Source organism: Oryzias latipes, chromosome 4 (assembly GCF_002234675.1).
Source record: "Oryzias latipes chromosome 4, ASM223467v1".
In the NCBI taxonomy this organism is placed as follows: Eukaryota; Metazoa; Chordata; class Actinopteri; order Beloniformes; family Adrianichthyidae; genus Oryzias; species Oryzias latipes.
This window is the reverse complement of record NC_019862.2, coordinates 27,499,914-27,560,422: the sequence shown is the minus strand read 5'-3', so window position 1 is coordinate 27,560,422 and position 60,509 is coordinate 27,499,914. Positions and strand designations below refer to the sequence as shown.

At 42.9% G+C, this 60,509-nt stretch overlaps 4 protein-coding genes and 1 long non-coding RNA gene across 5 annotated transcripts; 2 read left to right on the top strand and 3 right to left on the bottom strand.

The window, feature by feature from the left end:
* Positions 1–2,541: 2,541 nt before the first annotated feature.
* On the top strand, positions 2,542–7,940 carry bivm (basic, immunoglobulin-like variable motif containing). Its single transcript, XM_023954484.1, has 9 exons — positions 2,542–3,336; positions 3,418–3,547; positions 4,520–4,615; positions 5,930–6,034; positions 6,112–6,206; positions 6,276–6,408; positions 6,519–6,602; positions 6,674–6,770; positions 6,854–7,940. The coding sequence occupies exons 1-9, from the start codon at positions 2,847–2,849 to the stop codon at positions 7,142–7,144; spliced, it is 1,521 nt and encodes a 506-aa protein (XP_023810252.1). The 5' UTR covers positions 2,542–2,846; the 3' UTR covers positions 7,145–7,940.
* A 4,720-nt stretch (positions 7,941–12,660) lies between these two features.
* LOC101164391 (homocysteine S-methyltransferase) lies at positions 12,661–15,552 on the bottom strand. Its single transcript, XM_011474426.3, has 8 exons — positions 15,311–15,552; positions 14,840–14,907; positions 14,570–14,727; positions 14,382–14,485; positions 14,118–14,279; positions 13,812–14,017; positions 13,071–13,150; positions 12,661–12,991 (listed from the first exon to the last, which is right to left on the bottom strand). The coding sequence occupies exons 1-8, from the start codon at positions 15,413–15,415 to the stop codon at positions 12,912–12,914; spliced, it is 963 nt and encodes a 320-aa protein (XP_011472728.1). The 5' UTR covers positions 15,416–15,552; the 3' UTR covers positions 12,661–12,911.
* Positions 15,553–15,782: 230 nt separating this feature from the next.
* On the top strand, positions 15,783–36,977 carry nme7 (NME/NM23 family member 7). Its single transcript, XM_023954485.1, has 12 exons — positions 15,783–15,885; positions 16,530–16,631; positions 16,819–16,985; positions 20,103–20,213; positions 22,873–22,923; positions 23,012–23,219; positions 23,297–23,402; positions 29,916–29,980; positions 30,107–30,175; positions 30,297–30,398; positions 36,375–36,482; positions 36,923–36,977. The coding sequence occupies exons 1-12, from the start codon at positions 15,883–15,885 to the stop codon at positions 36,953–36,955; spliced, it is 1,125 nt and encodes a 374-aa protein (XP_023810253.1). The 5' UTR covers positions 15,783–15,882; the 3' UTR covers positions 36,956–36,977.
* On the bottom strand, positions 33,381–34,647 carry LOC110014979. The gene is made up of 2 exons (XR_002290028.2): positions 33,776–34,647; positions 33,381–33,695 (listed from the first exon to the last, which is right to left on the bottom strand). It is a non-coding gene; the product is annotated as an uncharacterized LOC110014979 (long non-coding RNA).
* Positions 36,978–37,000: 23 nt separating the features above from the next.
* On the bottom strand, positions 37,001–47,891 carry LOC101164636 (sodium/potassium-transporting ATPase subunit beta-233). The gene is made up of 6 exons (XM_004068295.4): positions 47,611–47,891; positions 44,184–44,312; positions 42,875–43,030; positions 41,325–41,509; positions 38,330–38,413; positions 37,001–38,255 (listed from the first exon to the last, which is right to left on the bottom strand). Exons 1-6 carry the CDS (start codon positions 47,705–47,707, stop codon positions 37,998–38,000), a joined length of 909 nt encoding a protein of 302 aa, XP_004068343.1. The 5' UTR covers positions 47,708–47,891; the 3' UTR covers positions 37,001–37,997.
* Between the last annotated feature and the right edge of the window lie 12,618 nt (positions 47,892–60,509).

Below are 60,509 nucleotides of genomic sequence, written 5' to 3'. Positions count from 1 at the left end.
GGCCTGTTTCAGAAAGGAGGTTCAACCAACTCTGAGGTTGAACTTGAACTCCGAGTTGGTCAATCGGGAGATTAACAACTCTGAGTTTTCTGTTTCAGAGAAGCTGATCAGAGTTAGGTCAATCAACTCTGAGTGGACTTATTCGGAGTTAAGCGTGAGCACCGCGACTATAAGAAGCCATTATCAATGGAGCGCAGATATCACGAGTCACCATGGCAACCGTGAAACAAAAAGATTTTCATATTTTTTACCAGCTGAACTTGACGTGCTGCTGCAGAGTTACAGTGAATATGAGCACATATTCCGGAAGAAAAGCAACACCGCTGCATCTGCAAAACAGAGACACTTAGCGTGGAAAAACATAGCTGCTCAAGTTAATGCCTAAGTTTGCATTTAAATCATTGTTATAAAATATTGACTGTAATAACTTTTTAAATAGCGTAAGGAGTGAAATAAAAAATGGCGATATTTAGGTGTACTTTTGAAGTGTTATTCCTAGTGTAAATGCATGAAATGCTGCATAGTGTTCAGAACCAATCTGGGGGGGGGGAAATGCATTTAACGTTGATAATGTTTAGAGGACTTTTTTGTTAACCTTCCCCTCTTGCAAACGTTGGTCATTTTAATATTAATACATGCAATTGTGTTTTTCAAAGTGAACTTTTGTCTACTGTTGAACCTTTCGCTGCGCGAAGACTTCTCCTTTCTTTTCTCTCGTCTTTCCGACCAACCGTGGTCAGAAGCGCAGGGGAGATTTCCTTCAGGGCCGAAGGGAATTCTCCTTCGGGGTTCACTTCCCGTTGGAAACCCTCAACCTTCAGAGCGGATTAAGAATGACTCCAAAACAGTTATTCTGGGAATGACACCTTCTCTTTATTTAACTAAGTGCTCCGTCCTCCGAACACACAATATATTCCACGCACACACCTCTGCTCCGTGCTCACCCCCCCCCCCCCCCATCTGCACCTGCACTCGCCCCTCCCCTTGTCTCTCGTGGATTGCACCCCGCTCAGCACACACACACTGCAACACTACCCTTGTATTGATCAAGTGGTATAGGTTTATGTGGGATTAAGAAAGTAAGCAGTGCTAGAAAATTGTGTTTCCTAAAAGTAATTGTTACATTAATCTAATTCAATGTCCCTGATTTCATTTTCATGTAGATGCAATCCTGCAGGAATTAAAAGAACATGGCAGCAGCTAAAAGTGAAAAAAAAAAAAATCGAGTCTTCTCAAAATCCTCGTAAATGTAATTCTCTACGAATTAATGCAGCCTCCTCGTCTATTGGGTCCTCCAAAAAAGAACAAGCCATTCTTGTCACTTAGACCGTCTCTGTGTGACGGACATTTGGGCAATGAAGGTTAAAGCGAAAAATACCGCTTCGTCTTTAAAAAGGGGAGGGGACCGGCAGAAACTTTGAGTTTGGAGAATAAAACCTGCTCCCGACCAGGTTAGGTTCACAGCATAAGTAACCATGGATACTGACTCCGAGTAGAAGTTACCTCTATTTCAGAAATGGGTTTGACTTACTCTGCTTTCTCTGGTTTAACAAACCTCCCATTCTGAAACGGAAAACCCAGGGTTTCCCTGATTTCAGGGTTAATGCACTCAGAGTTTACACTTAACCTCCTTTCTGAAACAGGCCCCTGGACTGATAACTAAAATAAAAATACAAAACAGACATCTTTGTTTGACTTGAGTTTGTAGGAGCTCCAAACAGTGTCTCTGCTCAAAGTAGATATATTGATTATAAAAAACAAAAAGATCTGTCAGCCACTTATAGGTTTTCCCTTATTCTTCTTACCTGCATTACCGTTTTCAACATTTAACTTTACCTCAGTCACATGGTAATGTCAGAAAAAAGAATTAAAACAAGACAAATAGTTAAGGGGTCAGATTTTACCTGCAATGAAATAAACCCATTTATGATTTTTTTTTCTTTCATATTTAAGTCTGGACTTTTGACTTGCTCTTATCTGTAATTTTATGGAAATTAATAAAGTTGTTTATAAAAAAAAATCCCCGGGTGCTCCCTTTAAATATCTTCAGGAGACCCCGCCCCCTGCTCTGTGATTGGTTAGAAAGCCTTAGCATAAACCCGGTTGGGTAAAAATAATTGACAGACCCTTTTTGATAAATGTTTTCCAAAAATTACATTAAGTACTTAAGATATTGCATTAAGTAAATGCATTATCTTTAGGAATACTATTTTTTTATGCAATTTGTTCTCACGAGTGTTTATTTTCTTAACTTTACTTACATTCTACGTTTGTGCTTCTCCCTGTTCACAAACATTTGGTACAGTCTGACGCTCGTGCGCACACAAGAAGAGGACGATGTAACGGTATAAATATATACATTTTTAATTATTTCTATTACTCGAATGACTTTTTCTTCTCTTAGCGGAATCCTCTCGATGTTTTTGGCGGCCGAACAGAGCGCGGCCTCGTAAAGAGTCCTGGAAGGATTATGGGGAGTGGGAGCAGCGGGTCGTGTTGACACTTGCTAGTATTCCCAAAGCAGCGCGGATGTAGCGGCGTTCACGTCAACATCTGCTTCACGGGTGAGGCGGTTCAAGTCCAGGGGACGGTCACAGAAGAACGCAGTTAGCCAAATATGAGACTTTTCATCTACTTCATATCATGAGTAAATGTGCAGTGTAATGTAAGTTTCAATAATAATTCACGGGTTAAATATTTTACAATGAAATTAGTTAATAAATAGCGGTTTAGCCTCCATCTTGGTGCTCGATCCTTCATCCTCCTTAGCGAGGAAATCCGCCCTTCAGTTCAGTCAATCCCCGGAGTTATTAGCCTCGGTTTGCCATCACCGAAGACCCTCCCCGATGCCGAATACATCCGAGGGTCCAGCTCCTCCGAGTCTCTCCGGGCCGCCGGAGTCCCCGGGGCCGCAGAGGCCCACCGACCGAGAGCAGGAGTCCGCCCTCACCCTCATCAGCTCCCTGGCCCGCGACGCCGCCAAGATGAGGCGAGCTTCGAGCGCCGAGCTCCACCTCCAGTGGACCTGCCCGGTCACACACTCCAGGGAGAAGTTCTACACCGTCTGCTCCGACTACGCCCTCCTCAACCAGGCGGCCTCCGTGTACTCCCCTTCCTCCAGAAAAGCAGGGGCGAAGGGGGAGGACGGCGGTCCCCCGCTGGCGAAGCCCACTCCCTGCGCGGACCTGAGCTCCGTGGGGAGCGCGGGAGCCAGAGTGGGCCTGGTCGGGGACTGTGACATGGAGGAGGTGTCCTCTGCAAACACCAAGCCCATCTTTGCCTGGGAGATCGATACCGCAGACTTCAACTCTGCATACACCTGGAAAGTCAGAGCCAGTAAGCCCTCCCCCATGCCCCCCCCCCCCCCCCCCCATGCATGCTCCAAAGACCCCCCCACTGACCTCCACTCTGTTCCAGGCAATGGCAAGAAATGCAGCACCAAGAAGATGAGGTCCTCTGAGAAACCCAGCAGGAACCTTCAAGATGTGCCTCCTCAGGCCTCTCTGGAGGAGATCAAACAGAGGAAGGTGCTGGACCTCAGGAGATGGTAAAATCAGAATTATAGTACCAAAAAAAAAAACCCTCATGAATGATTGTAAACAGATGACAGAAAGGTGGTTGCTTTCTTTTTGTGGGTCAAACTGCTGTAGCTACAGATTTGTTTAAAAAATCCCCCACAGCTTCCTGCAAAAAAAAAAAAAAACCCTCTATAAATGACATGAACAGATTTCAAGCTGTCAAAATCAGCTCTTCCTGGACCAAAATACAGAAGGTTTTCTAGAAAGACCCACTCCAATGAAAATTGTGGTTTTGTTGTTTTGACCATTTTTTATATATCTATATATACAATATTAAGCTTGAAATGTCATCTCTGAGTACCGGTATTTATTTATTCATATCGGGAATCAGGAGCAGACGGAAAAAAAGCAGTTTGAAAAAGCTTGTAGTTGTTGCGTAGAAACCACAATCAGCGAGCCACAAGCTCCCTGCTCTGCTCCATTCTGATGCATCCACTCAATAGATCCACTAACATCCTTGTTTTCTGCGTCTGAGCTGGAATCTATGGCTCTAGATTCCCCATTTTTATTGCACCTGTAATGTTGGCTTGGGGTTGTGAAGGGCTGTGAGCTAGCGGGAGGAGGAGGAGTTAACAGATGAATGATGGGAAGTGTGGGAAGGCTTACTCTGAGCCAACAGTACCATCCACAACGCAGTTGTCTTAAAGAAACTGCCCTAGAAAACAACACAGCTTTTTTGATTTAGGCTACAAATGGCAGAATCGTCATTAAAAGATCAACAACACTTTTACAATAGATTGAAAGATCTAAAGGACTTTGAGCTTTAACATGGAATGGACTTTTTTCCCTCCTTGACTGACATGTATTTGTGGATACTTATTTTGACTTGACCTTTCTAAAATGTAAATGGTTGAACTAGCTTCTTTTTTAGTCCAGAGACAAGCTTTACACTTGTTTTGGTTTCATTTTGCGTGATTGAATTGACTCCTCCTTTCTTGTAGGTACTGCATCAGTCGGCCCCAGTACAAGACGTCCTGTGGGATCTCCTCGCTGGTTTCCTGCTGGAACTTCTTATACAGCACCCTGGGTGCAGGGAGGTGAGGCGCGCTGATCATTCTGTCAACACCTGATGAATCACTGGATTTATCTGACCTCATGAGTGACGAACGTTCAGGGACCCCAATATATGGATATGTACCTTTTATATCAACGGTTTCATAACCCTTATGTAGGCTCAATCTCAAAACAATCTTATGGTAGCTTGAAGTATTTAGCGAATCAAAAAAATCTCTTTTTTGACAAATCAGATGGAGGCCTTTTATGTTAGATGTTCGCCTCCTATGTAGACTAGGGTCATTTGGAGTCTAATTTAAGTTATGTTGAGTCGTCTTTAAATGAAACTGCAGTGAAATGGAAATTATGGTTTTAGTTGTTTGTTCATATTTCGTAAGTTATATCGTCATCGCAATATTGATCACTAATGCCGCACATCACAAGTTTTCCTCATATCGTGCAGCCCTACCCTTATGCTATCTTGTCTTGTAGGGTCCAGATGACCCCACTCCCAACGTTAACGTACCTTGGAGGCACGTTAACATTGGGAGTGGGGTCATTTGGACCCCACTAGACAGTGTGTTGAACACTTTTTTCTTCAATGATTTGTGATCTTCACTGGTGTCCATGGATTACATGAAATCCTCTTCACCTTTATCCACCTGTGTCATGGTAGGGAGAACACGTCAATGTAAGGGTGGGGTCATCTGGACCCCACAAGACAGTATAAGGGATAAAGGAGAGACTTGTGCTGAGAGTGAAAATACACAGAGTTTAACTCCTGGCTGTGTATTATTTATAAAAGCGTGGATTAGCATCTCAGAACGCGACACAATTGGACTCAGTTTTGCGATGTTTTTTTAGATGATAAAAAGAAGAACGAACAAGTGACCCGACATGAGAGTGGAGGGATAAAACCAGGTCTAGAGGGAACGTCCATTCTGTGCATTTCACCATTTTCCTCTGGTCACGCTGTATTCACAAAACTGTCACGTTCACGCGTCGCTATGCACATTTTTTTTGATCGTTTTCTACTTACAAAACCTGCGGCCATTGAATGTGTGTTGAAAGTTAAAACCATTAAATTGGACTTTGACCAATCAGAGACTCAGAATTGGTAGTGACCTATGGATGGCATCCTTTTTAACTCACGAAAGTGCCAACCTTTTCAACGCAGATCACGATGGAGAAATGTTAGTTTGTGCAAACTAGAATTCTATGACCCCAAGTCTGTCATATATTGGAATAGAGCTGTGGAAGAAAAAGCCTTCAGGAATAGAGCTCTGGGTGCTGCTTCCTGTCTGAAGTTCTCGTGTGAAGACGGTCTGTCACTAATCTCTCTCTGTGCGTTTGCTTAGCCTTCCACCCATCTCTCAGGAGGAAGCTCTGCACATTTTGGGGTTTCAACCGCCCTTTGAAGAAATCAAGTTCGGTCCCTTCACTGGAAACGCCACGCTGATGCGGTACGTAAACTCTTCCTGCTGTTCAGATCACCTATACGAAGAGAGATCCTGGAGTCAGTGCAGGTTTTGTCTCGCAGGTGGTTCAGGCAAATCAACGACCACTTCAGGGTGCGAGGATGCTCCTACATTCTGTACAAACCGCACGGAAAACACAAGACGGCAGGAGAGACCGGTACGTTCAGCCAGTCGCATGTCGGTTTAGAAGCAGCCAAAGTGAACAAACGCCTTTCCTGCCTTTCAGCTGAGGGCGCTCTGTTGAAACTGACTCAGGGGCTGAAGGACGAGTCCATGGCCTACATCTACCACTGTCAGAACCACTACTTCTGCCCGGTGGGGTTTGACGCCACGCCGCTCAAAGCAGCCAAGGCCTACAGGTGGGCGGTGGATCTACTGCTGGAGTTTAGCTATTACCTTTGTGACCGTAATGTCCTGGTCATAGATTGATCTGCAGACGGCACATTTCTTTGTCCTGTGTTCAATGAAGGGGCCCCTCACCCACAAATGAAATGGAATACTGGATTTTAATCGGAGAGCCGAGCAGAAAACACCCGGCCATTCACTGTAAAAAGTAGGTCGTCCCTGTCTTTAGGCTCCATCCTGTTTTGGTTGAGCGGCTTCTAACTGGATTTCTTCTATCAGATGGATGGATATAGTGACCGACCTCAACACGCAGAACCCAGAATACCTGGACATTCGGCACACAGAGAGGGGGATCCAGCGGCGCAAAACTAAAAAGGTTCTCGCGCTTGTAATTCGAAACGCCGCCATCCGTGTCTGCAAAGGTGCAGCTTCAGCTAAAGATGTCCCTGTTGGCTGCAGGTGGGCGGTAACCTGCACTGCATCATGGCCTTCCAGAGGGTGAACTGGCAGAAGCTGGGCCCGTGGGCACTGAATCTGGAAAACCTGCGACACGACTTCCAGCAAGGGACAGAGCGGGCGCACAGAGGCGCCTCGGAGGACTCGGACGCCTCCTCCAAGCGGCTGGCCCAGCTGGGCCGCTCCCACAGCATGGGCAGCCAGAGAGACGGCGGCTGGAGGCACCAGTCCCACACCGCAGAGTTCAGGCAGAGGAGCCCGGACAGCGACCTGGAGGAAGACGCCGCAGACTGAAAAGAGGAAGCAACCACACCGCAGGAGCAGGATGGAGCTTCCCGTTCAGACGTGCAGAGAAGAATCCTCCAGCCTCCTCATCCTCACATGTTGCCAGGTTGTGTTCCTCATGTGTGCGAGGAGGAATCTTCTGCTCTGCCAAGATTTACTTTGATATCTACGGATGACTAGGGTTTCAATGATAAGAGAGATATCAGAACTGAAATCAAAAATACTTTATTGATTTTCACATTGGAAAGGAAATGTGTAAAACAAAAAAAGAAAGTTAAATTAGAAAACAAGGCTTTTTAAGAAAATAAAAACTGCTGCAGAACTGGAGTTCTGCTGTGGTTAATAGGACTGAAGCATCACTTTGTCAATGTATACAGAGAAACAAATCTAACAGCATGTTCAAACCATTGACTGTATGTGAGAACTGGACTGAGCAAGTGCACAGTGATTGATCCCAGTTATCATCTCTATGGAGACCACTCGCACCAATCAGGAGTGAGCTTGTGGGAAGGCCACACCCCTTCCCACTGAGAGCGGGCTCGGGAGAATCTGCCAATCAAACATTGAGGTGGGGGCCAGCGGGCACCACATGCTTTCATCGAGGCATCTGATTGGTCAGTTTATAACTTGAATAACTACAAAAAAAAGAGGATTATCAAGAACTTGTTTAAAAAGAAGAATGACTGAGTTATAGCTGTTTAATTTTAAAATACGTGTTTCTTTTTATACACAACAGGACAAGTACACAAAAAAGACAAGACTGTAATAAAACAAATAACAATAAGTTAAAATGACAGATAAACGAGAGGAGAAAAAAGAGAAAAAGCAATAAAATACTACTTAAGGTTATGTATTAAGTCATTTTGGCATCAAAACTGACAGTGATATCTCATAGAAAAACTTCAATAAAGAATAGGGGACACATCAACACTTACATAGTCTGGAAAAGGCATCCATGTGTTTAAAGAGTCATCCGTTGTGGAGGGTAACACACATGTTAGGTGCTCTCAGGGGAAAAGGTCCATTATTATTATGAGCCATCCAGAAGAATTCTTGGAGATTCAGTATTTTCTGGCACAAAGGTTTAGGAGATTGGATAATTTTCTGTAAGTTATATACTTAATTTGTGTCTTAGGAGACCAAGGAGGAATTTAACCGACTCAAGTTTGATCAAAATCCAATACTTTTGTATTTCAGGGCGGGGCATAAAGACGTAGCAGGGACTTAAATTTAGAGACGGTTTGGTGATAAATGTGTCCTGTAAGATCCTAACATGCAGGGGGAGGAGTCACTCAACCCAGTTCTCATTTACAGTCAATGGTTGAAACGCTGGTTTATTATGGGGGACAATAACCGGCAATAAGACACGTATTCATGCAGACAAATTGTTTTGTTTGATTTGATCATGACTCCTGTCTTGAATATGAAATTTGTCCTTTTACCTCAATAACAAAACAAAAACAGCTAAGCTAACTCTGAGCTAAAGTAGGATAACTGGAAGCCGACTGTTGTGGCATTAAAAAATAAAAATACAAACGTCAGTAGTTGCAGAATACCCAAGTTTCTTTCTTTTCTGATTTTTTTCTTCCTTTTTACCTATCGCTACGGTCAGCTGCCAGTGAGCCTACTTTAGCCCAGAGTTAGCTACTATAGATATATATATATATATATATATATATATATATATATATATATATTCTCTTATATCTTTTGATGACGATCGTGGACTTTTTTTTTTTTTTACACCTAATAAGAAGGATGTCTGCTGCTCTTCATTTTTCTGGTGTATTGTTTGTATGATCAGCTGTTGTGGCAAGAAAAAATGCGGCAGGACGTGCTGTTAATAACTTTTTTTTTATTTTTATTTAGCAGAGCTACGATGTCAGGATAATTTTGCTGCTAGGGCTCGTGTGTCAAACTCAAGGCCCGGGGGCCAAATGTGGTCCGCCATGTCACTTTATGCGGCCCGCGAGAGCATACAAGTATTTAATTTCTTTAAATACAATTTTTTTTTAGTTGGTTACATATTATTTATGTGTAGCTGCAGTTTTAATTATTCAATGTTTGCAGGTCTTGCAGACTGTGTGCAGCCATTTTTTAGTAAAATGTTACACGTGTAATACAAGTTATTTCTAACTTAGTTTTATGTTATTTTTCTTTATTCACTTGGACAGTTTGATCCTTTATTAATGGGTTTTAATAAGTGGACAACATTTTAAAGGATTTATGCTGGAGTAACAAGCAAACATATGTTTTCTACGTAACTGTAATTGTCACTTTAAAAAGTTATAATAATTAAGTCATCAAGTTATTTAACATTAAGGAGTAGTTACATTTATTTTTCATTACATTTAGTTACATGTATAAGTTATATCTGGCCCTTTGAGGACAGCCACCATGCTGATGTGGCCCTTGGGGCAAATGACCCCCCTGTGCTAGGGCATCAATAACATTCTAAAGAGTGTCATTCTACGGTAGTTACATACATGAGGCTGAGAGCGCATGCTCACTCAGTTGAATGGATGCTTCGGGACACCATGTATATATGCCTGTGACCCCGTGACGTGTTTCTGACAGTTTAACGGAAAATTTAGCATTCAAGATTAGCAGGAGTCGTATTCAAAACTTTGCAAAGTTGTCCACAAATTATGAATTTGTCCACGTCTTTGTTTTTATGGATACGTTTCTTATTGACAGATTGCTTACCCCATAGGTTATCAGTGACAAATAGAACTAGAATCTCTTCCTTTTTAGGTGTCGGGACAAAACAAAGACCCTCTTCCTGCCAGCTTCTATAAAGTCTATAAATAGAGCCTGAATTTAGCTGTATGGCCGACCCACCTCAGCTTGTGCAGAACTCTACAGGCAGCAGCAGAATAGAGGGATTATTGTTCTGATGTTGTTGTGTCTGTGGTTTTAGTTTGAAATCAGATGAAATCTTTACTGTCACTCACACACGGATCATCATTTTCACTCGTCACCCGAGAATGCAGCAGAGGATTCATGACAAAACATCCTCTGATTCCTTACAGTAAACGGAATTTTAGGACACTACTTCTGATTCGGTTCATTTTAAAGCCATTTTAGTACATTTCTTTTAATATTTCAAATCTCTCTCTGTGTTTGTTTTGTGACATTTTCTCCTCCGTGAATCATCAGCAGCAGTGATGTCTCATCAGCACCGAAACTCTCCCTTCAGTTGACTGGATGGAGCTTATCACAGACAGTTTCTGTGGTCACACCCAAAATGAACGTTGAAATGTGTGAAGCACAAGATCCAAAACTCTTCATAGAATCTGCATCTTCTGAGTTTGACCATTTTCCCCCTAAAATCAGCTGGATTGAAAAAAACAACCCACAGTTGTGTGTGATGCAGGTTTCTTGTCTTCTTTTGCTCATCCTCCGAGGCCGCTCAGCGGTTTCCTTTTGTCTGTCTACTGATAACAAATCTTTGAGCTGCAGTTCCGCCCTTTCGCCTGCAGGGGGAGGCGCAGAGCCTCCTCCGTGCCTTTCAGCTGGAGGGGGTTGTACAGGTCAGTAAGTGGACATGTGCTTCGTGCTGCCGCTCTGTGGAAATGCTGTCCAGTCAAAGTGTTGTGAAAGCAGATGAGTGTAGTTTGTGAAGCCCTCAGTGACTGTTGTGTTGGTGATGCAGCTGTGCAGACGTGTCAGAAAATGTGAAGCAGAGAAATGGATAAGTGTATTTCCTCTTTTTTGGACTTCACTATGGTCCGCACCTCGTTCTGGCTTTGACCAAACACAGCTGTGACGGTGCAGGTCCACTCCAGAGTTTGTTGTATTTGTTTATTTTGCAATAAAACAGGAGTTTTTAAATGACTTGTGAGGTTCAGGTCTGCTTGTTGTCATTCCTCCATAGATCTCGGAGGCTCTAATCTCAGCGTTTTCAACTGTTTGTTTGTTTTCTTTGTGCAGCAAAGATTTATCTGCTCTAAAACAAGCTTTGTGACTCCATGTTGGGCATCCGCCACAGATTTATCTCCTAAACTGTTGTGCTGTGAGGCCTCAGGTCATCCCGGGACTTATGAGAGAGGCCTGTGATTTTCATTATAGGTAGACCTCAACTATGAAAGACAAAATGAGAAAGAAAATCACAATGGCTGATTTTTAAAGAATTAGTTTAAAAAATTATGCTGGAAAATAATTACTTCGCCTCCTACGAACAAACAGGATTTCAGTCTCTCGCAGACCTGTAACCTCTTCTGTATTAAGATCCTCTGTCCCCCACTGGTTACCTGTATTAATGGCACCTGTTTGAAGTGGTGATCTATAGAAAAGACACCATCTTCAGACAGTCACACTCCAAACTCCACTATGGCCAAGACCAAAGAGCTGTCTTAAGACACCAGAAACCAAATTGTTGACTTGCACCAAACTGGGAGACTGGATCTGCAACAGGTAAGCAGCTTTGTGTGAAGAAATCAACTGTGGGAGTAATTATTAGGAAATGGAAGACAGAGAAGACCACTGAGAATATCCCTCCATTTGGGGCTCCCTGCAAGATCTCACCCTGTGGAGTCAAAATGATCACAACAACGGTGAGCAAAGACCTAAAGAACGATCTGCAGAGAGCTGGGACCAAAATAAACAAAAGCTACCATCAGTAACACACTAAGACACCAGGGACTCAAACCCTGCAGTGCCAGACGTGTCTTCCTGCTACAGCCAGAACATGTTCAGGCCCGTCTAAAGTTTGCTGGAGAGCATTTGGATGATTCAGAAGAGGATTGGGAGAATGTCCTGTGGTCAGATGAAAGCAAAACTCAACTTTTTGGTAGGAAATCTACTCGTCGGGTTTTGTGGAGAAAGAATACTTAAAGCATGGGGGTGGAACCATCATGCTTCGGGGCTGTTTTTCAGCAAAGGGACCAGAACAACTGATCTGTATAAAAGAAAGAATGAATGGGGCCATGTATCGTCAGATTTTGAGTAAAACCTCCTTCCATCAGCAAGGACATTGAAGATGAAACATGGCTGGGTCTTTCAGCACAACAGCAATCCCAAACACACTGACCAGGTAACAAAGGAGTGTCTTCTTGAGAAGCATTTCAAGGTCCTGGAGAGGTCTGGCCAGTCTCCAGATCTCAACCCCATAGAACATTTTTGGAGGGAGTTGAAAGTCTGTGTTGCCCAGCGACAGCCCCAAAACATCACTGCTCTAGAGGAGATCTGCATGGAGGAATGGGCCAAAATACCAGCAGCAGTTTGTGAAAACCTTGTAAAGACTTACAGAAAACATTTGACTGCTTTGATTGCCAACAAAGGGTATTTAACAAAGTATTGAGTTGAACTTTTGATATTGACCAAATACCTTTACTTCTTTTCCACCATAATTTACAAATAAATTCTTTTTTAAAAAATCAGACAATGGGATTTTCTGGATTTTTTTTTCTCATTTTGTCTCTCATAGTTGAGGTTTACCTATAATAAAAATTACAGGCCTCTGTCATCTTTTTAAGTGGGAGAAGTTGTACAATTGGTGGCTAAATAAATACTTTTTTGCCCCATTGTAAAGAATTTTGGCTTTATTTACATTTAATTTAGCTTCAGGCATACAAACCCCTGAAAAGAATTTCTGAGTTGGCTTTGTGATTTGACCTTTTCCTATTTTTCCCACTGGACTCTATTGTTAATAAATTTGTTGTCATTGTCCTTCCTGAAACCTCCTCCTCCTCACTTTTCTGCATGTTTACATCCATCCTGATGCCGTCACTTCAGCTGGCTCCCAGGCCCAGGGAGGGGCTGTAAAGTTCTGCTTTCAAGGCTGTCCGTCGCAACTTCCTTTTAAGACTTTTCTCAACTCTGCGATCTCAGCAGGACTGATGCAGCAGCAGCCACCTGGCAGACAGAACACGGCTCAGAGAAAACACAGCAAAAGAGGCGATGGCTGACGGGAAGGGAGAGCAGCTCATCGTACCTATCAGAGCAGCACCCTGCTTCACCCATCTGCGGCTCAACTCAGGGATCCATATCGACGATTCCCCTCGAGCTTGCCACCTTTAAACAAAAACAAAAAAAATAGCATTTATTAAAACTTTGACGGAGATGCAAATAATAATGCCAGGATGCCTGCAAATGATGCTACATGTGGGTGTTTGGTCACTGATACAGCCGACTGTTTTAGTTTTTAAAGATTTAAAGACCTGTTTAGTGCAAATTTTTTGTTTGAATTGAAGGATGCAAACATTCATTCATCTGTTAAACCTGCTTAGAGGTTGCTGGAGCCTATCCGGCTACTGTTGGGCAAAGGCAGGGTTACAGCCTGTACAGTTCTTCAATTCACAGCCTGTTTTTGGGCTGTGGAGGTAACGGGCTGCCCGTCAACAAACGCATGCTGGAGGGGGACATGCAGCCTCCACACAGGAAGGTCCCAGCTGGGATTTAACCCACAGCCTTCTCGCTAACCACAACCCCCACCGGGCAGCTGGACCAGCGGGTAAAAACAGACGTGTTTCTTTGAAACGGCTCAACAAAATGAAACCCAGTAAATTAACTCTCAATTTACAGAAATTATTCACAATCTGAAATGGTAAAAAAAAAATCTGTTTAGACAACATTACGCCTTGTTTGTAGTCCACAGTAGATAAATGTCTCCCTGTCTGCTCTCCCTCGCCGCAGAACAGAACCAGCGTGGTAGAAACCCTGCTCACAGACTCACCCCTGCTGGGAGTCGTACTCCCAGCCACTGTTGGGGTACACCACCCAGCTCATGTCTGGGCTCAGCTGAGAGCTGGCAGAGTCCAGGAGGGGCTCCACCACCGTTGGGGAGCAGCAGTTGACTCCTACGGCGAGCAGCTGGGCGGACCTGCTGGCGACCCGCACAGCCTCTGCGAAAGGGCTGCCATCGGAAATTCGTGTCTCGTCCTAAAGGTGGTTTCGGACCACAACAGAAGCCAAGCTGTGACCAGAGTCTCTAAAAACTGGTGCTACACTAGACAGAAGCTTTTCCTCTCCGGCGGTCTACCTTAACGGAGAAGGACAGCCAGGCGCTGGAGTCGGGGAACTCTCTGAGCAGCTCCACCACAGCGTCGGCCTCTTTGATACTTGGGATTGTCTCAAAGGCGAGGAGGTCAGCTCCGGCTGCCAATAAGCCCTCAACCTGCGGCCGATGCCAGTCTTTCAGCTCCTGCACTCCATAAAAAAATGAACCAGGGGACAGCAGCAGTCACCCACCACATAGTTCTCTGTCCACCAACAGTGCAGCCCAAAGGAGGTGTAAAACCCTCACATCAACAGTCATCTTCTCTGCAAAAGTCCCCGTGTACTCCGAGGTATCATGTAAATAGGCTCCATATGATCCAATTGAGCCCGCCACCAAAGGGCCCGTATTCCCTTAAAGAAGAATAAATAAGACAAAGATGAGGATCAAAATCCACAGGGACGAATACATCGATCAAAAAGTGTTTTGTTTCTTACCAGAGCCAAAATTTTTCACCACTTCTCTGGCAAGATGGACTCCAGACATCAGCAGCTCCTTGGCCCGTTCAGCGCTCATGCCCAGGTGGGTTACAAAACCCTGGACGCTCGCCTGGTACGTGGCCGTGGTGATGACATCAGCCCCACTCAGGAGGAACCTGTTGCCAAAGAGAAACTCTCGTTTTAGTCATCAGCACCAGTACATAGAGAAAAATGACACAAAATTTGACTAAACTGACGTGACTATTGAAAACCTGCGCATCAACTGACCTGTGATGAGCATCTTTTATGGCCTTGGGATTCGTGTGCAAAAGTCTGGCACTCCACAGAGGATCTCCCTTTGTACACACACACACATAAATAACATAAAATTACCTTTAAATCTGCACGTAAGGAACTAACAGGTAAATACTGGTATTGACTACCATATTTGTCATGGTTAGAAAATCCCTTTCACTGTGAAACCGTTTTTTTTCCCCTCCATTCACACCATCTTCCAGTTCATCTTTCCGGGCGTTACTTAAGTACTACTTGAGTAGTAACGCATAACAAATGATGCTCCTGAGTGAAGCAGAAACCAACTTCACAGGACACAATGGCTCTATCTAGTGGTTTACTGAGTTTGTTACAAGTTGTATGCGCACGAGACCGGACCACAGTCTTTATGTGCGCTTTAATGCATTTATTGCCCAAAAACGTTCAAAGCAACCATTGGATAATATCATAACATATTTACTTTACCTGTAGTTGTGCCCCGTGTGCTTCCAGTTCAGTTGCTAAACCTCCATCCAGGATCAAAGGCCTGTTTCGGTTAATGAAGAGTCTCAACCGAGCAGATGAACCCATGGAGCAACTCTGGATTTGCGATTAATTGCAACTTAATCCAAAAGTGGGACCCTAATCTAACGACGTTGGACTAATTTGGCTAACATGTACCACATCCGTCAATGTTGTTGTTCCGGGTGCAAAAGTCAACAGTTGCGTTTAAAGACATCCGTACATTTGACCTTCTAAGGTTGTCAAAACACAAGTCAATGTTGTCAAACTGATACTTCTTTTTTCAATAAAAAATGTGTGAACAATAAAAGGTCTTCAAAAAAATATATTAAAACTACTTAACAATATTTCTTTTGAGATGTGAGCGCGCAACAGTGTTTTTTGTTTTGTTTTTTTGTTCAGAATTGTCAGAGGTGCTCAACGACGGTTTTTCATGAACGCACCTTGGCTGGTTGCTATAGATACGAATCGGAGCCCGGGATAACTGCCGTCCATTAAACAGAGCTACGACATTTAGCTTTTGTTTACTTGTTAAAATGGTAAGCGTTTATCGCCCCTCTTTATTTAAAAACGTTCCAAAACGCTTTAATGATATAAAACGTATAATTAATTTTGAACAAATTGAAGATGTTGTTGTTTGCTAAACTCCGCTTAGCAACTTTTAGCAGATCTAGGAAAGCAAGGTGCTAACTCTTCTGTGGAACTAAGTGTGTCTTGTAATTATTTCTCCTGAAATATAAATAAGTTTAATAGCACGGAACATGTTTTAATTGAATATAGATTTTAGCAAAGCGTGTCAGGTCAATCCAGGGTTTAGCAGTCGACGAATAAACACTAGTATGTGCTTTTGATTTCAAATTAAAAAGCTGTTTTTATGGAAATGTTTTCTGATTGGTCAGTTTGCATCGACATATGTTGGCTGATACAAATAATAGTAGAAATACCCCCCCTTTTTATGGTCACTTTCTGTCTTGGTGATGCTAATAATGCAGAATCCCACCAATACTGGTATGTTTAACATTCAAATCTGGCACTGGGGTCCCTGCTGTGCAATGCTAAAGGCTTAATTGTATCTCACATGGTTGAACATACATCAGAAGTTTAGTCAAACGTTTTACTGGATTCACGCCACTGCATTTTATTTCTTGCTGTTTAGAATTTGACTGACTTCTTGTCTCTTCAGGAGGATCGCTATGCTTTTCTAGCTGAATGGTTTGACCCCATCGCAGCTCTGATGAGACGCTTCCAGCTGTTCTATTACCCCAACGATGGCTCCATGGAAATGGTAAAAAAAACAATAATTATTATAATTCCACTTATTTCTGATTACTGATTTCTTTTCTGTAGCTTTTGAACACATTGAATAGTTTAAAGGTTGTGATTGCAGTCTTTGCCTCCTTCTCAAATGTATAAATCATTGAACAATCTACAAGTCTGAGTGTGTGTGTGTGTTTTTTTTTATCACTCTACAGTTCGATGTGAAAAACCAGCGGGTATTTTTAAAAAGGATCAAGTATGATGACATCCATCCACGGGATTTGTTTGTTGGGAACCGAGTGAATGTTTTCTCCCGGCAGCTAAATCTGATAGATTATGGAGATCAGTACACAAGAAACAAGCTGGGCAGCAAAAAAGAAAGGTACGATTGGTTAAGCTGCACGTAAGTCTCTTTTATCCCCTCTAGTTACTGCACATACCATTCAGATTTATGTGCAAGCTCTTGAAAAGAATGACTGGAAGAGAAGCTTTTTTCCAGACGCCTCAAAAATGTAAAGCGGTCAGTGGAAATCAGAAAACATTACTGTTTACGTAAATAGTTTTACAAACTTCATGTTTTAATAAAACACATCAAAGTTGAAGGCACCATAAAGCATCATAAATGAAAAAAAAGATAAAGATTGATTAATGTACTTTGAGTTTTTTTTTTTTTAACAAAAAATAAAATAGTGACATAAACATGATAAACAGAAAGTAATAAAGTGCTTGAAAAACGAGTTGGTAGAAGTAAAATCTTTTGAATTCCCACCCCCAATCTTACTTTATTTTATGCAGACATTTTTGCTGATAAAAGATGTAATCATTATTCACATAAGATTTTAAAAAAAATAGAAAAAGTGACCAAAATTGACTGCATCATATCAAGTCATTAGGTTTTTAAGATTTCATGCGGCTCACCCTCTTTTATGTGGAAGGTGTGTTCGAGTCACGTTCAATGAAAATTGTGTTTTTGGTGTTTGCAACTTTTTCTTTTGATATTTTTCTGATCATGGAGTCCATATAGAAAGAAAATTAGGCTGAAAATTGCTCTTCTGAGTATTTCTTTAATCAAATCGTTGTGAATCAGGAACAGAAGAAAAAATGCGGCTGGAAAAAGATCAGATTTGTGGCGTAGAAAATACTCCGGGCGGCCTTTGTGAATAGGATTGTTAAGAAAAAAGTTATATTAATATGAATGAAAATTTATTAAAATATTATTTTCATTAAAAGGCCTATATCATGCAAAATCAACTTTTTAGAGCTTTTACGTGTATTATAATGTGAATTCCTCACAAAAACAAACCCAAAGTGGTATTCTGATTAATTCACGGTTCTCTGGGTATTCCTCTAAAAACCTGCACTATGAGCACCAGCCCCTCCCAATCCACTTTGTGACGTCACAAAGTGAGGAAGAGTCTGCGCTGCCAGCACTGACCCCAGGCAAACACACACTCGCTTTCTCCGTGGAGCTAGCGGTGATCGGCTTAACGCTTTCCTTTTAATTTGCCCAAAATGCACATCCATCTTTGCAAAAGTTCGGATGTCGTTTTTTTCTTTGTGTGCGTGAAACACAGACACGCCGCCGAGGCCGACTCTAGAATGACATCATGAAATGGACGGCACCTTCAAGGAGGGAAAGGCGGAGCCTCAGAGATCAAGTCGTCTTACTTCCGGGCAGAAAAAAATTGCTGTGATAATAACAAATATTTCCTAAAAAGGATTCAAGGATTCAAGAAGTTTTTATTGCCATATTCTGTGTAGCTACACAGAGTAGGAATTTGTTTCGGTGCAAATGTGCAACATAAAACAGAAGAACAGTAAGCAACAACATTTTTACAAATGGACAGAACAAAAATATAAATAGAGTCAGTAGTGCAAGGGGTGTCAAAACAGTGCAAACTGAGAATGTTCAAGGTGCAGGTAGTGGGCTGGTGACTGATTGGACATTGAAGTGAAATTTAGGGGGGGGGGGGGGGGGTTACAGGGCGTTTAAGAGTCTGACTGCAGAGGGAAAGAAACTGTTCTTGTGTCTGGAGGTTCTGGTCCTGATGGACCTTAGCCTCCTGCCTGAAGGGAGTAGTTTCAGTAGGGAATGTCCAGGGTGGGAAGGGTCGGCAGCTATCCGGCCTGCACGTCCCCGGGTTCTGGAGACATATAGTTCCTGGACAGATGGGAGGCTGCAGCCGATCACCTTCTCTGCTGAGCGCACAATACGCTGTAGCCTGTTAATGTCCCTGGTTGTGGCACTAGTGTACCACACGGTGATGGAGGAGGTGAGGATGGACTCAATGATGGCCGTGTAGAACTGCACCATCATCTGGGCCGGCAGCCGGGCTTTCTTCAACTGCCGCAGGAAGTACATCCTCTGCTGGGCCTTTTTGAGGAGAGAGCAGATGGATGGCTCCCACTTGAGGTCCTGCGTGATGGTGGTGCAGAGGAAACGCACAGAGTCCACTAGGTTGATAGGAGAGTCTGACAGGGTGAGAGGGGGTGAGGGGGGTGTGACTCTCCTGAAGTCCACGATCATCTCCACTGTCTTCTGGGTGTTCAGCTCCAGGTTGTTGATGCTGCACCACGACCCCAGCCAGTCCACCTCCCTCCTATAGGCAGACTCATCATCATTAGAGATGAGTCCGATGAGGGTGGTGTCATCTGCAAACTTGATCAGTTTGACAGAGTCATGGCTGGAGGTGCAGCAGTTAGTGTACAGGGAGAAGAGCAGAGGGGAAAGTACACAGCCCTGTGGAGTTCCTGTGCTGATGCATTGGGTGGTGGAGACATTCTTCCCCAGCCGCACACACTGCCTCCGGTCCATTAGGAAGTCAGTGATCCACCTGCAGGTGGAGTCAGGCACGTTGAGCTGGAGGAGCTTTTCCTGGAGCAGAGAGGGGAGGATGGTATTGAACGCAGAGCTGAAGTCCACGAACAGAATCCTAGCATAGGTTCCCGGGGAGTCCAGGTGCTGCAGGATGAAGTGTAGGGCCTGGTTGATGGCATCGTCTACAGACCTATTGGCTCTGTAGGCGAACTGCAGAGGGTCCAGGAGGGGGGAGGTGAAGGATTTGAGGTGGGGGAGGACCAGACGCTCGAATGACTTCATGACTACAGACGTGAGTGCCACAGGCCTGTAGTCATTGAGGCCAGTTATGCGGGGGTTCTTGGGGACAGGGGGACAAAAAATGTGTTTAGCGGACCAAAGGTATTGTCATACGCATGGATATAGTTTACTGTAAAAGGCTTAAGCATAGCGAGATGTCGGCCCTTTAAAAGCTGCACATACCAGTGTTGTGGTGGCAGCATTATGGCGAGGGTTCAAAGCTAATGGAAGGATTAAAACACGCAAATCAGAAAGGTGAACATCATCTCCACAGGACGCTGAAGTAAAGTTATGTCAAAGGTTTCTTTCATCTTTCCCCTCATTTTGTGAGTTCTTGAAGAAGACTATGTGACGGTGCTGTGATGTTTTCTCTGAAGCTGTTTTCTGTCTCCGTCTGTGCAGAACTCTCGCTCTGATAAAGCCAGATGTTGTGACTAAGATCGGGGATGTGATGGAATTGGTTTACTCCTCCAACCTGATCGTGACCAAAGCTAAGATGACCAGACTTTCATGGTGAGATCACGATGACCCTCCAGATGTGCTGGAGCAACCTGTCAGACATTTACTGACATGATTCTTTGGATGTAGAAAAACAACAGTGGACTGAACTTTAGGAAACTAAAATGTGAATGGATTTGACATTCATTCTGTTTACTTGTTTGTTTGTACACATATTTCATTTACACTTGATTATCTTGCAAGAAATACAAGGAATCTGGAAAACGTCACCTGAACTTTTCAGTACCAGGTATTTATCTATGAGTCACACTGGTTGAATATGTTCTGGATCCGTTTTGGGTCAGTGAATCGGTTCCAATCGGATTCTTTCAAAATGAACCTGTCATGATTTGATTTTGTTGTCTTGTTTTTGGTCCTTGTTCTGTCTTGTTTCTGTTTCCTGTTTTATTTTGAAAGTCTCCTGTCTTGTCTGGTTTCTTGAGTTTTACTTCCTTTGGTTCCCATTCAGCCCTGATCGTGTCCACCTGTGTCTTGTCTGCCCTGTCTGTATATAAGTCTTGTCCCTGCCTTCCTCCTGTGTTGGTCCAGTACCCCTGTTATGGTGTTCATGCCTTGTTCCTTGTCCCTCGCCATGCCACAGTAAGTTTTAGTTTTGTTTTGTCATCCTGCTCTGCAGCGCTTTTTGTTACTATTAAACCCCTTGCCCTTGAACCACGTGCCCCTGCCTCTGCATTCTGGGTCCTACCGGCTCTCGAGCCCCCCTGCACCTTGACAGAATGGACCAACCAAATTTTCTGGACCCAGCAGAGCAGGACTAAACTGGGAGCCGTCTCGCCATGAGGGGGGGTCGACGTCGCCGTCGTCCCCGCCGTCCCCCACAGTCACGTTCAGTGGTGGTCCGGGATGCACCACAGCCACGTTCAGTGGTGGTCCCGGATGCACCACAACCTCCCCCAGTGGTGGTCCCGGACGCACCACAGCCATGTCCAGTGGTGGTCCCGGACGCACCCCAACCCGTCCCGGCTCCCAGGGGGGTGCCGCCTGCACCCCGACCCATCCCAGCTCCCAGGGGGGTGCCGCCTGCGCCCCGACCCGTCCCGGCTCCCAGGGGGGTGCCGCCTGCGCCCCGATGGGTCCCCGGTTCCACTGCCACGCCTGACCCGCCTGAGCTCGGCTCCACGCCTGACCCGCCTGAGCTCGGCTCCACGCCTGACCCGCCTGAGCTCGGCTCCACGCCTGACCCGCCAGAGCTTGACTGCTGGCCCGACCCACCGGAGCCTGACTGCTGGCCCGACCCGCCGGAGCCTGACTGCTGGCCCGACCCGCCGGAGCCTGACTGCTGGCCCGACCCGCCGGAGCCTGACTGCTGGCCCGACCCGCCGGAGCCTGACTGCTGGCCCGACCCGCCGGAGCCTGACTGCTGGCCCGACCCGCCGGAGCCTGACTGCTGGCCCGACCCGCCGGAGCCTGACTGCTGGCCCGACCCGCCGGAGCCTGACTGCTGGCCCGACCCGCCGGAGCCTGACTCCATGCCTGACTCCATGCCTGACTCCATGCCTGACTCCACGCCTGACTCCACGCCTGACTCCACGCCTGACTCCACGCCTGACTCCACGCCTGACTCCACGCCTGACTCCACGCCTGACTCCACGCCTGACTCCACGCCTGACTCCACGCCTGACTCCACGCCTGACTCCACGCCTGACTCCACCACGCCTGACGACTCCACCACGCCTGACGACTCCCCCACGCCTGACGACTCCACCACGCCTGACGACTCCACCACGTCTGACGACTCCACCACGCCTGACGACTCCACCACGCCTGACCTGCCTCGCCGGACCGCACGGCCCCCCGGCCGTCCTCCGGACCTGCCTCGCCGGACCGCTCGGCCCCCGGCCGTCCTCCGGACCTGCCTCGCCGGACGGCGCGGACCCCCGGCCGTTCTCCGGACTCTTGTGCCCGTCGAGGTTTATCCTCCGGGGCCCCCCCCTCATGTGACTTTTGGAACCTCGGAGCGGTTCCTTGAGGGGGGGGTACTGTCATGATTTGATTTTGTTGTCTTGTTTTTGGTCCTTGTTCTGTCTTGTTTCTGTTTCCTGTTTTATTTTGAAAGTCTCCTGTCTTGTCTGGTTTCTTGAGTTTTACTTCCTTTGGTTCCCATTCAGCCCTGATCGTGTCCACCTGTGTCTTGTCTGCCCTGTCTGTATATAAGTCTTGTCTCTGCCTTCCTCCTGTGTTGGTCCAGTACCCCTGTTATGGTGTTCATGCCTTGTTCCTTGTCCCTCGCCATGCCACAGTAAGTTTTAGTTTTGTTTTGTCATCCTGCTCTGCAGCGCTTTTTGTTACTATTAAACCCCTTGCCCTTGAACCACGTGCCCCTGCCTCTGCATTCTGGGTCCTACCGGCTCTCGAGCCCCCCTGCACCTTGACAGAACCAACATCCAATATGAACCGTATCGTCAGCCACAAATTCCGACATGAATCGATCCGTTGTAGAAATGAATCGTTTCCCCCCTAAGATCTATTAACAATAATAAACAAAAATGTGCTTTATTGAGATAAATACAGCGACTGCTGAATGTTTTTGAAATGACTAAAGTCTCAAGTGGTGTCATTATTTTATTTTAAATAGAAAACGAACAACTTTATAGGATATTTGTAATCTTTTGGTCTCCTATTAACTTTGCTTCCTGCTTTTGCTGGACTGCAGGAGCCAGGCTGCAGACTTCTACATGGAGCATCAGTCCAAGTCTTTCTTTAAGTGAGTTCTCTCCGTATTAGACTTCTCTGTTTTTTTACCGTGTTTCCATTCAAATCATTACTTCGCTTCCTATTGCTCCATTTTGCAGTAACCTGGTACAGTTTATGTCCTCGGGCCCTGTGGTTGCTATGGAGATAATGGGTGACGAGGCCACGTCTGTCTGGAGGAAGCTCCTGGGACCCGCGGATTCTGCAGCAGCACGGAGGGAGGCCCCACAGAGCATCCGCGCTCACTTTGGGACAGACGGCCTTCAAAATGTCGGGCACGGCTCCGAGTCGCTCGATGCAGCAGCAAGAGTAAGGGCTTTCTGTGAAAAACCTTGCAGTGTATCCACATGTGCTCCGTTTCCAGTCTTCTTCTTTGTTTTTCTTAGGAGCTAGAATTCTTTTTCCCTTCTGCAATTGGCCACGGACCCTCCAACACAGCCACCTTTACAGACTGCACGTGCTGCATAATCAAACCTCATGCTGTGTCCGACGGTAAGGAGCAGAGCTTTGAGGACTGGATTCTTTCTGGAGGATTCATAGATCCCTGAATCCCCTTAATTTCTCTTTCCATATTACATTTCCAGCTGAATGACACGTTTGACTTCTGTGTAGAAACACAGCAAAGCAAATGAAGAAACAAGTAAAATAGCTCAAAATAAATCAAAGAATGAACACTTTTCATAACACCGGGCTTAACCAGTCCCCTCTGAATAGTTCTGGCTGGTATTTCTAAAGGGCCAACAGGTGAAGACACAAAGGAATTCCTGAACCGATCCAGTTCACCCAGCTGAACTCTGATGGGACAGGTCAGATTCTCGAGTGTAGAGTATGGGATGGATCAGAGGATTCTTCTCTGCATGTGTGTCTTTGTGCTCAAACGGATAATCAAGACAGACGAGACCGGTCTGCTCAATGGATCTTACTCATATGGAATTTGGCCTTGGGTTTTTCCAAATCCCTGCCTTGATCCCGGCTCTTGGAGCATGCCGCCAGAGCTGTGACCTGTGAAATGTGAAATCCTCGGGGCAGAGCTGGAGTCAGCACACAGTTAGGTCCTGTCTGAGGGGAAACCTGGTTATTGATCCACCTTGGAGCAAACAGCAGCTCACATTCACATAGATATACTTGATAGGATCCTTAAGCAAAATGAGTTTCTGAGTGTTTGCTGTAGTTGTCTTATCACCACTTTCCTTCCAATTACAAGAACATGTCCTGCCTTCCAGCGGTAGTTTCACTTTCTCTGGATTAAATTTTCACAAGTGTTTCACAACTTCATATTGTGAATGAATGCACCTTTTTTATTATTATTGGTGAAAACATTTGAGCACAGTGCTGCCTGAGAGCATCAGTCTGCACAGCTTCAAACCCCCTGCATGGGGCTGGGTGCTATGAGCCCAACATTTAGTTATTATTATTGATGAAATCTCAACTAAAAGTCACCATGAAAGACGAAATATCAAGTAAAGTGGAGTCAGATATTCTTTAATGAATAATAACAGATGCCATTGTAGAAGTCTGTAGGAGTCATCCTGCTTTTATTCAGCAGAAAAGAGAATCTCTAAGCGCAGAGATTCCACTAACCCATCCTTCTTTAGGTTAAAAATGACATGTCTGACTTTATTACAACAGATGTTTGAGGAAAAAAGTAAAAGGAACCGAATTAAAGAACAAAATTTAAATGTAAACAGTCAGAAACTGTATAATAGATCAGTCAAAAAAAAACTGATTACACCAAAGATTTAAGCTCAAATAAAACATCCTGAAAATAAACATATATTACGTTAGTGTTTTGTTGAAAAAGTACAAACATTTTTCATTTGTTACAGAACTGTGATTGTTCTGTAACAAATGCAAAAAATATTTTTTGTGCTCCTTTTAATTCATGCATTCATGTCTGTTTTATTTTATTTTATAAGTATAAATGAAGTTAAAAGAGAAATTATGATTTAAAAAAATTCACCTGCAAGAAGTGACTTAATTATTTTGCCTTTTTTGACAGAAATACAGCAGATTTCCTCATATATAAATGAGGATGCATTTTTGCAGAATTCTGGCATCAACATAATCAGCATCTTCCGAAAGTTCTTTTCTTTGTTGGCTCATCTTTATTTATTAGTTTTTAAAAAAATATTGTGCTGTTATACCTGGTATGAAAGACAAAGCTTAAACTTCTTCTAAAAAGTATCGCTTTAAGCTAGAAATTTCCGTTAAACTTGAACGTTTCTGCCGTCATTCAGTTGTTTTTTGTCTTGAGAGCTTCTTGTAGCGCTGCTTCATTTGTCAAATGGTTCAGAATCCAGTTTTTCATTTCAAGTATTCTTCCTTTTTTCGGACATTGACATGATTTTTCTTGTCACTGTTTTTCAAATGTTGCTATCTTTGGCCTTTTTAGTCCTCAATATTTACATTTTTGAAGTACCGTAATAATAAAATGTTCTCTCTCAGATTAGCTATGGCTGCAGCCTTTGGAGTTCATATCAGCCATTAGCATTTATTAGCTTCCTTATCTAATTTCATCCAGCACTTGCTTGAACGTTCAATCATTGATTACTGTTTTGAATTTTCTTTTTCTGCTTATAGTTAAACCTGTTGTTTTTTGCAGGAAATGCACCTTTTTCTGGGGAACAGCAACCTTTGTAAATGTGGTCCGATTGTTTGGAGCATTCCGGTGTGTATTAATGCCATGTCAGCGTGCAGACGCATCCGCCATGATCCACTCAAACATTTACAGCCCATTTTGTGGCTTTTTTCCCCCTCATGTTGCTGTTGTGTAATAAGCACAACCATGGTTTGTTGAATGGAAACCACTATGGAGCAGCTGTAACGGTTATAAAACCTTATCTGGATCGAAAGGCCCCCCCGTGTATATCTGCAGTGATTGTTGGTGGCTGCTGTCATTTCTTCCTCTCTGTACATCAGGACGGCAGTGTGACTCAGACATGCAGCTCTAATACAATAATGTCTGTTCTTTTTATAGAATCAAGAGCCCTATTTTGTATTCAGGAGATGGTGGTGATCTCACTTCTGGAGTCAATTTCCAGCGGAAAAGTTGATGTGATTTTAAAGCTGGATAAAGAGTTAAAAGGCTAAATGGCTGCTAAATAAGTATTTCTTCATTACTGAGTCATTTACTCATTTTCTGGTCTGATGTTGCGTTCAGGCACCGCCAGATCTAAAGGAAGCAGCTATTTTTCTCAAAGAGAAAAATCTTGTGCTAAAGTTGTTTATTTTTTACTATTAAATGATTATACATTTATCTTTATAGTGGTACATAATTAAAACATGCTGGTTAAAAGCAGTACTAGTTCAATTCTTTTTGAAATAAAAGAGGACGACAGCTTTACGGTCTCTGCAGAAAGGACCCGCCGTAGCGAATGCTGTATTTGGAGGTAGCCAAATACAGCATTCCCACTGTAAAGCATGGTGGTGGTGTAGTGATGGTCTGAACCACCAAAAAGCCCAGTTTTACATCAAAAATAAACACACCTATGTCTAGTTCCAAGGTTTTCTTGCTGGAGGGTTCTGTGGAAGCTCCCACTGTGCAGCGATCGACAGAGAAATGCCGTCACAAGCAGAGAAGTCTGTTTTATCATCCGGACCCTGGAAAGAGCACTGGAAGGGTTGAAACTGGAGCATAACAGCCTTAGCATGTAATTAATGCCAATCAGGGCGCCAGGCAATCCTCCATCTGGTGTTGTCGTGACAACAGCTGGATGGTGGTTCCAGCACAAGGAAAGCTTTGCTGCAGGAATTAATGCTTGACAAACAAGATTCTCTTCAAATGTCTCCAGCAGCAATCCTATGTATGCTGTTGGCTCTGAAGGACAAATGGCCAACATCCTATAGTTGATCTTTTCTTTTTTCAAATTGATGGATTTGATTTATTTCAAGACATTTCAGCATTAAAAATGAAGGAAAAAGACAATCGACATAAAAAATACATACATTAAAATCTGTTTTAGATGTTAATACATAAACTGCTTAGAAAATAAAGAAAATGGTGCTTTCCTGTTGACATCATGATTTTTCCTAATCATAAATAGAGGTATTTGCACATACACATCCAACACACACAGATGGAACAATGTTTCACTTAGATTTAATGATCATCAGATCAGATCTGTGAAAATGCTTGAAGAGCAGTGAGAGAAAGAATTTTTTCTAATCTTACCGTGTTTTTCTTAACTTTTTTTAAAAAATATACCATAATCTGGTTCCTAATATGTATTTAAAGTTATTAATACTTTTCTTAGTCCAGTGAAGGGACTGTGCAGACTTCTACCTGTTTACCAGCTGTCCTCACTTCCTGCTAGAGGGAGTCTTCCATCAGTCTTCCTTGATTCTGACCCCAAACACCGGTCCCTAAAGACTGTTTTGTTACAAACTTTGGCCTCAGCTAAGGTTGCTCATGATATTTATGATCTCTCAGTACAGTTCAGAGACATTTCACATCTGGAGGTCTCACATTTTTTTGCCCAACTTGGCCTTTGTGGCTTTTCTCACCCATTGTTCTGACAGCATTCACTTCACCTGAGGATCAGAGGTTGCTGTGGCCTCAAATCAACAGGACAGATATATATATATATTTTTTGTGTTTGTGTGTAAAAGGTCACACTTTTGTGTCAGAGAAGGCTTTTTGTAGATCAACCACAGAACAGTGGAGTGTGGAGGCAATTGCTTTGTTTTTCACGGCATTTGTGAGCCCACTAAATCCTAGCTAACTGTCGGCCTCCACACAAAGGAGTTTCCATTCGGGACAGGAAGTTGGTCCTTATCTCTCTCCTTTGTTGGGTTTGGAGGGATTATTCTGCTTTTGACGTGAGCCAGGCTGTGTTTGCTCCTGGGATGTCACATGAGCGGAGGAAGCATTTCCAACTGATTATTGTTTGAGATGAACTGGTCTGCAAATACACTAGTTTCACAAACGTATTGAAGTACATCGCACTGCTTGCTTCTCACCAAGTTCCCATCCATATTACAATGTGTTCTGTCAAACATTCTGTAACTCAGCTTCAGTCAGTTGAGCCCACGGCCTCCAGAGCTCCATAAAAGTGGCAGGAAGTGGGAATCCCATTAATCCGTTTAGAGTGAACGGACAAGGCCTCATGGGAATGCAGCTTTTGTTTCTGAGTGGAGTGGAGAATGTCCAGTCTTTGTCGTCCAAATGTACTCTCAGTGAATACAGTAACCAGGTTTCCCCAATGCCTCACACTGTTATAAAAAAATAAAATAAAAAATGGCTGTGAGGAAAGGAATCAGCATGTTGCAGTGACACACCAAAAGATCCACTTTGATGAAATTCTTTGGGGATTTTCATGTGTTCCCATAGCACTTTTCTCATGGTAGAGGACATATACTAGGGACATGCAGATTGAAAACACGTTTCTGAGTATTTATTTAATGATTCAAACAGTTGTGAATCAGCTTGTAGTGACATGGGAGCCACAAGCTCCCTGCTCCGCTCCATTCAGATGGATCCACTGATGGACAAATAGATCCACGTTCAAATTTGTTTTCCTCGCCTGATCTGACATCTGGCTCAAAACTGGAAAGCTCCAGTATCGCTCGCCAATTTTGTTGCACCGTTAATGTTATGTTGGGGTTGTGAGAGGCTGTAAGATAGGAGGGCGTGGAGATGGATGATGGGAAATGGGGGGAGGGCTTACTCCATGCCAACAGCCCACCACTCAGAGGTGGGCGTGGGATGAACTACTGCTGCTCTGCTGAAACTATGTCCTGAAAAAAACGTCTGATCAAAGTGGGACTCAGAAACTCAGATCTGAGCCTGACTAAAATGACTTTTTGGAGGACTGGATGTTAAGTCGTAACCACTGACCCCAGTGAAGGAAGCTAACTGTTTTATCTAAAAGTTGTATCATGAGGTACACTTACTTTTCAGTCTCTGTTTCTACAGTTCACCTTACTCCTGGTCAGATAAATGGTGACAGAGTGGTTTGAGTAATTCTTCATCCATGGGTGTATTTGTTTCATTTGGGGAGCTGTAAGAATCCACTGATCTTTTTTTGGCATCTTTGTTTACCAAACTCTGAATGGGATTAAAGTGAAGTATGCATAGTCTTCCGTGTTAAATGTTCCATTTTTCTGATATTTATTCTTAGGAGCGGAGCATTTGCAGATAGCGTAGCCTCAGTGTTCGAAACAGTTTGACTATTTTAAAGTCAGCTTGCAGTGTTTACCTTCAGTCCCCTGGGAATATATTTGGTCTGAGCCGAGAATAGAAACTCGGCCTGAACAGGTCGTCCAGCTGAGGACAAAGTGTGCCGAAGCGCTCGCTCCCATTCCCCTCAAGAATCCCTCAAGTAACTCATTTACGGGACAGCTATGACTAGACGCAGCCTATCATGGCCATGATAAAGGAAGTTGTGACTGAAATTACACCCAGACATGACTGGAACAGAGAAGTTTCTGTTGCCAGGCACCCAGAATAGGATCACCTAGCAACAGCAGCAGCTGCTGTGGGAGCTGAGTTATGCGTATCTAAAGCAGACTGCTGTCTGCCGCTGTCTGGGGAGTGCACAGGGGGCTCAGGGGGGGGTTTATTACCTGTTGCATTTAGCCAGACTGTGACAGAACCAGAAGAAAATCTGACAGGGCTGACCGAGCCTCTCAATGTGAAAGCTGTGGTTGTTCACTGCAGCAGGAGGAATTGATGGAAAATGTCTGCGTGAGGCGGACACAAGCTGCTTTTGCCATTGGCTGACGGAGATCCTGAGGCTGGCGCCCTCTTTCACATGTGTTGCTGCAGCCGCCTGACCTTCACTGTAACTTATGCAGATCTGTTCCATCATTTCTACTAAAACGCATGGACACAGTGACATGCACGTAAAAGGATCACCTTCAGTTTCCACAGAAACTGAGACTGAGTTACAGCATTTAAGTAACAATACTGTTGGTTTTGCTTCATTTAATGTAAGCCAAAAGTCTGATTTATTGGATAAAACTCACAAAAGCTGGAGGACATGAAGCCCTTTGATGTGTTCACAGGTCTCACAGGGAAGATCCTCAACTCCATATCTGCAGCTGGATTTGAAATCTCTGCACTTCAGATGGTAAAACTTGAACATTTCTGCTGTCTTTTGGGCTCTAAACTGGGTTTGAATGTGAATCATTTACGTGTTCGGGTAAGAAAGCTTCACGTGCGCACGTTCCTGAGTTTGTGTTTCTGTTTTTGACAGTTCAACATGGAGCGGGTGAACGCAGAGGAGTTCTATGAGGTTTACAAAGGGGTTGTTTTAGAGTATCCTGTGAGTACCAACCATCTCATCGTGGGCTTTTTCCCCCGCAAAAAGCAAACGACAAGAGATGTTTGCTTTGATTTTTGCACAAAAAGAAAACACCCGCCTGCTTGCTTGCATGTGCTGTCAGGGTATGGTGACGGAGCTGTGCTCTGGACCCTGCATGGCTCTGGAGATCCGAGGCACAGACACACCCAAGACCTTCAGGGAATTCTGCGGCCCGGCTGATCCAGTGAGTATTTTCCCCAGTTGGATCCTCCTCACACGGTTATGTTTGCTCTTTCCGAGTAAAGCCAACTTCATGCCAATCCTTTTCCCTTTCTGCCTCAGAGATTTTTCAGAGTATTTTAGTTGTTTTATGAAGTCCGGGACTGATGTGTTGAAAAAAACTTGAGTCCAGTAGAAAAACAATCTTTTGTTTGTGAACGCTTGAGTGTATAGTTGGCACAATGTACATTTAGGACAAACAAGCATATCAGAAAACGAACACTTGAGAGGAACCGTTGTGTGTTTGGTGCTGCTGCAGCTGCAGGGCTGTTCTAGAACATGATGTGAAATCTAATGATAAGACACGCTGCTGGGTTGCTATGACACCGTACCTGCACGCTTCTTCCCACGCGCGGTGGCTGCCCATGACTCAGCTGTGAAGGCTGTTCAAGAGTCTCAAAGATTTTTGTGCTGAAATTTCCCTTTTCTGTGCCATTGCGTTCTGTGTTTAGCAACACATCATTTCCCTTTCAGAGAAGGAAAAGCCTCTTTTAGGAGCACAAACGTAACATTTAATATAGACACAAACTGCCCTGCATGCCTGCATTAGCTGAGTTCTTTAGAGAAAACTGCCACAGACAGCCTTTTATAAGCCGCTGTAGATGTAAAAGTAGATTCTTGCTGTGTCTTTCTGTTTTTCATCCTTCCAGGTAAACACTAGTCTTTCATCTGTTGACTCCACTCGGAGTTCTGTAACTTGTCTGATTGCCTCCGATGTGTGGGCCCTGCGGTTTCATCAGCGCGTGACCCCGGGCTCACCCCGGTGCCGTCTGACACATCAGCACTCCCGGCTCACGGTGGAACTGGGTTGTTGGAATTGCCGCGCGAGCAGAAAGTCGCCGATGCACAGAGGCCATCAGGCGGCTGCTTGGCAGCCAGCAGATGTCTGCGGAGCTTTCCCACAGACCGCGTTCGTCTTTTGAGATTATTGTTGGAGAGCCAAATGCACAAACGGCACGGCTCTGGACTGTGTGAAAATGTCTATGAGGTTCAGCTGTTTGTGGGAGGAATTGATTATTCATTCATTCCAGCTGACTAATCCATAACCAGCTCATGTCAAATAGGAAAAAAAAACAATGGGAGGCATTGACCTTAAACTTATTTCATCGTGAAGGTGAATCACCTTTTTGGGTGGTGGGACTCGGACACCTCCACCCTCCGCTGAGTCAGTCCCTCAGTCATGAGGCTGCGCTCCATCTCGTGACATGTCCTCCTAACAGAGTGGACAGACACAGCCCTCCTCTGTTAGACGAGCCGGACCCCGCCAGACCAAACGCCCCCCCACATTTAAATACATCTGTCCCCGTCTACACAACACCACAGTGATCCCAGATGTGGAGTCTAAAAATAGCTCTGAAACGTGGAGTTTCCTGTTACAGCAGAGAAATACATTGATGAAAATATTGATTTTTCTTTTTTCTGCTCTTAATGGGTTTGTGAAAATGGATATGGTCTGTCTCTGTGGAGCAAAGATACCGCTCTGTAGTAAACATGAAAGGCTATCACCTGCTTCAGCACCATCTATTGACTTTCTTCTGTAATCCTTGGAGAAAGACTTCTAATTTAGCAGTTTAGCTTGTTTGGTTTTTTTGGCAGCTAGCTTTTCAGGATGACCTCTAACGTTCTCTGCAGTGAAGATAATACATGAAACATTATCCATCCTCCTCTTTTGTTTTTCATTTAAGGAGTTAAGACTGTTTTAGAGAAAATATTTCCTGAAGAGCTGCTAACTTTAGTGTTTGTGATCGAATTTGAACTCTTTTACTCTCATGTTTTGTTGCACTACAACCATAAACATAATACAGTAGTTAGGTGTCACTGCCAAACTACAGAGTCCCTGTGATTTAGGCCTGCACAATATACCGCAAATTTATCGTTATCGCGACATTAAGCTGTGCAATATGCATACCGAAAAAGACGGCGAAAATCGCAATAAATGGTTACCTTAAATTTGCTAAAACAATCTCATGGCAGCTTGAAATATTGAACAAATGAAATAAATCCCTTTATGCATTTAACCAATCGGAAGGACCCGTTTACGTTGTTGATCAATCAGATGAGCCCTTTTATGTTTGATGTTTGCCTCCTACGTCGACGAGGGTCATTTGGAGTCTAATTTTTAAACTGTTGCAGTGAACACGGAAATTATGTTTTTGGTTGTTTTGCTAATTGTTTATACACCGCGAATTATATCGTTATCGCAATATTAATCACCAATATCGCATATCGCGAGTTTTCCTCATATCGTGCAGCCCTACTGTGATTTAGATTTATAAGTTCACGATTCAGCATTTCATTTTAAAGATAGATAGATAGATAGATAGATAGACTTTAATAATCCAGAAGGAAATTTTAAGTGGCTAGACTTAGATTTAGATTTTTCTAAATCCTTTTCTAAAACCCTCTTTGTTTGTTAAGGAACAGAATTTTTACATAATCGGGGATTTTAATCGCACAAAGGTAGAACCTTTATTAAGAAAATCATGGTTTAGTACAGAAAAGAAAAAGTAAAAATGCAGTTTTTATGCTTTAAAAAGTATTTGTTTGAAAAGGAAACATGGATATTATTATTAATGTCTAGTTAATAAAGATGGATTTAGATCAAAATAAACTGTAAAAATAGGATGTAAAAGTAAAAATTAAAAGACTAAATCCACTGTAAACCCATGTGACTTTAAATGTCAGTGTTCTGCAAAGGCCTCGGAGGTTCATCAGTGAACAGTGATGACTTAGGGGCAGCAGGAGGCGGGACCGCTCAGACATCTGAGGAAAAACTGTTTGGCTCAAAGGCACATCCACCAAGACACAGACGTCTACCTAAACTGTCGGGCCAATACTCACAGAGCCAAGAACATCAACAAGAAGAGCTGGAGAGATCCATAAGAAGAAGTCCTGATTAGTGTTGTAAGGAGAAGGCTGGATGGATCCAAAACAGCAGACAACAGGCTGGTGGATGACAGTTTATTGAGAGCAGAGTAGATTTCACTTTGGTTTTGGAAAGATGGACTGAAAGGCTGGGAGGCAGGCAGGCGGACTCGAACCGAGCTTTTTGAGCTAAACTATCCAGAGGAACTGGGCTTCATACTGTCGTCTTGATGAGAGAAGTGGCTCCAACTGAGAAGGGGATGGAGCAAGAGACACACTCAGGAACACCTTCAATGAAATGAAACTATCTTTTTCACCTTTTTAAAAAAAAAATGCAGATCACATTTAGTATGTTAGAAGATTCCATTTCAACATTTCGTTCCAAACTGCAGTCTTCCTGTGGACACAGAAAGAAGAAACCCTCATCATTCTGCTGGGACCAGTGTTAAAGTTTCACCCAGCATTCTTTGCTTTTACCTGAAAGTACACGTCTGTACTGTCTCGTGGCTCTTTTTCCACAGATGGGTGTGGCAGGCAGCAGTGCGTTAAGGATCAAACATTTCTGGACAATCATGTGACCACAAGGTCGCTGTGCTCCGGCCGTTCCTATCCACGCAATCCAGCAGTCGGTGCAGGAGCCCTGTACACTGTTACAGTCATTAAAAACGCAGAACGCCAAGCCTCTTATAGGCAGATAATGCGATTACAGAGAACAGAGCTTTTTCTTGGAATATTGTTTTAACTTAGGACATTTGTGCCTAATTTCTCCTCCTCAGAGACTCATTAGGAAGCAGCAGCAGCATGGACAGGTCAACTAGGAGCATATCTTCTCTGGATAAACGGCACACAGAGGACTAACATTGATTCTCCTTGTTGAGGTCCCTTTAAATATCAGAAAGATTGGTTTGAGTTTTTATCACAATCTTCAGCTGATGACTCTTCTTGGGCACATCCAAAAAGCTCATTTATGGATGTTTATTTTCCTCAGGTGGTCACCTAACTTTATTCATCCCTACTAAGTCCCATATCATAACACTTCCCCCACAGACAGTACTGCAAATACAACTGCCACCGCGTGATGAAGATGCATTGGCAGAATCTTCAAGATTTTTTGGGCGTGGTCATAAGTGTAGACTGCGGCCATCAGGCGGGGATGATGCTAGTACGAAATTGGGCGACCACAGGGCGGTGGCAGACGGATCGCAGAGCTCTGATTAAACGATGTGTAAATGTCTCCGGATGGCGGATGTCCATATCAAGGGCCACCGGGGGGGGCAGGCCATTCTGGACTACTGGTCATTTGCAACTCGGATTTCGAGCACACATTATGTAATCTTGTCAATTTATAAATCTACAACAACATGCCTCCCAAGAAACCCAAACAAAAGGTCCAAGCAGTCCGACAACAGGAGTCTTCATCAGATGAAGAGCATCAATGCAGCTTCAATGGCGTCTCCCCATTTATATGCAGGGCCCACGGTGACAGGGAATCGCCAGATTGGTCATCGCCGGGCCCCTGACCCAGGTCAGCAGCCCATTTCAGGTGCCCGCGCTGGTACTGCACAATGTCTAACAATGGGATGGTGGCTGGAGGGCGACGATCTGAAATCGGCTGATCATCTTGAAGACCCTTCAATTATCTAATTATCGTACGGCTGCCTTCCTGCTGTTAATCAAATGTTCCCGGGCAGCCACTGACTGATGTCAAAAAAATTTTGTACTTTTCTTAAAACCTCTGCAGCGTGTAAAAATGCGACTGCCGGGTCCTGCTTACAAATGTCGCCGTGCGGCCACCTGACCGATTTCCTAAAAAAACGCACATTTGGGTCGCCGTGCGGTGGCGTTTAGAGATATGTGACTCAGTGGACCGAGTGTGACGTCACCCATAGAAAATGGCGTTCTCTCAGCTCCAACCAAATGAGGTCAATTCAGTCGCCACTTTATGACGAAATGGACGTCGCCATGTTGGACCCATCAGTGCTGTCTGTTGGGCAAACATTTTGAACGTTTAGGGTGGGGGGCATCCGGCACCACATACTGCGGCATCTGATTGGTTCGTTTCTGGGGTTTAACTGACTTAAATATGAAGAACAAACGTCACACACCTAGGTGCGTGAAAGCTAATGGAAAAGACTTTCCTCAGTAACATTCAAAAATAATGTAGCTAAAAATCCACCTTTTGAACTTCCCTGAAACGTTTAAAATATCTTCGATGTTCTAAATTCAGTGAATTTTAGTTAACTTGCAGGTTAAGCTCTTAGTGATTGATTGTCTTGGTGGGTTAACTGAAGCCAAAGCAGAGCTCAGTTGGTCCACACTTCCTGTTCTTTCAGACGGAGTCTCTTGAGCTTCACTTCCACAATCTTTTGAACGTGTTTGTTTTGAAGGAGCATTTTTGTTTGGGAAGACAATGGATGCCTTTAAAGACAAGGCCGGTGCTGGGCTGCCCTTGAATCTTTTTCCTGCATCCTGTGCACTCTGGTGTACGTCAGCGCAGTAACCGTTTCTCTGCCACCAGACTCAGCCTGCAGTAACCGAACATCTACGACAGCTTCATCTGCACGACTCGTGCGTTACCACACTCTTTGACCAACGGTCTTCTTGCTGAATTGAATTCTCTCCAGCTGATGAAGAACCCTGTGGGAGGGTTACATTTCCTGGAGACTCTCAGCCCAGCTTTGACCTTGGGAGTGTCTGATCTTGAAAGGAAGCCCTTTTTTCGAGATAAATACTTTTTCCCAGAAAGAAGTCCCTGCTGTTTCTGAGCAAAAACCTGTTATTTTCAGGGCTTTTATATGTCTGAGGTGGTTTGGAACCACAGGAAAAGAACTGAGAACAGTTTAGGTAATCAGATTGTTTCCACTTCGAATGAGAGGTGAGCTTTTTTCCACACTTCTAAAGGATCACATGTTGCTTTGCTGAGTAATCGGTGATTTAGTAACACCCTTGAGAACAGGATGTGCTGTGTCAAAATCTCTGTGAATTCAGACCGCATGTGTGCCGCTCCAGTTCCCCTTTGTTCCTGATAACTTAAGTTTCAGTTGAATTCCACAATGGAGATGTTTTCCTTCAACAGGAAATCGCACGGCATCTTCGGCCCAACACGCTGCGCGCCCTGTACGGCAAAGACAAAGTACGGAACGCTGTCCACTGCACAGACCTCCCTGAAGACGGGGTTTTGGAGGTGGGTAGCACCCATCCACATTGTTCCTTGCACTTTGTCCTTTGGTTCATGCATAGGCGACCACCTTTCCTTTAGCAAAAACAGAACAGCCATGAGCCCCGACGTTCTTTGTGTTTGCAAACGTCTCGTGACCTCGCTCCGTGGGCTGGGGCAGCCTCAGATCACGCTGGCTTTGAGGAGAACAAGAAGGGCCGGGGAATTTCAAACAAAAGCATTGTTTTTGCAGAGTGTGGGCCTGAACCGTCCGACGTCATTGTTCAGGAAAACTCCTGATCTGTCGCCTGGACAAATGCCTCCTTGTTAAACATTAGCTGGCGACTGACTGAGCTGCCATTTTCCCAAGACATATTGACCAAGCAAGAGCTGGTGCAGAGTTTCCAGTGACATCAAACAATGAGGCGTCACACAGATCTCCTGACAGTGTTCACTCTCTTTTTCAGGTGCAGTACTTCTTCAAGATCTTGGACACATGAAATATTTGTTTTATTTGATACCAAAAAAAAAAAATTGAGTTTTTCTCTCCATTTTTCTGTTTATTGTTTCAGCCTTATGCAGATTAAATAAAGTGACAGAATGAACTCCTGACAGGTTTTGTGATCTTAAACATTGAATTAAGTATTTTCACACCAACTAAGCATGTTATTACACGGGATACTGCGATGCCTCTGATATTCTCTAAGTTCTAAACCAGCAACTTTGGTATTGGATTCAAACATCACACTTTGGAAAAAAAAATGTACAACTGCATAAATATAAAATGATTCCATCGTGAAAAATGGCTAAAACATTTAATAGAAAGTTGCATCACACTCTTGTGATGTCTCCAGCAAAACAGATTTCAAAGCACTGAGTTGCCATGGTTTCCATAGAGGTGACAGCCTTTGCGGATGAAGCCGCAATGCTCTACTCTACGGATTAAAACTTGAACAAACGTTAAGAATCAAACAGAAATGTCAAATCATGTCTGACAGATAAAAAGAGACACATGTGTACAAATGCAGAACATGCAACAAAACAAAAAACCGAAGGGTTTAACGGAGCGCAATCAGAGTACCATGTAGTTAAAACGTACTGACAACAACCCCATGCACTCATATTTAACACACCTGCACACGGACAGCAGCGCGCACACACCTTGGACCACTAAAGCTGACATAAAACAGATTACAACAGGACTACGGCTGAGGAAACGACGTGAGGATCAATACCTTGGGTGGGGACAAAACACAACTCGCTACATCTCAGTAGTGGAATTGCAGTTTTATACAGTAACCGAACATCCCATGGCTCAAAGAATATTTTCTTTTACAGTAGAATAAATATCATCTATTGCTATTCTTGTTATTAACTCTCTAACTTGCGACAAAAACACGGATAAGCGGGTGTAAAGCACACGAATTAGGTGTAGGTCCTGTATATTATGAATGTTCAAAGACTAGTGGTGTTTATCAGAACTTCTTCGTTACTAACTAGGTTTAGGTTGCTTTCAGTGTTAAGTGCTCGTCGCGGCCGAGGTCATGAGTTCACAGTGATCTTAACGTCGAAGCGTCCCATATAACGGTCTTTTTCGCTGTACGCGATGTTGTCTCCGAATACCCTGCAGTCGATGCGCAGGTCCTCGCCGATGGTGAGGTTGGTGAACTGGATGGCCACCAGGGGCTGCAGATAGTTGGGATGCAGCTGCTTGCCGTAGTATGGGTAGTACTGCAGAGGAAAGCCTCCGCCGAAGCCAAAGTACTTGATTTCTCCAATCTTGGATGCATCCTCAGGTCTCTGCAAACGCAACAGAGGAATGCAGCTTAAAGACCAGACACACTGCAACATTGATGGCATCATAGAAAACCCACCTTGTTTTTGCAGTAGACGGGGATCAGGTTGTTGTATGATTTGCCCTGCAGAGCCTCTGGAAGCGTTGAGTTGTTAGAGGGACCCTGAAGGCAGCAGAACCAAGTGATGAACAGCAGTTTAGTGTACAGGTCATGTTACAGAATGTACGTTACGAGATGTAAGAACGACATGAATCAAAAACATAAAAGTCATTTAAGAGCTCAGTTTGCCTTCTTTGTTTGTTTTTTGCAATGATGACTACAGCGTTCCACCGCTTATACGCGTTTAACTACACGCGGTTTCATGTATTCGCAGTCCCGTGACTCCTCCGGGTCATCACAAAAGCTTAGACAACTCGAGACGTTTGGATGAGACTTTTGCATCCGAGGGAGGGGCTGCCCGTATTTCTGAGGAAGGGGGGGGTGGAGATAATAATGGATTGGATTTATCTGCGCTTTTCAAGACACCCAAAGCGCTTACATTATGTCCATTATTCATTCACTCCTCATTCATACTTGGTGATGGTAAGCTACGGTTGTAGCCACAGCTGCCCTGGGGCAGACTGACAGAGGCGTGGCTGCCATTTCGCGCCTACGGCCCCTCTGACCATCACCGGGATCATCCATACACATTCGCACACCAGTGGAGCCCAAGGACACAACGACATTTGGATGGTGGGAGCGGGGAATCGAACCGCCAACCCTTCGATCATTGGACGACCCGCTCAACCACCTGTGCCACTGTCTTCACTGAGATGAAGAGTACGGCCACCCATAGGCCTCCCTAAGTCACTATTACCAAAGTTTGTGCCCCTGCATGGAGAAATGGCATCAGCTGACTCAGAAGACGGACGGAAAAAAAATCCTAAAACGCTGAAGATAATCGCGGAGAATAATTATGATTTGGATGAATGAATGCCGGATGAAACCCGTGTTGTGACAAGATATGTTTCCCCTGCCAGAATTTGTTCCCCCTCTGGACTGACGCGCTGAACCAAGGCTCAAACCGCCCTGCAGGACCGCTCGCACTAAACTGATGAAGGATGAAGCATGGACCCCTGGTGTTAAGGCACAGAGTGACACTCAATGTGCCTTATAAAGTACCTTACAGTTCAGTCTGTTGCTCTGAACAACAAACAAAACTCTTTATGTTAAGCAATTTTCTTCAATGAATGTTTCACAAAGCATCGGAAATGTTCAGAAGGGTTTTTGATGAGTAAGAATGGGTGACGGACACTCTTCCGCCCCGGGGTGGGGGTGGTTCTCCATATTCGCAGATGTTTTTGGTCTCTAACCCTCCCAAATACGGGGGGAAAACTACTGCATTTAACACACTATAAGGGCAACTTAAAGCCTTTTTTTTTTTTTTAATGACCAGTGTGCCTTACAATCTGGAGCGCCTCCTATATACATTTATTCTGGTTATGTTTACCAACATCGAAGCGATTTTGAGAGGCACACGGTGCTGTGTAACGATGTCAATCATGCGATAACGATATATCTCGCAATATAAACCTGAATTTGTTAAATTGAACACTTTGTTGCTCCTAAGAGTAATGTGTAATCATGAACAGGTTGTTCAAATTTACATATACGTCCACACAGGGGCTGAAATTTTTGAGTCCTCGGCCAAACATATTTTTTACCGACCAAAATATTATAACACTATTTTACACAGAAATACCTTCTAGCTTCTGATTATTTCAAGAAAATGATATTGCATTAAAATAATTTATAAATGGTTTGAACACTATTGTCATCTAACTTGTACACTCAAATTATAACATGCTCATAAAAGAAGGACTAGAGATCTCCTAATTCTGCCTGAAGCTGATTACATTTGATAACAAATTAAACAAAAAACAGGCTGAAAACAGTTGAATATTTTGGATAATTGTCATTATATATCATTGGAGTTAAAGCTGCTGGGAAGAGGTGGGGGCATTCAGCACATCTGACACGTCAGTTTTTGGTGTAACACCGGCTTTGTGTTGCTACATTTTCATTTTGTTTTATTTAGTCCAGCCCATGAAAATCCTGCCCGATTTTAAACCAGTCCGTGTTCCCACTTGGACGACAGACGGAACCGCTGGTTAGCATAGCATCATTAGCGTTAACAACAGCGCTGTCTCCAAATCGTCGTCTGTTGCGGCTGGAGGTTTGCAGCTTTATCCTCCAGTTCTGATTGGATGCAATTAAAAAAATCGCTGCATGTTCTGCTGTTTCATCACTCAAAACTGAACAGGTGAAGTGACCGCGGGGGGGGACTTGCGTCGCATGCACGTGTTTCGCTCGTGTGCAGATGGACGCAGAGAGGACAAAAGGAGAGCTAATGACACGACTAAGTTAACGCAAATGCAAACCTGTGACTAACCCTCTTACCTTTTCTCACAAAAGAGGAGAAAATACTAACAACTTTTGAGTGTTCATTTCAGACCCTTCAAAATAAAAGTCAAATCGCGATATGTTTAGCGTTTTATCGCCAGCCTTTACGTGTTACTAACTCGGCTGTGAGTGAGCGTAGTGACAGCAACATTTATCGTAGCAGTTTTAGTCTGTGTCGATGTATGAAGTACAGTTTAAGAATTTCTTTTTTTTAAACATTTGTCTTGTCTGCTCTGATTGGTCAGCTCTCCAAACTTTTTACATTATTGTTATAATCATACAGACCAATGGCAGAGATCGTACAACCCTACCACAGAAATAGGGTTTTATGTCCGTTAAATGCTAAAGTCCTAAAATAAACCACATGAATGTTTAGGACCAGAAAAAGGGTTCTGCATCTTTGTTTCATTTTGGCTTTATGTTTTCTTTGATTCCTATCCAATACTCAAAATTAAAACTTTAGAATGACTTTGCTGTTGAGGCTCTAGTTCAGTTAATATCATGACATTAAACAGTAATATTGACTAATCCAGCATAGGTTAAGCGTCTGAGACCTTTGGTCTCTGACACTAGGCTGCAGGAGCAAAGATGGCTTCAGCAACAGTCGGTCTGAATGCGGCACAGCACTTACCTTGGGTCTAAAGAAGACAATCCTGTTGAGTTTGACAATAAGGCACGGTTTGCCCTCTTTGAAGCCGTAGGTGTTGTCAGTCAGACCAGAACAGTCTCCAAGCCATTTTCTAAGAAAGCGGCAAGATGTCCTCTGTCCGCTGCCCTCTTCCAGCCCGCCTTGCTCCTTGTATGTGTCTGGATTTTCTGCAATAAAACAAAACAGCACTTTAGAAGCAGAAGAGTTTTGTCTTTTTATGTAAAAATTTTATTTTTTCCTCTTCTGAATAATGCAGGACAGAAAGCTGTCACACTGGGTCACAGAGAGACGGCAGTACTACAGAAAGCAGCCGTGAACCTAACTGTACTAGGAGAATCTCTGAATAATCTCATGGAGACATAATTACTGATGCTTTGTAGACCCGTCTAAAATAAATAAGTCGGATCTCTCGACATCCTCTGTGTCTTCCACGTATTGTAAATGGGATACACAGAAACGGCTCTATGTAGCGATCAAGCTAAAGACAATTGGCGGTTGCTTCTCCCACACATGACGGGGAAGTCCAGCTTATAAACACATTTTTATACAAGGGCAGGGAAATCACAGCACGTCCAAATAAAGGCAGCCAACGCAAATTTGACACGTGAATCGCATTTGGAGTGAACGCAGCATTATAGCATGAAAGAATATCTAATATGTTATACGACTTCAATGTTGAGTAAATGTACAGACGCAATCTAAAGTCCTGTGGTGTGATTTGGGCGTGGACGACGAGGCACGTCAACCAATCAGGGACTCAGCTTTGGGCATGCGATGTTTTCAGTGACTCAGGCTGCTCGATGAGAGGATGTTCGCCCTGAACTTCCATCCATTTTCTTAACACGCTGGGGCCGCAGGGTTACCGGAGGATGTCCCAGTTACTGTTGGGGGAAGGCCGATACATTCTGGACAGGTTGCCAGCGACAGAACCCGCTACGACGGCACCCGTGGTCCGGCCAGACCCTGGGCGGCAGCATTTGCTAGCTCCAGCTCCATGGACTCTTTGACAGGCTGGCAACCTGACCAGGATGTCTCCACCAACTCAGCGTAGCGAGCAAGCAAGCAGAGGAGGAGGATCGAGGGCCGCTGCCCTTCAGGAGTGGGAGAGACTCTGGAGGATCTGGTAATCCCGGACACCGCTCGCCTGCTCTACAAAACATATATGCCCAAGCTACTCGCTCTACATCATCCATGTTTTCAATGACGTGGCAACGAATGAAGTCCAGAAAGACGTTGGTGGTTGCTCTGCGGCTGATGCATCAAGGCTCGAGCGGTAAATTTGACGCGTGTCAAAAGAGGCAGACGGAAATTTGACGCGCGAATCGCGTCTGGTGTGAATGCAGCATAACAGGGGCATCCACCCATACGTCTTTTTTCCCCTTTTCCTGTTACAAGGCTCCTTCTTCTGCATTTTTCTATGAAAAGTTGACAGGTAAATTCATAAACAGCTTCCCAAAGCCTTTCTGCATTTAGTGTTTAATTTGCAAATGCAAACAGCCACTGATAGATGCACCCATGGTGATTATACTTGCCTCCACAGCTTTCATACTTCCCCTGCGCTGTCTGACGATCCTCGTCATATTTTAGAAGAAGTTCGTTCATGCTGTCCACGTACTTCTTAAATGTACTGTTATCAGACATTTTGAATGAAATCTCCGATTTGTCTGAGCGGGGGGTGTGCGACAGGCCTGAAAGACAACAACACAGGCTTAAGGAAGAAAGGAAAGAGTTAAAAGTAACAAACTTAACACATGCGGATCAAAGAAGTGTATTCTGAACAGTGGAAAAAAGCCATGAAAACAGTATCACATGCCATGTGGGCTATTGTGAGTCTCCAGTCTATTATCCTGTGTCTATTATCTTAGGGCAATGTGGTGTTTGGGGGATTTCCTCAGCTGGCCACTGTCAGCTCGACAGTGGAAATTTTCCACACAGCTCGTGCACGTGGAGTGACCCAGGGAGAGGGGGGATGGCAGACCGGTGAAAGGGAACACATTTCTCTTCTGGATTCGTCTTTTGCTGCCTTTTAGCAGTAGGTGATTTGATCTGTTTGTGCAACAGGAGCACAGAAAACAAAAACAAAAAAACTAAATTTGGTTCCAAACCTATGAAATTGCACAAGTCCCCCTGCCCCCACCTATCCACTCTTACATGCGTGTCTCTGACAATGGAAACTTTTAGCTTCAGAGTGGGAGGTGGCATCTGCTATGACATAAAAAACAGAAAAGCGCCCTCTGCTTCCTTGATGATCGCGCCTCTGCTGGAAAGCTGCTCTAACTTGAAGCTCTCCGCGCTTTCCTCGTGGTTTCCTTCATTTTCAGCTTTCAACACAGCAGCAGGAGCATGAAACCAACCGTCAACAACAGCTGCTAAAAATACCACCAAGACTCAAGTGTCCTTTGCAAAGCTGACACAACCTGATGAGGACTGCCACCTAAAAAACTGCCTCCAGCTTGCAGAAGACATAAAAATGCTCATAATGAACTGGTTTCCATGACGTCAGCAATCGCTCTCCACAAAGGAAACAACTAACTTCAAATAAATACCTCTCAGGATTATTACTCAAATAAAGCAGAAATCACATGTACACAGGCATGACTGTGACTCACACATGAACAGTTCTAGTTCCCCTGCTGCCTGAGGGGGGAACCATCGACTTGCTATTAGAACTGAAGGACAAAATGGACGGACATATTTGAGGTCAGAAAGATTGAGTCGCTGCTAACAGACACGCCCCAACAATCATTTTTAACCACATCCGCACAGAGACGAGCACAGACATCCGCGATCGCTGGTCACACACCCACTGCATGCAACAGAGAGGAGCAGGAGGGCATTTACCTGGGGGGGCGACTCTGTCCTGATAGGTGGGCTTGTAGTTGCTCAGGGTTAGCAGCAGAGCCTGAATGGTCCCAATGAAAATTCCAGCCAAGCATCCGTAAAATATCAGGTAGAACATGAAGATTTTAACTGGGAGAAAGCAAAAGGGAAAGTTCCTGTCAAACGTGTCATCAGCATGAGAACACAGCAGTTTTCATTGTACAGATCAAAAAGCTACAGGTCATTCGCACACATTTTAATGATGTGATGAGTAAGAAAGAGCTTGATGTAGAGAAATTCAATTTAATCCACATTGTGCTGAAAAAACTTTAAAAATTGTGCTTCTTTTCTAAGAATTCTTACAATGGAACAATGCAGGCTTTTCTTCTTTTCTCCCCAAATTTTCCTCCATAATGAAACACCCAGAGGTCCGCACATCCAGTGTTACCGGATGCGTCACAAGTTATTCTTTTCAGGCCTTAATCACTGCGACCCCCCATCCGTGCCTGCATATCACTTCCACCAAGTTCTGCATGTAAACTCTGTCCTTACTTAATTAACAAAGAGCTCCCTATTCATGTGTTTAGTGGAAGACAGACTTTTATTAGCATTCCTGTTCAAACCAGTTTCTTTTTATTTCACAAACATCACTGCATAAAGTTTACTATAATCCCTACAGCACATGGGTCCTATTTAACCTCAAATGTTTTAAGTTACAGCACAGGTTTCAAAATATCTTTAAGAATTAAAAATCTAACACTAAAAAGCAATTTTATTTTCATTCCTTGTACTGAGGAAAAGACAGAAAAATAGCACATTTCTGTAAACTCCCCTGCTTGTGGCATGTTGAGTCCCACAACCTTATCTCTTTGTAACAAACTGTTATCTTAAGTCATTTGCAGTTCCCACCCCAACCCTCACTCTCTGAGCAGGAAAACACATGAAATGAATTCAAACATGATGTTATCAAGTACAAAATCTTTTCCAGAGTCGTGAAAGACACACTTTGATAAAAATGGTGCTCCCGTGGTATTTTTATATGAAGAAAATTAAGCTTAAAAGTGCATTTCTGAGTACTTATTTATTCATATCGTTGTAAATTATGAGCAGATGGATATATGCCATTGTAAAAGGTTTGTAGGTATGACATAGAAGCTACCAAGCTGTGCCACAAGCTCCCTGCTCCACTCCATTCTGATGCATCCACTTGCAGACAAAAAGATCCTTGTGTGTCTTTGTTTTCCTCGTCTGAACTGGAATCTGGATCAAAACTGTACGGCTGGATAGCTCCAATATTGCTCGCCATTTTTGGCGATGTTAAGTTAGGGTTGTGAGGGGCTGTAAGCTAGCAGGAGAGCATGTAAATGCATAGATGATGGGAAGAAGACGTGTGTAGTCTGCGCCAACAGTCTGCCGCTCAGCAGAAACTATGTCCTAGAAAACAACACAGGTTTTTAAACTTTGGCTGAAATGCCATACTCATTACGTCAAGCTTTAGTGGATGAAAATTGTACGTTTCGTTTTAATACCATTTTAAAAAAGAGGACGAAAAAGAGGACGGGCAGACAGCCTGGAAGGCAGACTTATGTTCTCACAAGCTGCTCCAACACCTGCTGCTAAAGCAAACGCGGGGTGAGCTATTTTCCAAGATTGTGTCAGTCAGGAGCCACACCAGGATTTCTCTGTGATGCAGCTGTCAGCGTGAAACTGTATACAGCTTCCCGTGCCAGAGGACTGCAACTATGCTCGGTACTTTTGTTTATAACTCGCTGTGTGATGGAGACCCAGAAGTCACAAGTACCTGTTGTGCAGGCCGGCTCAATTTGCAAGACAAATAGTGACATTGTTCCCGTCTGCACATGGCGCTTGGGCAGAGAAAGAGATAAGGAGACGTCAAGAAGCTTCGCATACGAGCACATTTCTGTGGGAACTGCCACTGATGTCATGGAAACTGGAGCACAAATGGCTGGACGTGAAATTGGTTTGAGGTCCAGCCACTCAGTGACATGAAGCAACAACACTCAGCAGGCGGAGGCTGAGAGGCCTTTAGTGCAAACAGCAAAGTGGCCGGGTGGATTTGATGGGAGGAGCTTGGATGGGCAGCACCTCCCCCCAACCACGCATGCTGTGAAGGGACTGCCCCCCCCCCCCATGTCTTCCACTTTCACAAGTCTGTGTAAAAGTCTGGAAATGAGTAAATAGAAAAAACGTCACCATGGTTGTTGCTTTAGCAGATCCTTCTCTACAAACACGTGGTTCTGTGTTGCATTCACGGACAGTCAAGTACAAACCTGTTGCTTATTATTTTTGTTCAACAAACCCCCCATTCTCTCGCTCAACAGGGTAATACACCCCCGTGTGTGACTTCAAGCTGGGTGACATTTGAAGCCATAACGACACGGCAACCAAGAAAAGTTCGCCATCAAACACCCCACCTGCCGTTATTTCCCCCGCCACAAAATCCGCTTTTTCGCCCCCCAGAAGAACTACAGCTCGATTGACGCATTTTTTTCCCCAACTCCGTCAGGAGTGGGAAAATTAAAGTGGCAGAGACACGGCGGCCAATGCCTTATTAGTGGGAGGCGGAGAGGGGCGGCCCACCCTCCAGACATGTGAGTCGTGATCTGCTCCGTCACGCACCGCGTTCCGAGCCGAACCTGGCCAGTCCAGAGCAGAGGCGACACGAGAAAACAAACGCACCTTTATTCCTGAAGAAAAAAAACCCTGATAGCTAGTTTATAGTAAGTCGCACTGTTGGAGACTTTAATACTAAAACAAAAAACGAAATAATGGAGCTGGATCGGTTCGTTTTCAGTTGGACTGTGAAGAAAAGGAAAGCTCAATGAACCGGTACCTGATTATAATTGTCTCCCAGCTCATTAACGGAGGAGGAGGAACATGTCCCCCTTCTTTTTTCTCCTAAGCTAAAGTGAAGCGGGAAGAGAACAAACGACCAACTTTCATCGTGCGATTTGTCAAACCCTGGCCCCCCACTCACTCACTCACCGTCCTTCAAAATGACCTTTTCAGAAAGCCCAATTTTAATGAGGGGCACCATTAGGGCTACGCCTTCGTAATCCCTGATTTATGACACCTTTAGTTTTTTTCCCCTCATTTAGGCCATTTTAAGGGGACGTTCCATTCATTTAAAGGTTACTCGACGTGTTTTGCTACTTCATTAATTACTATTTTCCCCCAACATTTGACATGGGGCGTTGCTACAAAGCTAACTTTGTGAAAGGAGACCATTTAACGTTTTTATTTTTTCGTTGACTTCACCCCCGTCCAAACAGCCACATCTAGAGTCACGACTCAGCCTGACACAGCGGGCTCTAACAGGTGCTGTACTGTGTGTGTCTGTACAGGAAACACGGTGTTCGCTCACCATCCGCGAGACGTTTTACCGCCCAAACCCGGGTAAAAGTGAAATTAGAGCCGGGGTACTTACACCAACTGCATCCCGTCCTTCCCAGAAACTCTCCCTTTTCCGAATTCCACATAAATTTCCTCCACCCGCCGTCGCTGCTCTCCTTGTTTCCCGACATTTTTGCTTCTGTTTAAAACTCCACAGTTTGAGGAGCGCGTGCGTTCGTGTCAACGGTTCGCCGACAGGAAGGAAGTACGAAAAGACAGTTTCGTACTCGGCTCTGCGGCGAGTGGCGCTCACATGTATGTCAGAGCAGAGCGGCTCCGCCAGAAAAACTCCGCTAATAAGTTAACCCCGATGAGGGAGGGCTGAGCCCAGCAAATCACAATCTTCCGCTGCTGTTGCGTAAGACAAAAACGGGGGGTCGATGGGTATGGGGGGGGGGGGCGTCAAAACTCTGCTCTTTAAGGACATACCTGTTTGATTTTGAACTTTATAACTTTATTAGTTTTAATAACTTCAAAAGCTTCTTCTGTAAAGAAAAAACTTTAAATAACTTTTTTCTTTCACTATTACACATAAATGATACATATTTTTAATAACCTTTATTGCACATTATGCCGTTTTATAAAAAATCACATTTAGGTGTGCAATAAGAACACAATTGCAAATATCAGATACACATATTTATAAAAAAAACAAGAATAGAAATAGAAATAAGCCAAAGGGTTAAACTTTACAAGAATTATTCTCATACAGACAAGGTTTTGATTGCTTTTTGCTTCGCATAATTACAAATACTATTAATATACAGATTGAGTTCAGAAAAGAATACCAGAGAATTTACATTTGTGCATAGGAAATGTGAGACCAGAGTCCTTTTGTATATTCTTTGAAATCTTTCCAGAATAAAACAAAACAAGAATCAATTTTGTCATGAATGAAATCACAAATCTGGATGACTGTTTCAAATACACACATAAATTCTAATCCTCGCGAAACTTCCTGTTCTATGAAAGCTTGGTTAGCTCACATCTTAGCTTGAAGCCATTCAGTCAATGCTGAAAACGTGTAAACCATTGATTATTTATGTCATTTTGACCATTGTTAGAATCATTTTAAAGATTACTTTGCCTTCAACTTGGCATTGATTTGTTCCTTCTGGGCTTTATATAATCATATTACGGAGCCCCTAAAGGGCCATTGATGAAAAAAAAAAAAACTGGAGGAAAAAATTTTTTTTTTCAAGTAAAAAAAAATTTTTTGGGAGTAAAATATTTTTTTTGAAGTAAAAAGGAAAAAAAAAAAATTATTGGTGCGCACCAGTTAGAATCAGGTGCGCACCAGTTAGTTTCAGGTGCGCACCAATTAGTTTCAGGTGACATTATGACATTGTCAGTAATATTTCTTGTTTTCAGAAAGTTTACAAGGTCCATATCCTCAACTTTAGCCATTCTCAAGACAACTGTAGCTACTTGGTGCAAAATGAGCAAGTAGGTCAACTATCTGATATCTTCTGATACTAACTGGTGCGCACCAGATACTAACTGGTGCGCACCTGAAACTAACTGGTGCGCACCTGAAACTAACTGGTGCGCACCTGAAACTAACTGGTGCGCACCTGAAACTAACTGGTGCACACCTGAAACTAACTGGTGCGCACCTGAAACTAACTGGTGCGCACCAGTTAGTTTTTTTTTTTTTTTTTTACTTCAAAAAAAAATTTTTTTTCCTCCATTTTTTTTCCTATCAATGGCCCTTTAGGGGCTCCGTATCATATTATATTTCTAACATTTCACATTTTTAAAAAGGCTCACAAGCGTTTTTAGGTGTTTCATCTTTATTGCAGGCTAATAGGTTTAATATATATTAATAGACTATATATTAATAATAATAATAGACTTGTTATGAATGCAGTATGTTGGTACTTATTTCGTCAATGAAAAAAATAAGTTTTGCAAAACCTTTTACTGGTTAGTCCACTGAAAAGTAAAAATGTTGCTTTGCTAACGGGTTTTTCCATAAACTTTAATTTAATTTAAAATAACCAGTCCTTAATGCCTGTCATGAAGAAAAAATGTAGAGATCTGAATTGTTTTTTACCACAGGCAGGGGCGGATACACCGGGAGGAGAGAGGAGGCAGCTGCTGCCCCCCCATCAAAAAGCTTTGTCCCCCAATTTTGGAGTCAATATTAGTTTTGTTATTGACAAAGACTAAGAAATCTCCAATACAAGCTTCTTTAAGCTTAAGATATAGCACCTCAGCTAAATAAACTGCTGTTTTTATAATAAGAACAAAAACTAAACAGTTTGCAACACATAGTTTTGATGCATTCATTCTTGATTCTGTTCTCATTCAGCACCTTTCCAAGTCCCCCCCCCCCCCCCCCCCAAGTATGAAATGTTCTAGAATGTTCTAAATTACTTTAACGTAATTTAAATTTTCAGCTGTTTTTCAACCGCAAACTACTTTCCTGATTCAACGCATCTTTTTTAAATATCTGTTTTCTTGCTGCAACACAAATTTTTGCTCATGTTTATTTTATAACTATGTAATGACAATGAAAAGACCATAAACTTTGTGTCAATCATAGTTTAAATTCAGATTAAATTTCAACTCCCGTGCTAGTGGTATGTTTTCAAAAGCTGTGTGAAACGGGTGATTTAAACGCACAATCATCAAGTTTAATCAGGAAGATGCTAAAAGATTATCGCACACAAGCTAAGAAGGAAAAACATTTAGTTGAGCTGCATTTATCCCACATGTCAACCTGAACCAATTGGTGGTCTAGACAAGCAAAGAAAAGACACTGTGTTTGTTTTAGGGTCTGACTCCATTGTTTGTCCTTCAACACGCTCAGAATCGGTTATTAATCACTTTAAGCCAGGAAGCCAGACTGTAACTTGATGATCACACACACACAATAGAACATTGACGATGCTTTATTTTCCACAAATGATAGAAGTTTGATGAAGTAAATTATTAAATCAAATATTACATTTAAGCGTTTACCATAGGTTGATAAATCTGTGTTTTTGTCACAGATGCAGTAAACCCTTACCTTGTTCCGCATTAAAGAATGAAATGAGTTAGGCAGCAGTCAAACACACATGCTTTATCATTAAAATTCAACAATATGCACTGCAGAAGGGTTGCATACAGTTTTAGGGTCACAAATCTATATTATATGTTAAAGTGAATATGAGAATTTAGAGTTTCTAAAAATTGAATAACAAAAATCCTCTAAAATATTTAGTTTGAGTCCATGTTCTGCACGTTTCATATCATCAACACCAACAAAGTTAGACAATACAAGATGTAGCAAGACAATGTACAATAGATATGGTTTGTTTGTGCTTCGTGACCTTATTAAAAAAGGTGACATTGATTTTCACAGAGGTTAATAAAAAATAACCCTTAAATAAGCAGGATGTGTCAATATGAAAGCCACTCTGTCAAGTGTAGTAATTTATAATATGTACCTGCTTATTTTATCAAAGCGATCAATAATTCTGTTTGAAAAGGTTAAACCACAAGCAATACATGTCTTCCTTTTTTTTTCCATTCTCCCAAGCTGCAAACTGTGTCATACAGTCCCGTACAAGACTATTGATTCAGCAGTGATAACATTGCCGGCCACTGTTTACATAGATCAAGAGTTTGCCAAGATTACTAGGAGGTGCCGCATTCTGAGACAGGTTGTGGAGGGAATCTGGTATGCAGCCCGTGAACTGAACTTGAGAGTGGTAAACAACAGCGTGTCTATGCAGCTGGCTGGAGGACTATTGGCCTCGAAAGATATGAACTGATAGAGCACAAAACACATCAGCTCAAAACAGCCCTCCATGGTGGATAGAGATATGACAAAACTCGCAGAGAAACAGCTGCCAGGGACGTGTACGTTAAAAAAAAACGGCAAAGAAATGCAAATTTTCTATGAAAAACTGACAAGATAATTAGTTTAAATGTGACCTTTTAGTTTGAAAAACTGCATCTTCAATACCTATTAACATATGTCCTTCCTTTTTACTTTACAGCAAGTTTATCACCAAACTAAGAAATGTTGACTTCATTTAAATTTTATCTTGAAATTCTGTTTGAACAAAAAAATATAGCTATTTTTCTTTTCTTTTCCGTTTGCTTTAACAAAGCAAGTACTTAAAAAGCAGAGTCAATACATTGCAAAAAAACACAGGAAATACCAAATCCTCTCAATTCAGAAAGCCTCAAATGTTGCAGAATAAGAGATTAATAAGGCTCTCTTTTTGAATGATACATCTGCATCAATTGAAGACAAACAGGGAGAGCTGTAAACCCATAGGGAATGTTGTGAGGGCAGTGAAAGATGGTGCGCTTAGATTCCAGTCTTTATCCGTCCCACTTCTTTTGAAGCTTCACTTTATGACTTTACTGGAGTCATTACTGTAAAACAGTAGCTGCTTTCAAGATAAGCACTTGACATAAACACACTCAGTAAAACCAAGCTGAAATCTCTATAACCCTTAAAAACGTGCAGATTCTCATCTATCACATATCACACGCAGTTGGTACCACAATTAATCATTTATTTAGTGCGTTAATCCACCGTTTGATGATGCTATTGACAATATTACAGCTGTTCAGCCAAATAACTGTTGGCAAAAGTCAAAATCTGACGTGCCAGCATGATAGCTGCAAATGTTCCTATACGAATGTTGTAAAAGTTCCTTCAATCATTCTTTCATTCATCTTCTAAACCCGTTGTCCCTTTCAGAGTGGGCAAAGGCGGGGTACACCCTGGACAGGTCGCCAGTCTGATGCAGGGCCACAATCACTCCCACACACACTCACACATTCATACCTATAGGGAGGCTTTAGACTACCCAATTAACCCATGAAGCATGTTTTTGGACTGTGGGAGAAAGCTGGGGAGTGCCTGGAGAAAACGCACACATGCACGAGAAGAACATGCAAACTGTCGACAGAAACCAGGACCTTTTCGCTGTGAGGTGAGGGTGCTAACCACTGTGCAGCCCATCTCTCAGGTATTTAACCAAAAATAAACAAAGCGCTTTCATAATCAGCAAAATGAATAAATAGTTTTAATCAAATTCCAGCAGATGCATTTACCTCTTTTTTAAAATTTTAGTTGCCTTATGTGGCTTGCAATGCTTGTACATAATGCTGCACAATCAAGATGAAAGGACCAAATTAACTAACAAGAAGTGGTATTTCTCGACTGGAAACAACAGCAAAGAAAGTATGTACATTCACAGGCCACCTTATTAGGAATATCTTGGTGTTACCGGGTTTGGACCCACTTTTACCTTCAGAACTGCCTTAATCCTTGGTGGCATAGATTCAACAAGGTACTGGAAATATTCCTCAGAGAGTTTGGTCTATATTGACATGACAGCATCACACAGTTGCTGCAGATTTGTCGGCTGCACATTCATGAGGACAATCACCCGTTCCACCACATCCCAAAGGTGATCTATTGGGTTGAGATCTGGTGACTGTGGAGACCATTTGAGTCCAGAGAACTCATTGTCATGTTCAAGAAACCGGTCTGAGATGAATCCAGCTTTATGACACGGTGCCTTATCCTGCTGGAAGTAGCCATCAGAAGATGGTTCACTGTGGTCAAAAAGTGATGGACACGGTCAGCAACAATGATCAGGTAGGCTGTGGCGTTGTAACCATGCTCAATTGGTACAAAGTGGCCTAAAGCGTGCCAAGAAAATATCCCCCACACCATTTTACCACCACCACCAGCCTAAACCGTTGATACAAGGCAGAATGGATCTGTGCCTTCATGTTGTTGACGCTGAATGTCGCAGCAGAAATGGAGACTCATCGGACCAGACAACGTTTTTCCAATCTTCTAAAGTCCAGTTTTGGTGAGTCTGTGTGAATTGTTGCCTCAGTTTCCTGTCCTTAGCTGACAGGCGCGGCACCCGGTGTGGTTTTCTGCTGCTGTAGTCCATCTGCCTCAAGGTGGGACATGATATAATTACTGTTACTGTTGCGTTTCTAACAGCTGGAACCAGGACGCCAAATTCTTATCCTAACATTTGAATGGCTAGGCAGAAACTCATCCGACCAGACAACGTTTTTCTAATCTTCTATTGTCTAGTTTTGGTGAGCCTGTGTGAATTGTGTCATTAAATAAGGTCTATTGAGCCAAAACAAATTTAAAACTGGTGTTTCAAAGTGAGGAAAGTGTTCTGTGGTCACATGTTTTCAAAAGTTCTTGTTGGTAATCACGTACATTTTGTTTTCCATACTAAAGAGGAGGAAGACCATATTTGAAATAAATTGGTGGAAATGCACAGACATTATAGGCAGCTACTGGTTCCGGAAGGACTAAGAATGTGGAAGGTGTAACGTTTTTTTAAAAACACATGCTCCACCTCCAGATGATATTTCAGGGAAGCCATCACAACTGCATGGCTTCATCTTACAAGATTAGAGTCACTTTTAGACTCTACTACCCCACGTCACACTCCTGTGTTCAAAGCCTCATGTCATCTGCTTTTTAGGAAGCTAAAAGGCTCCAGTCATTTCCTTTGTTTTCTCATCTCTGCTGACTTACAGACACACTTTGTTAGGTCATCGCATCTCCCTTCGTTAGTGAGGAGAGTGGCAGAACCTCAAGAGAATTTTAACCGCATTTAGGCAGTTCAGTAGAGTGACTAAATGAAATGGGTTTCTGGAGCATTAAGGAGACCTCTGGATCCTCTTGATCAGCCAGGGCAGCCAGTAACTAAATGGTAGATCAAAAAGAGTTATCAGGTAATCCAGGACTTCTCTAACCTGGTCCTTGAGATCTACCACTTTGCCTGTTTTCCAGCCCTCCCTGCTTCTACTTCTACTGCCTCATTACCTGGACCAGACGTGTTGAATCAATCAGAACATGAAAACACCTGAGTCAGCTAATCAAAGGGAACACTGAAAAACTGGCTGGGTGGTGAATTTTGACCAGGGTTGAGCAGATCTGAGGTAGGCAAGCACAACAAAAGATTGTACCAGTAGTTTACTGTGGATCTTACCAGGGAGTAACAATGATCTTTGGCATCAGAAGAAATTTGCTTCTGAGTGGAGGGCTGGGTTGTTGGTGCAGAAGTAAGCCTCCACTTGTTTCCCATCACTCCTTCCCATGCTCTCCCACTGGCTTACAGCCTCTCATAACCCCAAGCTAACATTAGAGGTGCAAGAAAAAGGGAAAACAATCTTGGAGCTATCCAGCCGTACAGCTTTGATCCCGATACCAGCTCAGACGAGGAAAACAAAGACGCACATGGATCCATTTGTATGCAAGTGGATGGATTGGAACGGAGCAGAGCAGGGAGCTTGTGACCCACTGATTGTAGTTTTTACGTAACAAATACAAGCATTCTCTAACAGAATCTTTCCAACTGCTCCTGATTCACCACACTTTGAATAAAGAAACACTCAGAAACACAGTTTTAATCAAAATCTTCTTTACATATGTCCTCCATTGTGAGAAAAATGGTACAAGAACATGTTAAATACACCAAAAACACAGAGTGGGTCTTTAAACACTGATTCACTGTTTCAATATTATTCAGTATATTATAAAACCCAATCAGACAACGTTCAGACATAATAACTTGCATTCCTTACTACAGACAAGCCCCCAGCTCTCATTTTCAAATTTGTAGCCAACTTGGAATGACAAAGTTCAGCAGCTCCCTTGTTTATGTGTCCATGGCTGTTTGTCAGTTTAATCCACATTTGAATCTTGAACCTGCAGAGGTATGCACATTTTAATGAAGACTTGCAAAAATTACATAATGTTAAGATGGGCTTAACTAAAACTCCCAAACATGTAATGCAGATGAACTATTAAATGCATGCATTTTGTGCGTCTAATGATCTTGTTTAGTTGTTTGTTTTAATCAATTGCACATCAAGTCTTAGACTGGTTTGTTTGAAAAGGTTTCCACACAGCAGGCAACCAGACTCAAATCTCTCAGAAACAATCTAGTAGAGAATGGCTGACATCAGAAAGGTCAGTTATCAAGTACAACAGTGCAACAATATTTACAAAGACCAAGGCCTTGTCAACATAAGTAAAACTGTGCTGTCTCAATGAGAAAAACATGGAAATGTGTTAGTCAAAATACCTTCCATCAGCTTATGGGAAGATATTGAAGTTCGTATTGTCTTTGAGACACTTCAGGGCTGCAGTTTGCAGAGCCCAGAATTCCTTTATTTGTTTGACAAGAAGTCATGATTTAACAAAGGTTTTAAAACAGGACTGAGATACTTATCTTTCACAGCAACAAAGAGAAACAGAAGCTATTTCTGTTTTTCAGAAAAAGATAAGAAGCGGAAAATCACCAATAACATCATTTTCTAACAGAAAAAAACGAAAAGAAATTTTTTTAAACTGATGGCATAAAGGAGTTTCGTGGTTTTATGATAAAAGCCCAAAAGATTTATGGATAACTTTACATTAACAGGTTTTATAAATAGTTGTAAACTTGAGAAAAACATTTGAAACAGGATTATTAAGTAAACAATATCTTAAAAGTTGATATCTTTGTGAATATTTTAAAGAAAACATTGATTAAAAGGTGTTTGTGGGAACAGTTTGCTCACAGAATTCACATGTTTGTTTTAGCCGATGTCTTCATCATCGCAAGGAACAAAAATAACTCCACTTTAGATTCTAAATGTGAAAATCGTCCTCAGCAGTTTTGTGCAGCCGCACTTTTGTTGACATGTAGCTCCATCTGTCTCTGCCAGGACTCAGCGACCCACTTCCTCCAACATGTAACCTAAATGTGTTAGATGAAAAAGGCCTGATGCAAAGTCTAAGAAAAAAGGGTGGTACTTCCATGGTAAACCAAGACATAAAAGATATTGAAAATAAAAATAAAAATCAGACAAAAGTGACCTTGCTTTAGTATTGGTGCTAACATAAAAAAAAGATGCAAAGAAACTTTATGCAAGTTTCCATTATGTCCTAACATGTCTTCTGGACCTTAGCTGACAGGGTAAAAATAATGCTTGGTTTAGGAAAACAGCTTTCTGTGCTGTGATTAATCTTGTTTAAATGAAAAAGCTGAAAATGACCTAGTTAGAGAGATTTATATAAAAAAAACACTGGGGCAACATGATAATAAAATATTTAAATAAATTGACTTTTTTGTTTGACAAGAATTATTTGAGTGAAAAAACTTGTCAGTGACCTTTAGCCATCAGTCATAGGATAACCTGGGAAGCAACCCATTTTAAGAACATTCATCCATCCATCCATTTTTTTGTGAACAATCCTTGCAATAAGCTCATACAACACATTATGGAGGATATATTTAAAGAAATTTATGGATAAAATTGCATTTCTGAGTATTTCTTCATTCAAACCGTGAATCAGGAGCAGACGAGAAAATAATTTTGGGAAAAGCTTGTTGCTGTGACGTGAGCTGGTATCTGGCTCAAAACTGTACACCTGGATAGCTCCAGTACTGGTTGCCATTGTTGTTGGGACTGTGATGGGCTGTAAGCTAGCAGGACAGAGTGTAAACAAATGGTTGGTGGAATACCAGCGCCGGTGAGTTTATGATGAATTACTGTTGCTCTGCAGAAACTGTGTCTAAGAAAACGACACAGACTTTTTGGTTTTGGCTAAAAACGGCATCATCATAATTAAAAGATAACTGGGAAAGCTTTTACAACAGATCAAATGAATATTGGAGTGGGACTTTAAAGATTCTCAGTTATGGGGGCCAACGCCTCCCTGTGTGACACATTTAACATTAATAGGATGTATTTGAACCATCAAATGGTTCCTGAGTGCTCCTTCTAGGGTGGTTTAACGTGGAAGACATTGTAAGCTAACACTTTTATGGGTTCACAAGCATGAACGTGGATGTCTGAAGTGAACTCTTCAGGATCAGGGTGTTTAAACAAAGCTATTCCGCTGCTCTCTAAATAGAGCTGCTGAATGAACATATAAGGAGTGCTTGAGTACTTTATGATTCTGATCAAAAGATGGCCCTATATGGATAATGACCCTTTGAAACCTTTGGACCTTTTCCCGTTTAAAAAAATCATTTTTAAAAAGACTGACATTTTACTGTTTGTACATAGTCCGTTGCTCGTCAGATCTTGCGATGGGCATCAATCTCGAACTTCGAAGAATCTTTGAATCTCGTGAAGCTTGCGGGCTGCAGCTTGTCCTGACTAAACTTTGTGGAGGTCCTGCTCTTTCAAAGTTTGATATTTTATCTGATGCACAGATTTAAAGCCCTCAAAATTCAGCACTCCTTAAAAACCATTAATTCACTGTTCATATGATTATAATTTTAAAGCAAATAAAACTTTTTTTTTTTGTTCATTTTATGTTTAAAATTTACCTAAACTACATTTCAGAGTCCTGGGTGTTTTTTGTTCTCTAAAAGCTTTTTTTAATTATACGTTGACCTTAAAAACATCATTTGGGGACCTTTTTTGGAAGCACTAATTTAAGATTTTGTTTTATGTAAATAAATGCAAAAAATATCCCAATCATTTGAAAGGACGTTATTCATAAAACGCTTTAAGCCCTCTGACAAAAGCTATAAACTTTTTAAACAGATACAATGCAGATGCAAGGTTGTGTTTTTGTTTACTATTTATTAAAGAGATCACTGAAGTGACGCTGAGTCCCGGGAGATCTCAGTCACACGGCCCAGCTCCCCAGGATCAGTCGGAGGAGATGAGAGTTACTGAGCTGTGCAGGTTTTCCAAGCAGAAATAAACAATTCAGTCAATTTGTGAGCATCTCTTTCAAAGTTTGAAATCAACATCTGTAACTTTGGCTATCTCTAATAAAATCAGAGAATTCAAATTAAACAGAGTACCTGGGTGTTGTCATCTTAATATTGTTCACTTTTTAGGTTCTTTTAAATCATCTCCATGAAAACCTCAAAGTCATTAGAAGAGCCCGCCCTGTGCCTAAAATACTTGACGCGTGATTTCATTTCTGGGCAATCGTCTCTGTGTTATCCGTGCAGCTTATCTCGACCTGCCTGCGTGCCTGAGCGGCCACGGCTCGGCCGCGTCCTCGCAGCAACCACGGCGCATTGTTCTAATGAAGTTACAGCCTGAAGCAAAGTGATTTGTGTGGTGGACGTTGGTGTGGTGGCCTTTCGAATGCGCTCCTAATTTCATCTGTGTAAATTTATTGGACAGCAAAAGTCCTCAGGGAAGTGGACCATGCTGAGGGACACTCTGACATCCTCACAGTGGCTGTTGTGCAGCACTGCATACCAAGACATTTGTGTTTTTTCTAAACAGGAGCATCACTGACTTGTTTGAGCAGGATAGGTTCGGGTGTTTTGGATTTTCAAAAGAGCTCCAATGCTTTGCTGTGAAAGGCTGCAGTGATACTGAGTGGAGGAGGAATGCAATCAGCTCCACAGCATAATGGTTTTTAGATAATAAAATGGAATTTCCCAAATGGAAATTCAAATAACAGCTTGCTCATTTGGAAATACTGCCCTATCTAAATCTACAGAAGATCACTGTGTTCACAGCAAACTGTTTATTTGACCTTGACCAGTTCTGTGATTTTTTAAACATTTTTTTTGCCTGGCTATTTCTAAAGACTCCAAATGGAGAAAATGAAGAACACTGGAGAACCTTTTCAGGAGCGACTGGTCAACTAAAATGACTTTTAGAACAGGAGGATGGCTCATCCAGGAGTCATTAAAGAACTACAGCATGGAGAGAACTGCAGGCGCCACTTGACCTAATTGACCATTTAGAAAGTGACAGGATTCAGAAGTTTGACATTTCTGATGTGTATTTTTTTTTATTCAAGCTAAAGCTGCTCATGGTAAAGAGATATAAGTACATAGTAACAGTTGATTTCAAAAGTCTCACATTGTTGTAAAACTAACTCAACCAGTATACTGGTAGCCTATACTTCCTAAATGCAAAACCTCTCTTCAAGTATAACAGGTTTTCCTTAACTTTAACAAGTGCTGCGGAAGTTACTCGATTCCAACATCAAGTACAAAAGTTACAGACTTCCAAAATGAAAGAAATAAAAAAAGGTTTGTCTGACAACAAACAGAAAATTATTACTAAAAACTGGTAACTTTGTCAAAGCTTCCTACAGATTCAAACTTTAGTTGGGTTTGTTAAATGAAAGGGCTTATCATTTTTTATGCATAGAACCCAGTTTGCAATTTTAACAATAGGGTTGTTGTTGTTGTTGTTGCTTACTAGCATACACATACAAGAAAAAAGTATCTGACACATACATTTAGCAGAGATTTGGAGATTTGAATTGCTTGAACTAAATCAACATGAAGGGGAAAAGATAAGTTTAAGTTAAGAGAGTTAATTTTGCTTCAGACTGACATGTTAGCATTTGCAGGTAAAGTCAAGAGGACCTGGCTGCAGACATCAACATCCAGAACCGGAAGTCCTCGACCAGAACCAGATGTCTTCCCATACCGTTAAGAATTTAAAACATATTTTAAAAAATCTTTTAAAGAGAACCCACGCATGCACAGGGAGAAAATGCAAACTCCACACAGAAAGGTCTCCCGTTGATGTTCTGTTTCAGGTTCCCCAGCTGGGACTTGAACTGGGGGCCTTCTTGCTGTGAGGCAAGAGCGCTAACCACTGCTCCACTGTGCAGCCTGGGTTTAGGGTAAATGGTATCATTTACACTTGCGGCCGATGATGTCAGGTGCCATCTTGTCTCCAGCCAGTTCCTTCTAAGTAAAGTGACCGCATGTGGAAATCAAGAAAGAGTAATGTCACTTTAGCTGTTTCAGAATTCCCTCCCTACTCCCAAAGGATGAACAGTGTTGGGGCCTAATATTGACCCTTGTGGTACTCCACAGCTTAAATTTAGCAGGGAGGTTTTACAATCTTCCAGTTGTACAAACTGTTGCCTGTTTTTAATGTAACTGTTCAACTAATTTAATGCCAGTCCTCGTATTCCATATCTTTCCAGTATAATTTTATGAT

Coding starts and splice junctions, on each gene's coding strand:
- nme7 (XM_023954485.1), top strand. Junction 22,924..23,011: donor CAGTCCAAGTCTTTCTTTAA/GTGAGTTCTCTC, acceptor TCCATTTTGCAG/TAACCTGGTACAGTTTATGT. Junction 30,176..30,296: donor GGGTTGTTTTAGAGTATCCT/GTGAGTACCAAC, acceptor ATGTGCTGTCAG/GGTATGGTGACGGAGCTGTG.
- bivm (XM_023954484.1), top strand. CDS start 2,847: ATGCCGAATACATCCGAGGGTCCAGCTCCTCCGAGTCTCTCCGGGCCG. Junction 4,616..5,929: donor AGCACCCTGGGTGCAGGGAG/GTGAGGCGCGCT, acceptor GCGTTTGCTTAG/CCTTCCACCCATCTCTCAGG. Junction 6,771..6,853: donor AGCGGCGCAAAACTAAAAAG/GTTCTCGCGCTT, acceptor TGTTGGCTGCAG/GTGGGCGGTAACCTGCACTG.
- LOC101164636 (XM_004068295.4), bottom strand. CDS start 47,707: ATGTCGGGAAACAAGGAGAGCAGCGACGGCGGGTGGAGGAAATTTATG. Junction 41,510..42,874: donor GAAGTATGAAAGCTGTGGAG/GCAAGTATAATC, acceptor GTTTTATTGCAG/AAAATCCAGACACATACAAG. Junction 38,256..38,329: donor CCGTCTACTGCAAAAACAAG/GTGGGTTTTCTA, acceptor TTGCGTTTGCAG/AGACCTGAGGATGCATCCAA.
- LOC101164391 (XM_011474426.3), bottom strand. CDS start 15,415: ATGGGTTCATCTGCTCGGTTGAGACTCTTCATTAACCGAAACAGGCCT. Junction 14,486..14,569: donor GGTGAAAAATTTTGGCTCTG/GTAAGAAACAAA, acceptor TTCTTCTTTAAG/GGAATACGGGCCCTTTGGTG. Junction 14,280..14,381: donor CAGAGAAGATGACTGTTGAT/GTGAGGGTTTTA, acceptor TATGGAGTGCAG/GAGCTGAAAGACTGGCATCG.